The 72,089-nt window shown below is 41.9% G+C and overlaps 1 protein-coding gene and 1 pseudogene across 3 annotated transcripts; both read right to left on the bottom strand.

Annotated features, from left to right (window-relative positions):
• Nucleotides 1-34,613: 34,613 nt before the first annotated feature.
• On the bottom strand, nt 34,614-51,685 carry LOC112254976 (alpha-actinin-2). 3 transcript variants are annotated; one of them, XM_024428004.2, is made up of 22 exons: nt 51,369-51,685; nt 48,322-48,436; nt 48,116-48,235; nt 47,821-47,907; nt 47,540-47,627; nt 47,120-47,198; nt 42,628-42,709; nt 42,008-42,093; nt 41,482-41,574; nt 41,063-41,293; nt 40,673-40,820; nt 40,175-40,325; nt 39,267-39,375; nt 38,444-38,584; nt 38,130-38,312; nt 37,879-38,013; nt 37,610-37,789; nt 37,266-37,412; nt 36,800-36,862; nt 36,359-36,424; nt 36,041-36,199; nt 34,614-35,853 (listed from the first exon to the last, which is right to left on the bottom strand). In XM_024428004.2, exons 1-22 carry the CDS (start codon nt 51,498-51,500, stop codon nt 35,695-35,697), a joined length of 2,754 nt encoding a protein of 917 aa, XP_024283772.1. In that variant the 5' UTR covers nt 51,501-51,685; the 3' UTR covers nt 34,614-35,694. The 3 variants fall into 3 exon arrangements, 2 of the variants coding, with proteins under 2 accessions (XP_024283772.1, XP_024283759.1); XM_024427991.2 differs by lacking the exon at nt 36,800-36,862; XR_002954221.2 differs by lacking the exons at nt 34,614-35,853; nt 36,041-36,199 and having other exon boundaries at nt 36,373-36,424; nt 36,800-36,872.
• A 1,177-nt stretch (nt 51,686-52,862) lies between these two features.
• LOC112260886 lies at nt 52,863-63,964 on the bottom strand (annotated as a pseudogene).
• Between the last annotated feature and the right edge of the window lie 8,125 nt (nt 63,965-72,089).

Raw genomic sequence — 72,089 nt, 5'->3', positions numbered from 1 at the left:
TAGCAGCCAAGTAGATTGGTCACTTGTATGAGAAGACCGCTGGGGAAACACAGGGGAAATCACAATCATAAGGATGATAATCATAATCATAATCTCACAGACAGCTGATAGGATCTGTGGCTTAGGCATGTGGAGACACATAGGCTATGTATCGATGTATGCAGACAGATGAACATAAACAGTGGAAATGAAAATATAAGCAGAGTAACAAGATTTAAACAAATCTTGAGTCAATAATCTCTATGTTAACTTAAAACCATCCTTACCAAACAGAGATATCCTGTCTGACAAGAGTTCCCAGTATGCAGAACAGGCTGAAAATGGAAGGAGGACGAGAGAGGGATGGAGGGAAAAAGAGGAATATAAAATGCAATATGATGAGAATGCAAAGTTTCAGGGCACAGGGGCATATTTGAAGTCAAGTTGGGTTAAATGCCCCTTTTAAAATGCATAGACAGTTAATTAAGACAAAAAAATCTGCTAACATGTTATTATTGTAATATGTTAATAACCAACACCTGGTCCCTATCTCCTTCTCCTTATTGGAGCCATGACACCCATTGCCGTGGGAGCTGGCTGCGGTGGACAGAAAGTAGAGGCGATGGTTCTTTACTGTAGGTACTGTTCCACCAGAGGGTATGATAGAAATGACTGAATCACAATGCTTTGGGGCAAATCTAACCCAATAGACCTAACACACTATTTATTTTTGTCAGCACCCCAATATGGGCTATTCATATCACTTTATCACTGTGTTTTGGTAAATGTATCCTGTTTTTCCTCGTTGTCTGTTTTGAGTAATTTCCAAAGGAACAGTGATAGTTGTGCTGTATTTGTTGCCATGTCTCAGTGTATATCTTTGTGCGTAGAGAGTGCAGAGAGACTGGCTGCCGTCTGAATTAGGTCCCGTCAGAGTGCCTTATGCTCTTTTATTCTCCGTCTACATAGAGGGAGCGTGGGAGGCTTAATCAATGGTCTGATGGAAATCGACACACCCACATGGATTTCCAAAATGGCTAAATCAATTCCGGTGCCACAGTAGCTTTCACTTACTGGGGTTGCCCATGGCAACCTCCCAACAAAACGATTAGCCTACATCAGTGTGTGGTTGTAAAGAAATGAATAATAGCCAGGGCAAAATCAAGCAGGACAATAGATTGCAAACTGTTCAATCATATCCTCCTACAGTACATGCCTATCTCAGTTGTTGCTGGAGAATACAAAGGGAATACAAAGTTATACATTTACAAACCTTGCTGAAAAAGTGAATCAGCCTTTACTTTTGTCATCTGACCTTTTGCCTGAATGACCTCTGAGGAAAAACACAACACATTCTAGGATGTTCACCCACTCTGCTCAGAGTGGAAATTTCACTTCCTTATGTTACAAAGTACCATTTACAAAGACAAATATGGTTATTCACGTTCTGAATCATTCAGTGGGGTTTTTCTCTAAAACATTAACATTATATCCAAAAAGTTGGATTTCGTAACCTAATACATCTGATAATAAGCACAAGACTTTTTGACAGAGCGGTGCAGGTTCATCTGACCAGCGTTTGAGGATTTTACACTTTGTGGTCATTGTCTTCAAATTTGTTTCCGCGGGTCACAAAAAGCTAAATTAGCATGACACGAGCTGAATTCAATGTAAAAGGCTTGATATAAGAACAGGGCGCTGTTGACATTTCACAGGTTTACTGTATACCCTTAAACAAGGCACTAAACCTGAAACTGTTAAGGATGTACAACAATTATGTATGATAAAGAACAATGATCATTGACAGGGCTGTGGTGGTCATGAAATGTTGTCAGCTTGTGATTGTCAAGCAAGTAATTGCCGTTCCCACTATAATTGGCCATTAATTAACATAAAAACATTTAGCATCTCCTCTCTTCCACACATAGCCAACAAGCCACTGATGCAGACCTTTGGAACATCTACATTTTAAAAGTCTAATAAATCCATGTAATATAGCCTACAACATCACAAAAATGCATTATTTAGTGGAGACATGTCTAAAGAAACATAATATAAAGAAAATGGAAACGGCATGAGGTCTGCTTAGTTTTTTTTGCACAGGTTGTACACACTTCATCAGTCTCATTCACAATTTGACAAGGACTTGATAATGCCTCGAATTTCCCAGCTACATCACCTTCGTGTGGCCATAATCCCCCCATAAAAAAAATCCATGCCTTTTGTGCCAGTGGCCGTTATGCCGTTGGGCTGAATATAATAATTAAAATTCCCTTCTCCCCTCTGAGTACCGAAGCACTTCTAGCTCACATGGCTCTCCATCACATGATCGGGTCTTAATCACAGGCTACAAGTGAAGACAAACACATTGGGGAACCAAATGTGTGCTTCCTTATCCAATTTCGAGGCATATATTGAAGATATTGGAAGAACTGTCCACATGTACTTTTTGTCAGCCAACAAGATGAGTAGGCCTAATGAACAGCAAAAGCACTAGCCTACGTCAATCTACTATACCCCGTAGTACAAAAGTTGATCTATTCTGTGTGAGAAATAAATATTCCAAACATAGTCAGGGACAGTTGTGGAATGCGATAGATCCCAAATTAATACAACCACTAGCATCAAAAAACATGATTTAAGCAATGAGCATGGTGAGAATGTTTAGCTTAAAATGTTAATAAACTATTTGGCTATTTCTTCACATAAGCGCAGCTATGCACATAGTAGTAGGCTATATAATGTTTACATACCCTACATTACTCATCTCATATGTATATGTATATACTGTACTCTATATCAGCTACTGCATCTTGCCATCTTCATGTAATACATGTATCACTAGCCACTTTAAATTTGGCCACTTTTATGTTTACATACCCTACATTACTCATCTCATATGTACAGTTCCTTGCGAAATTATTCGGCCCCCTTGAACTTTGCGACCTTTTGCCACATTTCAGGCTTCATAAAGATATAAAACTGTATTTTTTTGTGAAGAATCAACAACAAGTGGGACACAATCATGAAGTGGAACGACATTTATTGGATATTTCAAACTTTTTTAACAAATCAAAAACTGAAAAATTGGGCGTGCAAAATTATTCAGCCCCTTTACTTTCAGTGCAGCAAACTCTCTCCAGAAGTTCAGTGAGGATCTCTGAATGATCCAATGTTGACCTAAATGACTAATGATGATAAATACAATCAACCTGTGTGTAATCAAGTCTCCGTATGAATGCACCTGCACTGTGATGGTCTCAGAGGTCCGTTAAAAGCGCAGAGAGCATCATGAAGAACAAGGAACACACCAGGCAGGTCCGAGATACTGTTGTGAAGAAGTTTAAAGCCGGATTTGGATACAAAAAGATTTCACAAGCTTTAAACATCCCAAGGAGCACTGTGCAAGCGATAATATTGAAATGGAAGGAGTATCAGACCACTGCAAATCTACCAAGACCTGGCCGTCCCTCTAAACTTTCAGCTCATACAAGGAGAAGACTGATCAGAGATGCAGCCAAGAGGCCCATGATCACTCTGGATGAACTGCAGAGATCTACAGCTGAGGTGGGAGACTCTGTCCATAGGACAACAATCAGTCGTATATTGCACAAATCTGGCCTTTATGGAAGAGTGGCAAGAAGAAAGCCATTTCTTAAAGATATCCATAAAAAGTGTTGTTTAAAGTTTGCCACAAGCCACCTGGGAGACACACCAAACATGTGGAAGAAGGTGCTCTGGTCAGATGAAACCAAAATTGAACTTTTTGGCAACAATGCAAAACGTTATGTTTGGCGTAAAAGCAACACAGCTCATCACCCTGACCTCACCATCCCCACTGTCAAACATGGTGGTGGCAGCATCATGGTTTGGGCCTGCTTTTCTTCAGCAGGGACAGGGAAGATGGTTAAAATTGATGGGAAGATGGATGGCGCCAAATACAGGACCATTCTGGAAGAAAACCTGATGGAGTCTGCAAAAGACCTGAGACTGGGACGGAGATTTGTCTTCCAACAAGACAATGATCCAAAACATAAAGCAAAATCTACAATGGAATGGTTCAAAAATAAACATATCCAGGTGTTAGAATGGCCAAGTTAAAGTCCAGACCTGAATCCAATCGAGAATCTGTGGAAAGAACTGAAAACTGCTGTTCACAAATGCTCTCCATCCAACCTCACTGAGCTCGAGCTGTTTTGCCTCTCGATGTGCAAAACTGATAGAGACATACCCCAAACGACTTACAGCTGTAATCGCAGCAAAAGGTGGCGCTACAAAGTATTAACTTAAGGGGGCTGAATAATTTTGCGCGCCCAATTTTTCAGTTTTTGATTTGTTAAAAAAGTTTGAAATATCCAATAAATGTCATTCCACTTCATGATTGTGTCCCACTTGTTGATTCTTCACAAAAAATACAGTTTTATATATTTATGTTTGAAGCCTGAAATGTGGCAAAAGGTCGCAAAGTTCAAGGGGGCCGAATACTTTCGCAAGGCACTGTATATACTGTACTCGATACCATCTACTGCATCTTGCCTATGCAGTTCTGTACCATCACTCATTCATATATCTTTATGTACATATTCTTTATCCCTTTACACTTGTGTTTATAAGGTAGTAGTTGTGGAATTGTTAGGTTAGATTACTCGTTGGTTATTACTGCATTGTCGGAACTAGAAACACAAGCATTTCGCTACACTCGCATTAACATCTGCTAACCATGTGTATGTGACAAATAAAATGTGATTTGATTTGAATGTTCCATTAGCAGGAAAACACCATTCTCAAAGGGGACCACAAACGTGATTATGCATGTAATTTTTTTATAACTTGTTAGGGCTGCAATCCCATTAACGGGATAATTGTCATCAACAATCGCTGAATTGCATGTTCATTCACAGTCAAACAATTTACAAAAAATATTTATATTCATGAAATCACAAGTGCAATATAGGAAAACACAGCTTAGCCTTTTGTTAATCCACCTGTTGTGTTAGATTTTGAAAATATGCTTTACAGCGAAAGCAATCCACGCGTATGTGTAAGTTTATCTATCGCTCAACAAAACATTATGTACAATTAGCATCAAGTAGCTTGATCACGAAAATCAGAAAAGCAATCAAATTAATCGTTTACCTTTGATGATCTTCGGATGTTTTCACTCACGAGACTCCCAGTTACACAATGAATGTTCCTTTTGTTTCATAAAGATTATTTTTATATCCAAAATACCTCAGTTTGTTTGGCGCGTTATGTTCAGAAATACACAGGTCACGACAACGCAGACAAATTCCAAATAGTTTCCGTAATGTCCACAGAAACATGTCCAACATTTTTTATAATCAATCCTCACATTGTTTTTAAAATATATAATCGATAATATAAATTAACCTCCCCTGTCTTTATCAGTAGGAGAGGGAAAGGCAATGGCAGCCCAAACTCTGTTACGCATACAAAACGCTGGTGGCACCCGGCCATATAATGACGCAATGTTATCGTTCTCGCTCATTTTTCAAAATAAAAGAAACTATGTCTAAAGACTGAACCTGAAACTATGTCTAAAGACTGTTGACACCTTGAGGAAGCGATAGGAAAATGAATCTGGTTGATATCCCTTTAATGGAGCAAAGGCAGGCTATGGAACATGGAGTTTTCAAAATAGAAGCCACTTCCTGGTTTGATTTTCCTCAGCGTTTCACCTGCAATATCAGTTCTGTTATACTCACAGACAACATTTTGACAGTTTTGGAAACGTTAGAGTGTTTTCTATCCAATACTAATATGCACATATTAGCAACTGAGACTGAGGAGCAGGCCGATTAGTTTGGGCAACTTATTAATCCAAGCTACTCAATACTGCCCCCCAGCCATAATAAGATAATAAAGGTGCATTTTCTATCGTAAAAATTATCTTCCCCAAACTTGAAACTCACGTGCTACGTATGTATGACAGTTAGACTTTACACCCGTTTCAAAGCAGATTAACTTGCTTCATATTAAAAGTTATTTGGCCCCTTTAGTTGTGATACAAACCTTATCAAAACATAGGCCTATGGGCTAGGCTACATGAGGTGTGCGACTATGGTTTGGAAAAGTTGCAAAAACAAAATCATGCACTGTTTGCCATAGGCTGGACAAGAGATAAAGTGATAGGCTAATACTGTCACCCATCACACTATTCTTGATTTAATCTAGTCTTTACATATACTAAATAATATGTGTGAAATTTGTTTTGATTTAGAATGGACCAATATCATGCACCTATCTCAAAACATGGGCAGCAGAAAAAAATATACATGTCATCTCTGCACTTAAATAGCAAATGGAGGACGCTTATCCCGTGGTTCATTTTCATGCCAGTCAGGTAGGCTATACACCTGCTTTAAAGAGAAGCTATGTGCTTAATATTAGAAAAGTTGAGAAATACATATACTAGGCCTACCTTTATAGAAAGCTGATGGGTTCCTCCTCTTTTTAACAGAGGCCACCACTCTGTTTTATCATGCAATAGCATTGCCTATAGAAATGTTTGATTCAATTTTTGAATATATTTGCATTGATTTCAGAGTGATTAGAGGGACAAGAGTGCTGAGTTCCAGGCAGTTAGCAAGTTTGGTAGGCTACTAATCATCAGCAGCATCAGAGCTTGGAGAAGCCTAATTACCATGACAAAATGGTCACATGGAATTTGACTGCCATCATGACTCATGACCGCCGGTGTGGCAGTAATACAGTCACTGTAAAAGCCAAACAGAGAGCAATCCATAGATGTCCTCAAGTTCTTTCAGCTCAACAGCTACACTGTGTGAAGATGAGGAACTGACTGTAAAGGACAGGACTATAGCAACTGATGCTAATAACCAATGGATTACTTGACTACTAACAACTGATGCTATGTAATCCATTGGTTATTAGCATCAGTTGCTATAGTCCTGTCCTTTACACAGTGTAGCCATTGAGCTGAAGGAACTTTGAGAACATCTTGGGATCTCTCTCTGTTTGGCTGTCTCCTTGTCAGGGAGGGTATCATAGGGAACTACTGTAGAATGACCCCCTACCCTTAGAGTAACAAATTAGATCAGAGATGAACTAATTATCAGTTTAATATATGAAAATGTATGAAATTCAGAAAGGATAGTCAGCACATTTGAAATTCACCAATCATGATCATTTATTTGGGATGCAATATGTATATGAATCATTCTGCACAGCGCTTTGCTTCAAAACCACAAGTAACTTTTGATTGGCTTCAAGTTGCCAAAGGTACATAACGCCACTTAATTTATCATTGTTTCTGATGTAATGGTGCTTTTAGTATCCACTTCTTGCTTCCCTTTTGACCAGGTGTTATGGTAGTTCTCAGTCAGCATTTCAGCCATAGACTGAAGGAAAGTATAAAACAATCAATTATACGGTCAATCACAATAATCATAATTCTAGATATGAAATCTGGAGGATTCTCAGGAATCAGAACATAAGCAGGAACTCCAGAATCTTCCAACCAGGTTCTGGAAAACCAGGAAGTTAATAGAAAATTCCTAGAGTTTTGCAAGCCTGTCTTACAAACTGATCCAATGAGTGTCACACTGCTCATGTCCATTGGATTGGAGGTGAAGGTTGAGCCTCTTTCAAATGACAGCTAAACCAGACAGAGAGATCCATTCAATTAAATATGTCTTTGTTTCTACTGCAATCCATGTCTATGCATCCATTGAACTATATGTATCCATTGCGTAATAGTATAGTTAGTACATTCAGTGTGAACAACAATAATATGAACTGTACAGCTGCTCAGTCTCATAGAAGAAAACAAGGAATATTTTTTATTTCTTTATTATTATGTTGATCCACCTCTACGCAGATGACACCATTCTGTATACTTCTGACCCTTCTTTGGATGCTGTGTTAACAAACCTCCAGACGAGCTCCAATGCCATACAACTCTCCTTCCGTGGCCTCCAACTGCTCTTAAATGCAAGTAAAACTAAATGCATGCTCTTCAACCAATCGCTGCCCGCACCTGCCCGCCCATCTAGCATCACTACTCTGGACGGTTCTGAATTGGAATATGTGGACAACTACAAATACCTAGGTGTCTGGTTAGACTGTAAACTCTTCTTCCAGACTCACATTAAGCATCTCCAATCCAAAATTAAATTGAGAATCGGCTTCCTATTTCGCAACAAAGCATCTTTCACTCATGCTGCCAAACATACCCTCATAAAACTGACCATCCTACCGATCCTTGACTTCGGCAATATCATTTACAAAATAGCTGCCAACACTCTACTCAGCTAAATGGATGCAGTCTATCACAGTGCCATCTGTTTCGTCACCAAAACCCCATATACTACCCACCACTGCGACCTGTATGCTCTCATTGGCTGGCCCTCGATTCATATTCGTCACCAAACCCACTGGCTCCAGGTCATCTATAAGTCTGCTAGGTAAAGCCTCGCCTTATCTTTGCTCACTGGTCACCATAGCAGCACCCACCCATTGCATGTGCTCCAGCAGGTATATTTCACTGGTCACCCCAATGCCAACTCCTCCTTTGGCCACCTTTCCTTCCAGTTCTCTGCTGCCAGTGATTGGAACTAACTGCAAAAATCTCTGAAGCTGGAGACTCTTACCTCCCTCACTAGCTTTAAACACCAGCTGTCAGAGCAGCTCACAGATCACTCCACCTGTACATAGCCCATCCAACTACCTCATCCCCATACTGTTGTTTACTTATTTATCTCCTTTGCACCCCAGTATCTCTACTTGCACATTCATCTTCTGCACATCTATCACTCCAGTGTTTAATTGCTAAATTGGAATTATTTCACCCCTATGGCCTATTTATTGCCTTACCACCCTAATCTTACTTCATTTGCACACACATAGCCTTTCTATTGTGTTATTGGACTGTACGTTTGCTTATTCCATATGTAACTCTGTGTTGTTGTTTGTGTCGCACTGCTTTGCTTTATATTGGCCAGGTCGCAGTTGTAAATGAGAACTTGTTCTCAACTGGCCTACCTGGTTAAATAAAGGTGAAATAAATACATTAAAAATAAAAATCTTTAGTTCTGGCTATGGTCCAGCCAAAGGCCAACATACTTGTCACTGTCTCCTTTATGGACCAGCGATACACCTCTGTCCTGAGGAAAACAAATATGAAATTAGCAAATGGATGATAAAATGTTGAACTGTAATAAATACATACAAATACAGATTTTATTCTAAATCTAAAATCCTACAGCATACAGTACTCTCTCTGTTTGCTGTAGCTTAGACCTACCCTCTCAGCCAGAGCTATGTAAGGCTTCAGGAGAGAGTGTACTTTGGTCTCTTCACAGAGCTCCTCAAGTACCAAGCCATTTGCAAACTGAAAGACAGCAAAGATAAATAATTAATCATATACAGTATGATAATCCTATACACACACAGCATAACCTTCATACACAGCAGTTCACGCTTTACACAGAATGACAGTGTCAGAATTATTTTACAGAACATACTGTATGCTCATAGTAAGCTCAAAGCTCAGTTACCTTGTCCATTGATCACTTCTCATGGGTGTGATCTGCATTTATTCACCACAAACTCCAGTTTCTCTGGTACAGACACTAATTATTAAGCGGAAAACGTGTCATGAATATATACATATATCAGAACAATTTTATATTAGAAATGATAATGTCATGTCAGTTTAAGGGGTATTTCTACAAGAGAGGGGAAGAATAACGATAGGTCAAAGGCCCTAGCTGAACGCTCGCATGTAGGTGTCTACAGGCTGGGAGTCAAAGTATCCCTCTCCATCCATGGAGTGGGTGTCTCTCCAACCAGCCTCATTCAGGGTCCATGTGGTCAAGAGGGAGGGCGCCAGCTGCCAGATACTGCAGAGCCAGCCCAGAGAGCTGTGTCATAGGGCTGTTTAGGAGAGGCGACAGGGAGGAGACAGGGAGAGTCAGGACAAACACATACCTTAGGGCTACACAGGAAAAGACACACATAATATAAATAATGGACTGGGTGGGTTAGTGTGGGCAGTAGCATTATTGCTTGGTCTGAAAACAAATCCCATGCCCCTTCCAATATATGTTTACAGATGTGAAATGGTCCCGATTACATATGAATGGGCCAGATTATGATATGTTGACAACCCCGCTTATCCTTCAAATGGAATATTGCTTCAAGTCTGTTAACATCAAAGGGTTGTTTTTGGGACAGGCTGGGTTAAGAGTTGGCCCAACTGTACCTTCCTGGACAGAGCTTTGAACAACCCCCGGAACAGCTTCCTGGAGAAAAGAAGCTCCTCCGAGGCGGAGTCCACGTGTCCCAAACCTCCAGTTCTGCTCATAGTGATTGAGGCAACAGCTGAAAATATGGAGTTACCCAAAGTCAATGTCTTCAGAAAAGTTGTACAGGTCGAAATACACACATTACATGGGCTGTGTGTATTACTGCTGTTATACACTAAGTGTATAAAACATTATGAACACCTGCTCTTTCCATTACATAGACTGACCAGGTGAATACAGGTGAAAGCAATGATCCCTTACTGATGCCACTTGTTTAATCCACTTCAAAATCAGTAAAGATGAAGGGGAGGAGACTGGTTAAATTAGGATTTAAGGATAAAATTGAGACATGGATTGTGTATGTGTGCCATTCAGAGGACGAAGACAAAAGATTTAAGTGCCTTTAAACGAGGTATGGTAGTATGTGCCAGGCACACCGGTTTGAGAGTGTCAAGAACTGCAAGGCTGCTGGGATATCCAGCCAACTTGACAAAACTGTTGGAAGCATTGGAGTCAACGTGGGCCAGCATCCCTGTGGAATACTTTCCACACCTCGTAGTGTCCATACCTAACCTTTTACAACAGGTGGGTATAATCCTGGATACTAATTGGTTAAAACTGCTTTCCAGCTGGTGTTAACGCCGGCTAAATCTATGACGTTGAAATGCCCATTTACTTTGTTCCATCAGACTGCGCAAGCCATTGTCTCATCAGCCCAGCCAGACAATTTATGAACTGGATCTCCACTGTAAAAAGCATATATACACATTATCTCCCATTTCTTTTAAACTAGCAATTGATTTTCAATAGCAGAGATTTGTATAAACATTGCTGTCTCTGAGATTTGGATCATAACCCATTAGATACTCTATAGGCATTCAATTGAATACTAGCCACATCAAAAAAATCCAAAATCCCATTTTCACCTGCCATGTCAGTTATGTTATACACAGACATTATTTTAAGTTGGACACTTGTGGTCCTTATCCAAATCTACCAATTATTTGCATATCCTAGCTTCTGGGCCTGAATAACAGGCAGTTTAGTTTGGGCACACTTCTCATCCAGACATCCAAATACTGCCCCCAAGCCATAAGGTTATTACTGACTCCATCCTAAGTGTATGTAAACTTCTGACGTCAACCGTTTGTGCACAATTCCTTTTCAATGATAATTACATTTTTGGATTGTACTTTGGTTGCAAAACCTCCACTATCAATGTACATTTAAAGATTTTTATTTAACTAGGCAAGTCGGTTATGGACAAATTCTTATTTACAATGACAGCCGACAATGGACAGGGGAAGAATTACAGATATTTACCTTGTCAGCTCGGAGATTCAAACTAGCAACCTTTCAGTTACTGGCCCAAAGCTCTAACCACTAGGCTACCTGCCGCCACAATTTATAATAGTAAACTAGTCTAATAATATTTAAGAAAATCTCATTTTCAAGTTAACTGCCACGTAATTCTCTGCCAATGTAGGCAGGTTACTCTATTTCAATGAGACCACACACACACACTTAAACTCTCATGCCAAATTAGGAGAGGTAGGCTACTGATGTTGAAGCAGCAAATTCTGAGTGTGTGAATGTGAAAAATACGTGTTAATAAAATAGGTAGGCTAATGCGGACAAAGCAGAAAAAGGACAACTTCCAAATAATCGTCTGACGAAAGGCTCCTGCCTGCAGCATGAAAAAGCAGCCCACCCCCGCAATGATCTCTGTTTGGGACCTGCAGGTCTCGCAGCCATCCAGCAGGAATTTAGCCAGCTAGTGCAGTCAGTACACAACACCATGCTCATCATGTCTTAGCACTCCAAGACATTTAAATGTTTCCCCTTAAAGCACTTGAGTGTTGCTTTAGCAGTATGCTTGGGGTCATTGTCCTGCTGGAAGGTGAACCTCCATCCCAGTCAGGTTTCCCTCAAGAATTACCCTGTATTTAACGCCATCCATCATTCCTTCCATTCTTACCGGTTTCCCAGTCCCTGCCGATGAAAACATACCATAGCATGATGCTGCCATCACTGTGGAGATGGTTCTCGGGTGATGAGAGGTGTTGGGTTTGCGCCAGACATTTTCCTTGATAGCCAAAAAGCTCACTTTTAGTCTCATCTGACCAGAGTACCTTCTTCCATATGTTTGGGGAGTCTCCCACATGACTTAAGGCAAGCACCAAACATGTTTTCTTATTCTTTTCTTGAAGCAATGGCTTTTTTTCTGGCCACCCTTCCGTAACGCCCAGCTCTGTGGAGTGTACAGCTTAGTGATTCTATGGACAGATACTCCAATATCCGCAGTGGAGCTTTGCAGCTCCTTCGGGGTTATCTTTGGTCTCTTTGTTGCCTCTGATTAATGTCCTCCTTGCCTGGTCCGTGAGTTTTGGTGGGCAGCCCTCTCCTGGTAAGTTTGTTGTGGTTCCATATTCTTTCAATTTTTTAATAATGAATTTAATGGTGCTCTGTGGGATGTTCAAAGTTTCTGATATTTTTTTATAACCCAACCCTGATCTGTACTTTTCCAAAACTTTATCCTGACCTGTTTGGAGAGCTCCTTGGTCTTCATGGTGCCACTTACTTGGTGGTGCCCCTTACTTAGTGGTGTTGCAGACTCTGGGGCCTTTCAGAACAGGTGTATATACACTGAGATCAGATCATGTGACACTTAAATAAAGTCCATCTGTGTGCAATCTAACTACTCATGTGACTTATGAAGGTAGTTGATTGCACCAGATCTTATTTAGGGGCTTCGTAGCAAAGGGGTGAACACATATGCACGAACCACTTTTCCTTTTTGGAAAAGTGGTGGTTCTTTTTCTTCATTTCACCTATTTTGTGTATGTCCATTACATGAAATCCAAATAAAAATCTAATTTAAAATTACTGGTAGTAATGCAACAAAATCAGAAAAACACCAAGGGGGATGAATACTTTTGCAAGGCACTGTAGTTGTTAAAACCGGTTGAGGATCTTGAGTCCCAATTGGGAACTTGCCCTCCCACCGTCAGCTGGAATGTGGCGCATGGAACGCAAAAAATATTCTTAAAAATATTTAACCTCCACACATTAACAAGTCCAATAGCTCAAATGAAAGATAAACAACTTGTTTATCTACCCAGCAAGTCAGATTTCTAAAATGTTTTACAGCGAAAACATAGCACATATTTATGTCAAACCACCACTGAAGACACACCGAAGACACAGCTAATTTCCATAGCCAAATTGAACAAAATATGCAATCACCAAACGCAGGATTAAAAGAAAAATAATTTCACTAACCTTTTGAAATTTTCATCAGATGACAGTATTATAACATGTTACACAGTACATTTATGTTTTTTTCAATAATATGCTATATATATTATATATCCTTAAATCTCTGTTTACAATGACGCATTGTTCAAAAAATGCTACTCAAATGTCCGGAGAAATGACGATAGCTCCGGCAGATGCCGTCAGCTAACAAGGAATACACATCATAAACTTTGACTAAATATGCATGTTCTACATATATATAGAAAGATACACTTCTTCTAAATGCAATCGCTGTGTTACATTTATTTTTAACGTTACAGATTTCGTTCACTATGTAATAATATGAGCGCTCAGAAATTAGCATTATGGCTCCTCTATCTCGGAGTCCACAGAAACCCAAATTTACCACATAAATATTCCCTTACCTTTGCTGTTCTTCCATCAGAAGACGTGGAAGGGTTTATACTTACCAAAAACAGCTTTAGTTTTGAAGTCTGTGTCTGTCGGTTATCAAACACGACATATTTCGGTTGAAATGCAGCCAAAAAGTCGAGTGGATGCGCACCAAAACGTTGAAATTACATATTATATGTCGACTAAACTTGTCAAACTATGTTCAGAACCAAGCGTTAGCATGTTATATAGGTTCACAGCAATCCTGAGGACGATCAGAAACACACGCATCGTTTAATCAATCTTGGAAGAAAGACATCACCGGAGCAGAGCGCGCATGAGAGTAACCTGTTTTTTCGCGTGACTGAAAGGTTTCGGCCCGCCAAAACTCTCGTGAGCGCGATTCTCACAATGAGAAGCCCCATTGAAAGCAGACATCGCGCTGAAGACATAGAAACTGTTCCCAGGACTGTAGGTGCTTGGGAAGGGTGGGGGCGATGACGTCAAAGTTGGGCCAACTTTTATGATGACAAGAGAGAGTTTGGGAGAATTAGTGCCCTGAGAGTTCTGCTTTACATACAGACATAATTTAAACGGTTTTAGGAGCTTTAGAGTGTTTTCTAGTCAATAATAATTTTTATATGCATATATTAGCAATTTTTGACAGATTTTTTTTCTGTTTACTATGGGCACGCAATTCCTCCAAAGGGGGCAGTAATCAGCCCTATCTTTAACAGGTTTTAACATGCTATGGTACATGTTTTTAAATGGATGACTAATTCTTGCCTGCATTTAAATATCGACAAGACTGTTTGTATGTACTTCTAAGAAATCCATTGATTCTACCCAACAAGCTGTTCTTTTAAAAACCTCTTCAGAATCGGACCCTTTAAAAAAATGCCTAAAATGACATACCCAAATCTAACTCAGACCCTGAAATAAGGATATGCATATTCTTGGCACCATTTGAAAGGAAACACTTTACATTTAGTTGAAATGTGAAAGGAATATAGGAGAATATAACACATGTGATCTGGTAAAAGATAATAAAGTTGTTTTCTTTATTTTTTTATATCATTTATGGAATGCAAGAGAAAGGCCATAATTTATTATTCCAGCCCTGACACAATTGAGATTTTGACCACTAATTGGCAGCAGTGTGTGTGCAAACTTTTAGACTGAGCCAATGAGCCATTGCATATAAGTTCAAAATATTGTATCAAGACTGCCCAAATGTGCCTAATTGGTTTACTAATACACTTTCAAGTTCATAACTGCACTCCCCTCAAACAATAGCAGGGTATTATTTCACTGTAATAGCTACTGTAAATTGGACAGTGTAGTTACATTAACAGGAATTTAAGTTTTCTGCCCATATCAGATGTCCTGGGAAATGTTCATGTTACTTAGAGCCTCATGCTACTCACATTAAGGTTAGCTTAACCGTCCTGTGGGGGGAGTCACCATCCAATAGAGGTAAATGGGGAGAATCTGAAAGTTGTGTTGAACTTCAGGTATCTCGGCCTCATTTTGGACTCCAACTTGACATTTAAGAAACATGTGCAGAAGGTGGTTAACAGTCAAGTTTGGATTATACAACTTTGTTTATAAGACCTTTCCTTTCTCTGGAGGCCGCCAAACTATATATGCATGCTGTGATCTTCTCACATATTGCCTCACATGCTGGTCACAAGCAGGATCTACTATTCTGAAACCAATTGAAATCACTCTACAAACAAAACATTGTGATTTTTGATAACAAACCAAACAGTTACCACCATTGTCATATCATTTACAAACATAAATTATATAGTCTGGATACTTTTTTGCCCCACTGTATATGAATGAGTGATGGTACAGAACGGCATAGGCAAGATGCAGTAGATGGTACAGAGTACAGTATACAAATGAGATGAGAATATAGTGTCATGACGTTGGCCTGGGGTTGGTTTATGACAGTCATAAATACCTCTTCCCCCCTTTTTCCTCTCTACCCTACTGATGTGAAATTCAATAACCCCTTGATTAACATAGAGATTCTGGGAACATCAGAAGGTGGGGGGAAATTAACTATATTCTGGTATTCTGACCAATTGAACATATGCGGTGGTACTTAATGAATATGATGTCTGTTCGGTTGTCATCTGAGACATTCTCCTTAATGATAGGAGGACATAACTCTGTGTAGACTTTCCACTGTAGAGTTTATCAGATTCACATGGAATGGTTGTTCAATTTAAATGTTTGAATATAAAATTATTGGTGAAAAGATGAAATGTAATTTTAGCTTCCAAATGAGAGATTTGGGTTTTCATAAGGTTAGGGCTCTGCTCAATCAGTGACCCGCCCCTGTAAAGAGACATGGGCTGTAGACTGAAACACACCCTTCTCCATCCACTATATAAGCCCTTGATGACAATATAATCTCCTGGTCCAGGTACATGAGGTCTGCAGCCTCTGCAATAAAAGGACTAACATGTCAACTACAGAACTAAGCCAACCTCAGCGTGAGCTTTGGTTGCGAATGGTATGAACTTTGAACTCTTATTCACTAGAGAAGTGATACCTCCTAGCCGTTGAGTTAGCAACAGCAGCTGCAAACGAGGATTAGGAAGGAACAGACAGAGTATCCCGTCTATCACACAACGACATTACTACAACGTATCCAATTGACCACCAGAGACATTCTTCAAAGGACAAAGGACTCGGTTTGGCAACACGGCCTTCCATCTACCACCAACCTACCGAAGCGCAGCTCAGAGTAAATATTTACTGCATTTTCCTTTTCCAAACGGGCGGTAATTTAGAATGCATAAGACACTGTATTTACGATAGCACAGCTTCTCCCTTTGTCCCTCAGTTTTCCCGCTCTTTCGCGCAAACCCAGCCCCTTTTCTTTTGTTTAACAAGCTGTCATATGTTCCCGCCGCCAGGGATGTTTTCCTTTGTGACATAATCAAGGTATGATTCATTCTTTGTATATGTAATTCTGCGTGATTAGTTAGGTATATAGTAAATAAAATATTACTACTGTTATATAAATAATTCTAATATCGAGCACTACTAGCAGACCAACACTCTGGTTAAACCGGATGCCCTCAGATAACTCTGGGCCCAGTGTCCTCAGTCAAGATTAGAGCCTACGTGCAATAACATGATTATCCGAAGGACACACAGCTGCCATCACGCAAATATACTCCCCTGTAAAACTACAAAGAGCAGCCTGCAACACTAACGAGCTTAGAAGTGCCAAGCTATCTCACTGACATTGAACCCTACATGCACTCCTGCATAAACAGGAAACACCTGAGCCTAAAGCAGACATTACCAGTCCCTAAAATCCACACTTCCTTGACACACATACATCTCATAAAGCACTGTACACTCACACTCTACCCCCCCCCCCCTACTGGTCGGGTGCCAAGCGCAAAGGACTTTGCTGTGCACCAATGGGGCCCGCTCTGGCTAGAGCAAGGCCCGCCTCCAACTCTTCAGGACCAGTCAGAAGACCAACACGACGAGACTCCACCTACATTATTCTGTGTATACATTCTGCTGTAAACTCTGGCTGAGCAGCCTAATTATTCTGACTCCTCACAGAGTCACATTCCTTAGGTCCGTGCACGATAAACGGCAGGACAAAATATCTTTGACTCAATAAATTGCCTTTTGATACACCTGATTCCACTCTGTCCAGCGTTGTTGTTTTGCATTCCCTCTCCAGTATGTAAACACTAACACTACGTCTTAATTAAAACCTCTTGAAGCTAGGGGGCCCCATTTTTATTTTTGGAAAAATAACGTTCCCAAAGTAAACGGCCTATTTCTCAGGACCAGATGCTAGAATATGCATATAATTGACAGATTAGGATAGAAAACACTCTAAAGTTTCCAAAACTGTCAAAATATTGTCTGGGAGTGTAACAGAACTGATATTGCAGGCGAAACCCTGAGAAAAATCAAACCAGGAAGTGGCTTCTATTTTGAAAACTCCATGTTCCATAGCCTCCAATTGCTCCATTTAAAGGGATATCAACCAGATTCCTTTTCCTATCGCTTCCTCAAGGTGTCAGTCTTCAGACAGTTTCAGGCTTTTATTTTGAAAAATGAGCCAGAACGATAACATCGCGTCAAGTGGTCACATGAGTTTTGCCCACGCAAGAGTTTGGATAGGTATTGCTTTTCCCTCTCCTACTGTGAAAGACATTTGCGGTTGATATATTATTGATTATACATTTTAAAAACAACCTGATGATTGATTATAAAAAACGTTTGACATGTTTGTGGACATTACGGATATTATTTGGAATTTGTCTGCGTTGTCGTGACCGGTCTTTCCTGTGGATTTCTGAACATAATGCGCCAAACAAACGGAGGCCTTTTGGATATAAACTAATCTTTATGGAACAAAAGGAACATTTGTTGTGTGACTGGGAGTCTCGTGAGTGAAAACATCCGAAGATCAAAGGTAAACGATTAATTTGATTGCTTTTCTGATTTGTGACCAAGCTACCTGATGCTAAGTGTACTTAATGTTCGTCATGCGATCGATAAACTTAAACACTTGGATTGCTTTCGCTGTAAAACATAATTTCGAAATCTGAGACGACAGGTGGATTAACAAAAGGCTACGCTGTGTTTTGCAATATTGCACTTGTGATTTCATGAATATGAATATTTTATGTAATATTATTTGACTGAGGCGCTATGCTATTCAGCGGTTGCTGATGACAATTATCCCACTTAAGGGATGGGTAGCGTCAAGAGTTTATTCGGAAGATAACAGCTCTATAAATATTATTTCATGGTGCCCCGACACTAGTTAATTACATTTACATGATTAGCTCAATCAGGTAATATTCATTACGGAGAAAGGATTTTATAGAATAGCATATCACTTAATCTGGCATAGCGAAAAACACAACAGTAGGGTAAGTGGCATTGTTTAAAGTGGCTAGTGATAAATTGATGTAAAAAATGTTTCCATTATTATTAAAGTGGCTGGATTTGAGTCAGTATGTTGGCAGCAGCCACTCAATGTTAGTGGTGGCTGTTTAACAGTCTGATGGCCTTGAGATAGAGACTGAAAATCAGCTTCTCTGTCCCTGCTTTGATGCACCTGTACTGACCTCGCCTTCTGGATGATAGCAGGGTGAACAGGCAGTGGCGGGTTGTTGTCCTTGATGATCTTTATGGCCTTCCTGTGACATCGGGTGGTGTTGGTGTCCTGGAGGGCAGGTAGTTTGCCCCCGGTGATGTGTTGTGCAGACCACAACACCCTCTGGAGAGCCTAGTGGTTGAGGGCAGTGCAGTTGCCGTACCAGGCGGTGATATAGCCCGACAGGATGCTCTCGATTGTGCATCTATAAAAGTTTGTGAGTGTTTTTGTTGACAAGCCAAATTTCTTCAGCCTCCTGAGGTTGAAGAGGCGCTACTGCGTCTTCTTCACCACGCTGTCTGTGTGGGTGGACCAATTCAGTTTATCCGTGATGTATATCCCAAGGAACTTAAAACTTAATACCCTCTCCACTACTGTCCCGTTGATGTGGATAGGGAGGTGCTCCCTCTGCTGTTTCCTGAAGTCCACAATCATCTCCTTTGTTTTGGTGAGGTTGAGTGTGAGGCTATTTTCCTGACACCACACTCCGTGGGCCCTCACCTCCTCCCTGTAGGCCATCTCATCGTTGTTGGTAATCAAGCCTACCGCTGTAGTGTCGCCTGCAAACTTGATGAGAGTTGGAGGCTTGCATGGCCTCGCAGTCGTGGGTGAACACGGAGTACAGGGGAGGGCTCAGAACGCACCCTTGTGGGGCCCCAGTGTTGAGGATGTTACCTACCCTCACCACCTGGGGTCGGCCCGTCAGGAAGTCCAGTACCCAGTTGCACAGGGCGGGGTCAAGACCCAGGGTCTCGAGCTTGATGACGAGTTTGGAGGGTACTATGGTGTTAAATGCTGAGCTGTATTCGATGAACAGCATTCTCACATAGGTATTCCTCTTGTCTAGATGGGTTAGGGCAGTATGCAGTGTGATTGCGTCGTCTGTGGACCTATTGGGGCGGTAAGCAAATTGGAGTGGGTCTAGGGTGGTGGTGATATGGTCCGTGACTAGTTTCTCAAAGTACTTCATGATGACTGAAGTGAGTGCTACGGGGCGATACTCGTTTAGCTCCGTTACCTTAGCTTTCTTGGGAACAGGAACAATGGTGGCCCTCTTGAAGCATGTGGGAACAGCAGACTGGGATGAGGATTGATTGAATATGTCCATAAACACACCAGCCAGCTGGTCTGCACATGCTCTGAGGACGAGGCTGGGGATGCCGTCTGGGCCTGCAGCCTTGCGAGGGTTAACACGTTTAAATGTTTTACTCACATCGGCTGCAGTGAAGGAGAGTCCGCAGGTTTTGGTAGCGGGCCGTGTCAGTGGCACCGTTTTGTCCTCAAAGCGAGCAAAGTTGTTTAGTCTGTCTGGGAGCAAGACATCCTGGTCTGCGACGTGGCTGTTTTTTTTTGTAGCTAGCCAAACTCGCTAACACAATCAGGGCACCCTTTGCCAGATCCGTGTAAAGCTGTTCTAACTCTAGTCAAGACTGTCAAGCTTGCTCATCAACTCTTTTTCTCTAAGGTTATTTAGGTGCATCAGCTCTTTGGCACATTTAATGGCTACAACTCTGACTTTATATTTGAAAAATTCCCATCTACTTCCATGACCCAAGTCCTCTCTTGCAAAATGATATTTAGCTAACGTTTGTGTTTCCAATGAGAAAAGGATCTTTAAGAAGTGTCTAAATTTCCAATACCCTCGAGTACCTTTGATTTTTTAGTAGCTTGTAAATTCAGGGAAATCAAATGATCAGAAAAGGGAGCCAACTGATGATCGACATCTAACAAAATGGGGGAAATTAGGAATAAATCTATTCTAGATTTACGTGTCATAGTTGTGTTGGTCCAGATATTACCCTTTGCATCCAGATTGAAATAACACCAGGCATCAGAGATCCTTGCATAATGTTGATATTGCTATTTTGAGAGCTTTGACTCATTCTAGGACGAAAACGAGCAACAGTCATGCGTTTCATTAAAATTCCCTGAAATATTTAGAAAAGCCTCTGAGTATTTGTTGTGTAAATCTTGTAATTTTCTGGTAAATTGGGGAAAAGGGGGTCTTATTGGAGCATGTGAGTTATGGCCATACATATTACAGATGATGAAAATAGTAACTGTTAAACTTGACAATTCTATGACTCATCTCCCATCCTGTGAAGATGTGGATTTAAGAATGTCACCTTTAAACTTGTGGAGAAGTGTCAAAACACCAGCAGAATGGTTTTCATATCCCTTTCACACAAATTAGTTTCCTGAAGAACAAAATCTACATTACTGCGTTTACAATATAAAAATAAGGCTTTCCTTTTTCTAAGATCTCTCAAACCCCTAGCATTCAGCCTAACGATATTGAGTGAGATGAAAACAAACTACTGTATTAAAAAAAAAGAGAACTAGCTGACAGATGTAGCAATGTGAACAATAAAACAAACATTGAACTTTGAGGGTTACTCCGACAGAAAACTACAGTCAGCTGAGGTAGTGTTCATAAATTGTAGTTCAAACATTAAATGTACTCTTGGCAGTACTCCCAGTTCAACTGGGGTTCATGTCAGAGTTAACCAGTAATCTTTCTTCCTTTGATAAACGCGTGTGGGCCCTTGAACCCAGCCTTCTTTCCCTCTTGTCGTGCGTTCTGTATAAGCGGCCAGTCTCTCCCTGTCAGTCTGATCCTAAGGTATCAGAGCCTCTTTGATGCGGAGCTTCTTCTCGTCCAGAAACTTGTTCCCCTAGGCCATTTTTCAGATGTCCCTGCAATGGTGCATAGTGAAGCACAGGATTACATTACGAGGGGGTACATCTGATCTTAGTTTCCCAAGTCAATGTACCACGTCGATCATGTCTCTTAGCTTGTCTTTGATGCACAGAGCCACAAGGATATTAATGACGGCTTCCCTAATGTCCTCTCCCTCTCTTACACCTTGGATTTTCAGATCCCACCTGCAAGAGTACCTTTGAAGTTCACCTATATTCTCACAGCTCATTATTTTGGGATTGCAGTTTCTTCAGCTCATTCTCTAGGAACGTTATTGTTTCCTTGTTCTCGCTCACAACTTTGTGAAGCTGACGGACAGTCTCTGATAATTATCAATCTTTGATGTGTCTTCGGTAGCCTGCTCTATGATTGACACTTTTGATAACATGACACCTTGTTTGTTAGATAGGGAGAGGATTGCAGATTAAAGTTCAGACATGGAAATGTCCTCTTTCACTTTTTAAAAATGTGTGTTCTGAGTTAAAGAGGTTGCAAGGATCTCATCCTGGTCAGTTTTTTTTTCTCTTGCTTGAGTTTGCAGCATCTAGTGTATCCATGCTGCACTGTCTCTCATCATAGCCACCTACTCCTGTCATCTTCTGTTGTCTTTCTGTCTTCCCATTCAACTTGACAAACTAAAACTGGTCCTGTGGTTAAAACAAGTTATAGTTAGTTTCTTGCTACATTGATAGCCAATATTAGACTGTTGACCACCTAACCTCAAAGTTGCTTTGACAAGCGAGAAAACACTCCCTCACAGGGACGCCATCTTGGCTTCATCTCTCTTATTGGTATATTAACTAATGTCACCAGGCAGGCCAAAACTCTATCCCACCAAAATAGGCTGAAACTGCAGGTGGCCTTTTCAAACAGCTCTTACACAAAAAGTGCATTATCATCATTTTCACAATAGCATTCCAGTATTCTCATAGTGTGGAAATATATGTTAATATATGTAAAACACAGGAAATTAAGTTAACTGCACTGGGCCTTTAAGCTCTGCTGTTCACTCCAAGATCTTCAAAGACCTCAGAGAAGAAGTCAATGTCAAATAATTTAGCTGTCAAATAATTTGCAGGATAGAATACCAACCTGCACTCTTTGGACACACAAAAGTGAGGAAATATAGATTCAAATCAAATCAAATTTTATTTGTCACATACACATGGTTAGCAGATGTTAATGCGAGTGTAGCGAAATGCTTGTGCTTCTAGTTCCGACAATGCAGTAATAACGAACAAGTAATCTAACTAACAATTCCAAAAAAAACTACTGTCTTCTACACAGTGTAAGGGGATAAAGAATATGTACATAAGGATATATGAATGAGTGATGGTACAGAGCAGCATAGGCAAGATACAGTAGATGATATCAAGTACAGTATATACATATGAGATAAGTATGTAAACCAAGTGGCATAGTTAAAGTGGCTAGTGATACATGTGTTACATAAGGATGCAGTCGATGATATAGAGTACAGTATCAACGTATGCATATGAGATGAATAATGTAGGGTATGGAGTTCTTAACCCTGATAAAGTTTGGATTAGTATGCTGTGTAAATCACTGCATGGCCAATCAGTGTAAACCCAGGGGAGCTATTTGTGGTCCTACAAAACAGCACTAGTCTATTGACAGTGTCCCATCAGGAGGTTAAACAGACTCACATGCATCTCAGGAGCACAGCAGGTTGATGAGGGCGTAGTAGGTCCTGATGGTCCTGTTTAATAATCCAAAGGGGTAGGCAAGAGATTGGTCGTGGACAGGCATAAGGTCAAAACCAGATCCGAGTCAAGGAGGTAAAGAGTGGCAGACAGGCTCCTAGTCAAGGCAGGCAGACTGGTCAGGCAGGCTGGTACAAAGTCCAGAAACAGGCAAGAGACAAAACCGGGAGGACTAGAAAAAGGAGAATAGCAAAAAGGAGTACAGGGAAAAACACGCTGGTTGACTTACAAGACTAAACATACAAGACGAAATGGCACAGAGAGACAGGAAACACAGGGATAAATACACTGGGGAAAATATGAGACACCTGGAGGGAGTGGAGACAATCATGGGAACAGGTGAAACAGATTAGGGCGTGACAGATTTTACTCATGTTTAAAGGTCAGTTGACATTACTGGATGCCTAATTGAATCAAGCTGAAGAGGGGACAGTCAGAATTACAGTGCAAACAGTATACTATAAATAAAATTGAAAAAAGTGTCACATTTGCTGAATACAACAGGTGTAGACTATGTTTATAGTAAATTGCTTGCTTACGAGCATTTTCCAGACAATGCTGTGTTAAAAAGTTTAAAATATTTTAAAAACTCCTTTGTCTTGCTGAGGTTGAGGGAGAGGTTGTTGTCCTGGCACAACACTGCCAGGTCTCTGACCTCCTTGTACGCTGTCTCATCATCATCGGTGATCATGCCTACCACCGTTGTGTCATCGGCAAACTTAATGATGTTGTTGGAGTCATGTGTGGCCACACAGTCGTGGGTGAACAAGGAGTACAGGAGGGAACTAAGCAAAGAGAAATTCCACAAATGTACTTTTAACAAAATGCACCTGTTAATTGAAATGAATTCCAGGTAACTGCCTCATGAAACTGGTTGAGAGAATGCCAAGTGAGAAGGAGAAGGTGAGACTTACAATGCTTTTGGAAAGTATTCAGTCCCCTTGACTTTTCCACATTTGTTACGTTTAAGCCTTATTCTAACACTGATTAAATTAAACATGTTCCTTATCAATCTAAACACAATACCCCATAATGACAAAGCTAAAACTGTGTTTTGGAAATGTTTTAAATAAGTATTCAGACCCTTTGCTATGAGACTTGAAATTGAACTCAGGTGCATCCTGTTTCCATTGATCATCCTTGATTGGAGTCCACCTGTGGTAAATTCAATTGATGGGACATGGTTTGGAAAGGCACACACCTGTCTATATAAGGTCCCACAGGGCATGTCAAAGCAACAAAAAAAAGCCATGATTTTCGAAGGATTGCTCATAGAGCTCTGAGACAGGATTCTGTCAAGTCACAAATCTGGGGAAGGGTACGAAAACATTTCTGCAGCACTGAAGGTCCCCAAGAACACAGTAGCCTCCATCATTCTTAAATGGAAGAAGTTTAGAACAACCAATACTCTTCCTAGAGCTGGCAGCCTGGCCAAACTGAGCAATTGTGGAAGAAGGGTCTTGGTTAGGGAGGTGACCAAGAACCCAATGGTCACTGACAGAGTACCGGAGTTCATCTGTGGAAGTGGGAGAACCTTCCAGAAGGACAACCATCTCTGTAGCACTCCACTAAACAGGCATTTATTGTAGACTGGACAGACTGAAGCAACTCAGTAAAGGGCACATGACAGCCCGCTTGGAGATTGCCAAAAGGCACCTAAAGGACTCTCAGACCAAGAGAAACAATTCTCTGGTCTGATGAAACCAAGATTGAACTATTTGGCTTGAATGCCAAGCATTACATCTGGAGGAAACCTGGCACCATCCTTATGGTGAAGCATGGTGGGGATAGCATCATGCTGTTGGAATGTTTTCAGCGGCAGGGACTGAGAGACTAGTCAGGATTGAGGGAAAGATGAACGGAGGAAAGTACAGAGAGATCCTTGATGAAAACCTGCTCCAGTGCACTCAGGACCTAAGACTGGGGCGAAGGTTCACTTTTCAACAGGACAACGACCCTAAGCACACAACCAGGACAATACAGGAGTGGCTACGGTACAAGTCTCTGAATGTCCTTGAGTGGCCCAGCCAGAGCCCGGACCTGAACCCAATCGAACATCTCTGGAGAGACCAGAAAAAAGCTTTGCAGTGACACTCCCCATCCAACCTGAGAGCTTGAGAGGATCTGCATAGAATAATGGGAGAAACTCCCCAAATACAGGTGTGCCAAGCTTCTGGTGTCAAACCCAAGAAGACTCTGGGCTGTAATTGCTGCCAAAGGTTCTTTAACAAAGTACTGAGTAAAAGGTCTGAATAATTTCTGGGGGTTTTTACCACGCATTTGAAAAATGTCAAAAATCAGTTTTTGCTTTGCCATTATGGGATATTGTGTGTAGATTGATAAGTGAAGAAAACACCAGTCTCAACATCAACAGTGAAGAGGCGACTCTGGGATGCTGGCCTAGGCAGAGTTCCTCTGTCCAGTGTCTGTGTTATTTTGCCCATCCTAATCTTTTATTTTTATTGGCCTGTCTTAGATAATTATTTTTCTTTGCAACTCTGCCTAGAAAGCCAGCATCCCAGAGTTGCCTATTCACTGTTGATGTTGAGACTGGTGTTTTGCAGGTACTATTTTATGAAGTTCCCAGTTATTAAGGACTTGTGAGGCATCTGTTTCTCAAACTAGACACTATAATGTACTTGTCCTCTTGCTCAGTTGTGCACCGGGGCCTTCCACTCCTCTTTCTATTATGGTTAGGGACAGTTTGTGCTGTTCTGTGAAGGGAGTAGTACACAGCGTTGTATGAGATCTTCAGTTCCATTTTGAGCCTGTAATTGCACCCACAAATGCTGATGCTCCAAATACTCAACTAGTCTAAAGAAGGCCAGTTGTATTGCTTCTTTAATCAGAACAACAGTTTTCAGCTGTGCTAACATAATTGCAAAAGGGTTTTCTACTGATCAGTTAGCCTTTTAAAACAATAAATGTGTATTAGCTAACACAACGTGCCAGTGGAACACATGAGTGATAGCTGCTGATAATGGGCCTCTGTACACCTATGGTAGATATTACATTTAAAAAATCAACCGTTTACAGCTACAATAGTCATTTACAACATTAACAATGTCTACACTGTATTTCTGATCAATTTGATGTTATTTTTTCTTTAAAAAACAAGGACATTTCTAAGTGACCCCAAACTTTTGAACGGTAGTGTACGTGTTGAAAGTCTTCATCGAGTGTCTCTGTTTGGCCCAGGCCTTCGTGGGATGGGTTCTGCTTTGTGAGAAGGGTTTGATTGGGCTTTCTTCTTCGGATGGCCTTCTCCTTCGTTCTCAGGTGTAAGTCTCTGATTGTCCACAAGAAGTCACAATGTCCTTATTCTTAGTTGTCTGTTTACTTGCACTCGTTCTGGAAGAGTGGTCTTCTGAGGACGGCTAATCAGTCATGGCAATGATCCTCAGAGTGGTGATGAGAGCAAGGTAGTTGTAACGGCTCTTGTTTGTAGAACAAAGAGTGAACCAAGGCGCAGCGTGGTAGGCCTACATCGTCTTTTTATTGATGACACCAAAATAACAACGACAAAAAAAACGAAAGCGCTCAGTTCTGAAAGGCTAAGAAACTAAACAGAAAACAAGATCCAACAAAACCCAAAAGGAAAATGACAACTTATATATGATCCCAAATCAAAGACAACGATAGACAGCTGCCTCTGATTGGGAACCACACTCGGCCAAAAACAAAGAAGTAGAAAACATAGACTTTCCCACCGGAGTCACACCCTGACCTAACCAAATATAGAGAATAATAAGGATCTCTAAGGTCAGGGCGTGACAGTAGGAGACAGCAGCTGCAGGAAGCTGCAGCTTGTGGTCCTTTTTAGTCTGATATGTTCATTTTTAACTCAATCTTTTATACCCTCTGGTATAAATGTCATGCTGTCATGCTCTCTGGGCTCCATGGGGCGTGGCTAGTTATGAGGCTAGGTATCATAATTACTATGATCTCGTTAAGTAACTAGAATCACAATCCTATTGTCACAAAAACATTGTTTATCCTTGATATTTTCTACACAACATAAAGGATGTAAACCTGATATACCCAGTGTAAAAGCTCGTTACAATATTTTCATTATAACATCTTTATACTAATTTTAATGACATCACAAAATAAACATACATTTTCCATACTCCATCTCTCATCATTTCTAACATTTGGATGTTGAAATATATTGTTTGTGCCCCCCCCTCTCCCGCTGATCTACTGTCCTAATCTTTGGATCCTCACAGGACAGTCATGACATAGATATCGTGACGAGATCCTGAGGCCCTGTTCGGCGGTCGACGTCGACGCTTTCTAGCCACCGCCGATCCACTTTTAATTTTCCATTTGTTCTGTCTTTGTCTTTTCTCACCTGGCTTCACTCAAGCAATTACTTGTTTATTATTTAACCCTCTGTTCCCCATGTTGTGTTCGTGAGTGATTGTTTATTTGTAATTCGGACCGTGTTTGTGGGCTATCATTGTTGCCTTGTATATATATATTTTTTGAGTAAAGTACTTTGATTACTCATATCTGCTGTCCTGCGCCTGACTCCCTACACTAGCTACACATAGGACCCTTACAGGCCCATTTTTGTGCCATTCATCCGTCACTATCACCTTATGTTTCACAATTCCTGGAAGCCTTGCACAAGCCACAATCAACAGCCTGATCAACTATGCGAAGGAGATATGTCACATTGCATGAGGCAAATGGTGGTCACACCAGATACTGACTGGTTTTCTGATCCACGCCCAAAAAAATGTATGTATAATATCTGTCACCAACAGATGCATATCTGTATTCCCAGTCATTTGAAATCCATAGATTAGGGCCTACATTTTTACTTTCCAATTTACTAATTTCCTTATGTGAACTGTAAGTTTGAAATTGTTACATGTTGCGTTTATATTTTTGTTCAGTATAAGTTAATGAGGGAATACAAATGTGATGTTACTAAAATGAAAGTGCATTTGGTTGACTTAAAGACCTTCTGTTTTCATAATTTTGACAATAACTACACAAAATCATTATTCAAATGGCAAAAATGTGACTAAGACTCTATTACATTTGAATCAAAATGACTAAGTCTAGACTCAATTTAAAAAAAGAGTGCCAAAATTAACACTGCTTAGATACTACTTCAACATTGTAGCAAAGATTCCTTTAAAAAGTGCACACCAAGGGAGTCAGGTCACAGCCATATAAGGAAAGCAGCCAGGCTGGAACACCTCTCAGTGCCCAGGGCATGATGCCACTGTGGTGTCTGATCCCTGCCTCAACCTCCATTCCACCCTACTATGAGCAGCCTCTGGACTTTATGAGTCACACTGCACAGTAGAACCACTTAGGGACCTAACTGAGTAAGGAAAAGGGCTGGCTGGGGTGAAGAGCTGGCTGGGGTGAAGAATGTCATTTCCACTCAGGCCACACATTTAAAATTGTCAATATCCCATGGGATTTGAAAGGTTTTAAATTGTTACTGAGCTTAATCTTGCATTGTTGAGTCAGGTCAGGGCAGGGCAGGGGGATTGACTTGGCCCATCTCAAGTTCTTTGTGAGCAGAGATAAAGGCCACAGCAAAATTAACTGCAAACTTAGTTTCAGAGATTTCTAGCGTGGGCTGAGAGACCAAAATGCCTGAAGCAGTACCTGTCACCACGGCCCTAAATAGTCCATCTAAGCACGTGACTGTCTCACACAGCATCAGCCAACACTCCACCAGTGACATGTCTTTATCAAATGGCTGAGATACCAAGCCGTGAGTGTCACGCCCTGACTTTAGAGCTTTTTATGTCTCTACATTGGTTTGGTCAGGGTGTGATTTGGGTGGGCATTCTATGTTCTTTTCTCTATGGTTTTGTATTTCTTTGTTTTGGCCGGGTATGGTTCTCAATCAGGGACAGCTGTCTATCGTTGTCTGTGATTGGGAACCATACTTAGGTACCTTTTCCCACATGGTTTTTGTGGGTAGTTGTTTTCTGTTTAGTGTTTTGCACCTGACAGGACTGTTTCGGTTTCGGTTATTCACTTTGTTATTTTTGTTTAGTGTTCAGTTTAAATAAAAAGTAATGAACACTTACCACGCTGCGCTTTGTTCCGATTCCTCTTCATCCGACGACGACACCCGTTACAGTGAGAGGATGACTCACAACCACAGAGAATGATAGGCCTCCGTTATCTCAGTAGAGATAATATATTTAAACACAGAAAAAATTTAATAAACTAACATTTCTACAGAAGTAGGCTAATGTTTATTTAGAGTTTGTAAGAAAAGTCAGCAAGTAATTTGCAAGAGTGACTAAAGAAAAGGGATAAATGGCTGTTATTCACTCAAATGAGAGGAGAGCAATAGAGAGAGTGACATTCTGTAATTTACTGTCATAGAAATAATGAGTTTTAAAGGCTCAGTGCAGTCAAAAACATGATTCCCTGTGTTTAATATATATTTCCACACTAGGGGGTTAGGAGAACTGTTTGAAGGGAGAGCTGTTTGAAAAACCGCCTAAAATGTCAGCATGTATTGATGGGATGACATAAACAGGCAGTAAATTAGTTAATAAAACAATAACAAATAGAGTTTCAAACCTCTCTGCTAATAACAGCTTGTTTTTTGTTTTCCCCTTCCCACTCAAACCACTCCCAGACAGTCCTAGCAAAATTATTTATTGAGGAATTGCTCTTTGTTAAGAAACTATTTTAGTAGATTTGTGACCATTTTAATTTAAAACTATCACAGTAAGGTACTTAATTGTTACCCAAAAATGTTGTGATTTTGAGAGAAAAAAGGTCTGCATTGGACCATTAAAAACAAGTAATAGCCATTCAACACAGTCTAGTAACTTTCAAATATACAAAAAATGTAACAGTTTCATAGTGTACTCTAAACTCTCTATCCTGAAAACAAAGGTTTGGCTTTTGTAATTTTTTATAAGTAACTTTCAAAAGAGTGTGTGACAGTGGGAAAAGGTGAAGAAGTATTATCATAACCCTGACCATTGTGGCCGAAAGTACCAGTGATTATTTTACGGTAGCCTACTGTAAATGTTTATTTTTCTGGCTACCGTATCAATACCCAACATAGTGTATGCGGCACACAACCTTACTCTCCCGCCAATGCCACCACCTGTGTTAAATTCTCATTAGCATTAACCTACTTACTGTACTTAGAAAATTGATTTTCTCTTCGCTTTCTCCCGATTCAGCCATGTCTGAAAATGTAAAACAGTTCACTGTCTGTAGAAAGCATAGTTGAAAAATAATCAGTGAGATGGACTGACTCTCATTGGGCGGCTCCTTATCATTCTGACCCAGCGTGCGCTTGGCAGGCTACAGTCCACCATTTGTCCACAACCACGCACATGAATCGAAATTCTATTCAAACTTGAAAATGTGCAGACCAGTCTGGAATAGTGCACTTTATACAGCTTTTAGATAACACTGATGAATCATGCTTTCTAAAGACTGTTGACATCTAGTGGAAGGCATAGGAACTGCAAATGGAGTCCTAAGTCAATGGATACTGTCATGGCATTGAATAGGAAACTACAAAACCAAAAAAAAAAAAATACTTCCTTTTCTCAGGTGTTCGCCTGCTATATCAGTTATGTTATACTCACAGACACTATTTGAACTGTTCTGGAAACTTTAGAGTGTTTTCTATCCAAATCTACCAGTTATATGCATATCTTATCTTCTGGGCCCGAGTAGCAGGCCGTTTAATTTGGCCATAATTTTCATCCAAAATTCCGAATGATGCCCCCTACCCTAGAGAAGTTAAAATGTATTTTGCTAAGGTGTATGAAAACTTTTGACTTCAATTGTATATTGTTCCTATACTAAGCATGTGTTTGTAGGCCTTGTAGTTCTGAAACCAACATTTTCCTTATGGAGGGTAGTAGACAATATTATGTGTTGTTTCGAATATTCCACCAGAGGTGGTCAAAGTTCAACAGGTTAATAGTTGCCTTCGGTGGGAGACTAGGTATTATTATTATTATTAGTAGTAATGTAGTAGTAGTAGTAGTAGTAGTAGTAGTCTCCCTCACCAACTTCAAACATCTGCTATCTGATCAGCTAACCGATCGCTGCAGCTGTACATAGTCTATCGGTAAATAGCCCACCCATTTTTAACTACCTCATCCCCATACTGTTTTTATTTATTTACCTTTCTGCTCTTTTGCACACCAATATCTCTACCTGTACATGACCATCTGATAATTTATCACTCCAGTGTTAATCTGCAAAATTGTAATTATCTGCCTACCTCCTCATGCCTTTTGCACACAATGTATATAGACTCTCTTTTTTTTCTTTTTTTTCTACTGTGTTATTGACTTGTTAATTGTTTACTCCATGTGTAACTCTGTGTTGTCTGTTCACACTGCTATGCTTTATCTTGGCCAGGTCGCAGTTGCAAATGAGAACTTGTTCTCAACTAGCCTACCTGGTTAAATAAAGGTGAAATAAAAAATAAAATAAAATAGTAAGTAGGCCAGAATTACTAGTAGCAGTACATTGCCGTAGTAACAGTGTATGTTTTAGTTAGGTAGGCCATGGGTTAGCTATAGTAAATGGGGTCACTTTTGTTGTTTGGTTAGTGAATGTAGGGTTTGGGGTAAGCTGTGTGGCATAATCAGTCGGATGTGCTCCTTCAGTGCTATAATTTAATTGGTAGAATATACTCTACATGACCCTGAGAAATAGCTCAAAAGTATGCAGACCCCTTGAAAAATCTATCTACACACAATACCCCATAATGACAAAATGATCATAGGTTTTAGAATTTTGGGGAAATGTATAAAATATTAAAAACAGAAATACCTTACTTACATAAGAATTCAGACCCTTTACTATGAGACTCGACATTGAGCTCAGGTACATCCTGTTTCTATTGAACATCCTTGAGATGTTTCTTAAACTTAATTGGAGTCCACTTGTGGCAAATTCAATTGATTGGACATGATTTGGAAAGGAACCTGTCTACATAAGGTCTCACAATTGAAAGTACATGTCAGAGCAAAAACCAAGAAATGAGGACGAATGAATTGTCCGTAGAGCTCAGAGACAGGATTGTGTGGAGGCACAGATCTGGGGAAGTGTACTAAAAAATGTCTGCAGCATTGAAGGTCTCCAAGAACACAGTGGCCTCCATCATTCTTAAATGGAAGAAGATTGGAACCACCAAGACTCTTCCTAGAGCTGGCCACCCGGCCAAACTGAGCAATCGGGGCAGAAGTGCCTTGGTCAGGGAGGTGACCAAGAACCCGATGTTCACTCTGACATAGCTCCAGAGTTAATCTGTGGAGATGGGAGAACCTTCCAGAAGGACAACCATCTCTGCAGCATTCCACCAATCAGGCATTTATGGTAGAGTGGCCAGATGGAAGCCACTCCTCAGTAAAAGGTACATGGCAGACCACTTGGAGTTTGCCAAAAGGCCCCTAAATGACTCTCAGAGAATCAAGATTAAACTGGTCTGATGAAACCAAGATTGAACTCTTTGGCCTGAATGCCAAGCATCATGTCTGGAAGAAACCTGGCACCATTCCTACGGTGAATCATGGTGGTAGCAGCATCATGCTGTGGGGATGTTTTTCAGCAGCAGGGACTGGGAGACTAGTCAGGATCAAGGGAAAGATGAACAGAGCAAAGTACAGACATATATTTGATGAAAACCTGCTCCAGAGCGCTCAAGACGTCAGACAGATGCAATGGTTCAACTACCAACAGTACAACGGCCCTAAGCACCCAGCCAAGACAATGGAGGAGTGGCTTCAAGACAAGTCTCTGAATGTCCTTGAGTGGCCCAGCCAGAGCCCGGACTTGAACCTGATCGAATATCTCTGGAAAGAGCAGAAAATACGCTCCCCATCCAACCTGACAGAGCTTGAGATGGTCTGCAGAGAAGAATGGGAGAAACTGCCCAAATACAGGTGTGCCAAGCTTGTAGCATCATACCCAAGACTCAATGCTGTAATCACTGTAATCACTGATAAAGGTGCTTCAACAAAGTTCTGAGTAAAGGGTTTGAATTCTTGTGTAAATGTGATATTTCAGTTTTTTATTTGTGATAAATTTGAAAACATTTCTTAAAACCTGTTTTTGCTTTGTCATTGTGCGGTATTGTTTGCATATTGATGAGGGGAATAAACATTTTAAGCAACTTTAGAATAAGGCTGTAATGTAACAAAATATGGAAAAAAGTCAAGGTGTCTGAACACTTTCCGAATTCATTGTATGAGGAGAAAGCTGAAGTCTCTACTCAACTGTTGATGTATATCCTCTGTCTGATTCCTAGTTCATCCACTAGAGAGCAGTAGGAGATAACATGACATCTCTTGGTCACTTGAAACAAATTGTGTCTGATTTGGGTAGTGAGCCTGACATCTTAAAATGAACTTAGCGATCAGGGCTTTCAAGTTCAACTAGCTTTCAGTCTCACGCCAGAATAGAGGTTCATCCATGTTTCTGAAATGTTAAATTTCGAAGTTGTTGCTAATGTCAAATTTCAAGTTGTTTAAGATTAAGTTTTGGCATTAACTACACATTTTTAAGGATAGGGTTAAGCTTAGGCATTAACTCAGAAATCTTAAGGTTAGGCATTAACTCCGAATGGTTAAGATAAGGGTTAAGGTTTTGGATAGGCTTAAAACAAAAATCTCAAAAACAACTTTCTTCGAACTTGCTCAAACGTCCAAAAGACATCAGCATTTGTCAGTGATTAGTGGGAACTGACTTAATAAATACCCCTCTTTGTCAGGAAGTTTATGCTTGTGGAATATATGCCTACTACTTTAAAGAGGTGGTGTCAGGTAACTAGGCTACGTTATCCCCACTTTTGTCCTACATTTTGGCACAAAACGGCTCAATATAGCCTCTCTGGGCTCATAATCACACTCATACAGTAGCCTTTGACTGCAGGAATGCTACCATTGAGAGCCCTTGCCCTGCCCATCTTATCAAATGTAGTATATTCACATCAGATTTTGCAGATCATTTTTATTTGATTATATCCATGTTTGAATTGTGACTGTCATTTCAACTTTCATATAGCCTACTTTAATCAACTTCAATGAAAGGAAATATGGCTTTTTCAGATTAGGCCTAAAGAATAGAAAAACACAATGTTGTATTTAACTGCACTCTTTTATTATGTAAAGAAAAATAAACATCAGTGATGATCATGAAGAGGGTTTATTGAATAATCAAATCACTTGAAACTACAAAGTTTACTGTCAACAGCCTCTCAAACGGTCAAATGTTTATTTCTGTTGCTTTGGATTGAAAAGTACATGGATTCTCTTCTCCCTCCCTGTCTTCAAATGGGAAATCCCAACTGCTTAAAAGGGGGCAGGCTGAGAGACAGGCTTAACCCTCTTTGAGGTTTGATTCAAAGTATGTAGGAATCTCATAGGATTTAAGGAAATAAGCAATATCATCAAAGAGGCAACGTTGTTCCAAGCTCCTTATGTTCTCAAATAAGAAAATGTAACAATGATTTCTCTTAGCTTTGGGTGTGAGAAATATACTGTACATTGTTTGTTAACTGTTCAACCTATTATTTTATCAATCAATCATAGCCTATAACTGTTCTTTATATATATATATATATATATATATATATATATATATATATATATATATATATATATATATATATTTATATTTGGGTAAAATGTGATGCGAGAAAAGTTTGCATGGAGCAGGAAACATGAGCTATGATTTTACCACAAGTACATTTTGGTTACATAAACAACATCCCACTGGAAACCAGCATCAGTTCAACATCTAACTTCAATGTTTTTGTCTTATTCCCAGTTAGAACTCATACTGTAGTTCCTAATAAGGCACTAAAAGAAGATGAGGAGAAAATGCTGACTATTAGCCTGCTATTTTTCTGTTCTAGCTACATATCCAACTGCCGCTATTACTGTGGTCAATAAACATATTATATCGAACTATTGTAGCTTATATGATCATGTTACTCCTCAAAGCAGATAAGAAAAACTGTTATTCTGTCTTCAGTTCACCGCAGAACTCATATGAGGGAAACTATTGTGTTACAATAAGTAGCTAAATGTACTGTATCTACCTATTGTGACTCTAACATAGGTAACCGCTTCTCATTTGTGTGTTTGGTTAAAGGGAATTTCATCCAGACGTATTGGGTGGGGTCAAGAGGTCACGTTTGGGCATCATCTTGCAGGGTTAGAGGTCACTCTCTCCATAGAGAGCAGTGGAGAAGGCGGTGTAGTCTAGCGCCCCTGCGGATCCCCCTGGGCCACTGTAGCTGGGCATCCTCAAGATGCAGTACTCTGCCTGGTCAGGGGGGAGCTCTCTCCTCAGCTCCTCAACCAGGATGTAGGGCTGTGGAGTCGGGAGAAAAACAGAGAGAACACGGGCTCATGTAGGTGAATCCGCTTTAGCAAATATTAATAATCTGACAGAATAATATGCATGTTGACCATTGTACTGAATCTGCCCCATCTGTGTGATTGACATGTTCCACTCAATTGTCACACTCCTGTTCACTTTCTCTCACACACACACACACCTTATCGGCTGCCAGGATCCTGAAGGATGCGACAACCTGCTCGGCGGTGTCTGTGTCAGCGGTTTCTCTGGTCATAAAATCGATAAATGATTGAAAAGAGACCATGCCAGTGGCACTGGGGTCAACCAGCATCATGATACGGGCAAATTCCACTTCACCCTGACAGACGGAGAGAGAGAGAGATATTAGTGTGAGATCAGAGACAAGAGCACTGATATCTTTGTTCATTATTACACAAAGAATATTATCAATACCTCTTGGTATTAGTATGCATTATTTGCATACTGTAATTCTGCGTGAGAACATTGAGACTCGTACCAAATCATAACCCATGGAGATCAGACAGGCCCTAAAGTCATCAGTGTCCATCGCCCCGTGTTTCTTCTGTAGTCGGAGGTCAAGGGTCATAGGGTGGAGTTTGGGAGTAGGTCACCGCACAGGGAGGGGATGGGATAGAGAGGAGGGAGGGAGACCAAGAGAAGGTGGATGGTAGAGCAGTGGAGATCCGGTAGGGGAGAAGACCAAAGTTAACATCAGACACATGGACACATACACACAACCACAGACGAAAGCTGCTACCGCCAACATAGCCATAATGTAGTGTATTATTTAGAGCCCACTATTGAAAAATAGATAGAACTGGGAAATATGTGAGGTAGCAGCAGATTTGGTCTGTTCTAGAAGGATGGAAGAAGCCTAAGTCGTCAATGAGAGTCAGTCAGGAATCATGAAAGTTTAGAGGTCAGTAGGGGTGAGTACCTGATGCTCATTGCCCACATGACCAAGGCTGTTCAGACAGGTCTTGATCTCTTCACAGTTTTCCTGTGTTCTCCTGGGACCAGGTGTTAGAGTTCACTCAGAGGTGTCACACACACACACAAACACACACATGCAAGTGTCCACTGTCCATAACATGCAGCATTACAACAATGTAGAACCAATATAAAAAATACAAATTGTATACATACATTATACAGAAAAATTGGAATGGTATTATGTTTTAACCGTCTAAACAACCAAGGCCACAGAGCAGTGACCATTCTATTACAGTATCAACAACAACATATTACCCCAGTTTCCTTACTCAGCTTCTGAATAAGATAGGCATGACAGTAAAAAATAAATAATTGTCAGTGGTATTATGCTACTTAACATGCCATTCAGGTTAAGTGTTATTATATGAGACTGAGAACCGGGAGTCCAGGGTGTGGATAGTGTACTATACCCGGTCAAAATGGTTGAAGGAGGAGCGGAACTCGTGCATCTGTTCCTGGCTGATGCCCTTGGCATCACGGGTCAGGATCTGGGTCTCGATCTCGTTGATAGTGCGGGCGATGGTGGTGAGGAGGAGCTCCCAGCCCACACGGATGTGCTTTTACCATGACGATTAAACACACCGACAGATATAGACACAGACAGACAGATTAATCAGCTGTCAACAATGTATTCCAACAATGCACTTTGGGATCTCGATGACATCCATCATCATTATCCCCATGACCACATCTAATCTATATAGACCACATGTAGAGACCATCTCTCTGTGCTCTCTGTACTGCTCTGCAGTACCTCCATGGTGTAGTTGGTATGCTTGTTGTCAAACACCAGGGACTCCTGGATGTGCTGATGGTCTCCCTCCAGCTTGTCGATGTTGGGCTTGTAGGTAACGATGATGTGCTCAAACTGCTTCAGCTGGGTCATCTGGTCCTCCAATGTACCGCCCACCTCCAGGGAGCAGTGCCCAATCTCCTGTCAGAACCAAACAAATTAGCAAACCAGGTTTTTGTTCCGGATCCAAGGGTACCCTTAGACACTAAACTGATGGCTGACTCTCTGACCTCCATCCTTGTCTGTATCCAGGGTCCTATGAGGTTAGCCTGGGTAGCAAACAGCCGTCTCAACCTTTCATTAGTATGCTGCCGGGCTAGCTCCTCCTGGAGGGAGCCTTCTCTCTGGGGAACGAGCTTCTTCACCTGGTCAGCAACATGGCAACAACGCATACATCAATCTGACAGAAATTGGCTGTGTATGTGCATGCGTGAATGCATGTGTGTCTCAAGTTTATGTATGTACATTTTCAAGGTTGTACCTTGTCCCACTTGGCGAGGAGCTCCTCTGTGGTGATGGTGCTGTAGAGGTTGAGGAGGTTGGCCTTGATGCCGTAGCTCTGGGAGATCTTCTGCACCTCGTTGTGGATCCCCAGGATGGCCTGTCTCTCTCCGTCTGCCTCTGGGAGGGTGGCCTTGAACTGCTCATGGGCAGAGATCAGGCTCTGCAGGGGAGAAGGAGAGGAGAGGTTGCAGTGTACGTAGCAAGTACTTTGGGCACTGAACCAAAATTACATGGCTGCAACATTTGTAACAACGGTAGGATGATTAAATTGTAACAGCGAGTATTACGTACCTGGACCTCATCGATCGTGTGTACAATAAACATATCCTGCAGATCCTCCATAGCCCCTTCCATCCAGTTGTTGAAAGGTGCTGATCTCTTGGCAAACTCCAGGAACAACTGATCAATGGTTTCCAGCAGCTTCTCTGTCCTCTGGAAAACAGGAGCGAGAAAGAACTTTGCCATTCATCTCATTGACAATTCATTAATATTGCTTCACCTGTTTGGGATGCTAATCCCAGGATGCATCACATTGACGTGACCCAATTGACCCCTGAGTTTGGCAAGATGGTCTGCATGGATTAGACCACTCCCTTTGGGCAGGGGCAGGTGGCAGACAGCAGCCCATGTCAGTCACCCTAATCCCAGGCCTGGATAAAGGTCTTTTGACATTTGCAGGTCATGAGCGTACAGTATAGATCAGAGGGGCTCAGAGGAAGGGGACTGTGGGCATCCTGCCAGCCGGATACTGTACAGACAGCCATATCTACATGATTGTGCCTTTAGTTCTTCCCCTTATCTCGGTCAGAAGACTTAGTGGGTAACCAATAATCAGCTGTGTCTTCATTCCCAAGACCCAATCCCTAACTATCGCAATAGAAAATACATGAGATGTAACTTTATTATGGATTAAGCTGACCTGTGAACACTCCACCCCAACCCAAGGTTACGTCATTCACTGCTTTACCTCCTCAGTTCTCAACTGGATTGATGGAACTGGTTCTCTTTTCACACTTCCTGAGATGTACTGTCCCGGCTTGCTTTTCACTGGGTTTAGCGCAGTTTAGCTGAGAACATAGCATGTCATGTCCCTAACCTCAACCCCTCCACTCACCTCCAAAGCCTCTCTCCTCTTCTGGGTCAATGTACCAAGTTGATCCCACAGATCACAGATGCTCTGACACCTCTTGTTGACAGAAGCCACACCATGATAGTCCAGCTCACTGCACAACACCACAGGAAACATACAGGTCAATCTAGGGCTGGGAAGTGTACTGTGTTTTACTAACATAATACTGGTATTGATGCATGGACCAGTTTGGATTTTTACTGTACCTTCTCTAACAGTATTTACATTTTTTCTTTGTTATATTAAATAATTTAGCAATGACTCTGAAAAAATGTCAATCATACATTTTTATTGCCAGCAAGAAACTGTTAACAGCTGACAACTGCTAGCTAACTTGCTAGTAGATGAAGTCAACAACTTAGAGAGAACAAGCTTGCCAATTAGAGACCCCCGGAAATCATCCGACTGCAATATACTCCACTGAAATAAAAACTGCAAGTGAATCCATTGAAAAAAACATGGTCACAGAGGAGAATAGGTATTCTTATGAAGGAAAAGTGACTTATTTACGAAATAGAGGCACACAAAGACAAAACAAATGTGGTACAGTGTGGAAATTAGTTCAGGAAATGTAGAAATGTACAAAATTGATGAAAATGAACAGAATGGAGAAAGCCCAATAACATAACTTAAAATGTATTTGTTGCCACACCTAATCACAGATAACGTGCATCATACCATATTTATGTATTTTGAAAGTTCCAAATCTTAAAAACTTGATTGCTTACATGCAAAACATTTAGGGACTATATCAACAATGGACTGGTTTTTGGGTGGAATTTTCCTTTAAGTAGAATGCAGATATTATTCCTTGTCAAAGCCATGATTTTAGGAATAGGATTTGGTAGGGATGATGGTTAGGAGTGAGGAAAAGTTAGAGGAAAAGTCCGCACTTGAGCTCCTGTGCGATGGCAGCGATCTGCTCCACCCTGTCCTGGTGAGCAGCCAGGTCACTCTCAAATGCCTCATGTTTCCTTAGCAAGGCCCGCACCTCCGTCAGGGTGGCAGTCTCATAGTCCTTCTGAGATAGAATCAGCTCTTTACCTTGGCCACAGAGAGAGAGTGAGATAGAGAGATTATTGTTTATTTCACTTTTGTATATTATCTACCTCACTTGCTTTGGCAATGTTAACATGTGTTTCCCATGCCAATAAAGCCTTTTGAATTGAATTGAGAGAGAAAGAGAGAGAGACAGAGACAGAGAAAGCGAGAGCAACGGCCATGAATCTCCCGTTAGTCAAAACAAATGCTGAAGATTTACTCTGACATTTTCCCATTGAAAAATCTCAAAGGATTTGGAGCTAATCACTTACATTCAAAAGGTCAAACTCTAGACATACCAGAGACATAAGTAAACACTGCACAGACAGACAATAATAGCCCAGACTGACCACTAGCCCAGGTCTCATGGGTGGTGGCTTTCTGGCAAAACTTTTCAGCCAGGTGGTCCAGTCTCTCCAGCCTGCGGATCTCGGTCAGAAGCCACTCCTCATAACCTTTCTCAGCCCCCTCCAGCCCCTGCCATGCACTGGCTATGTCCTACAGCAACATAGAGACACAAAGACACGGGTCAAAAGCAGCAAACCATCACGCTCAGTTGATATGCTATTAAAACAGCTTTTTAACTTTATCAACATTCTGGTAAGAGTGCCTTGGTCTTTACCTTGGTCTTTTGGATGACCTATATCCATAGCTATCTATAGCTACTGTACTTTGACTGGTGGCTTGTGTTTCATTAGTTGTATAGGATTCATCATTGAATGTTGGGTGTTAACACTTACAGATACCATCTTTCCTTCAGAAGGCATAAAAGCAGGCCGGTTGCTTATGCGCAGCTTGGTCTGCAAGGTATTGAAGCTGATCTCCAGCTGACACTTCTCCTGCACCTTGGGGGGCTTGTGCATGCGGCGGTAGTCCCTGAAATCCTCCAGCTTCCTCTGCATCTCAACCATGGTCTTCTCTGCAGCCCTGTTCTCTAGCCATGGGGTGGTCCGGCGGATCCACTCCAGTAGCTACGGAATACAGAAGGTAATGATGGAGTGGAGCTATGGGGTGTGTGTGTTGTTATTCCTCTCAAATCAATTAAGTTGAATTGGACTTTGAATTTGATTTGAATACTTGGACATTTCCAAGTGGGGTAGAAGTATGTCCCTAAGAGAGTTCACCAATATGAAAGCATATATCCAAAAGTATGCTTTACCTCGCTGGCCAGCCTCTCGTATTCCTCCATAAGTTTCTCATTCTCCTGGTTCACATCCAGCACTTTACAGATCCTGTTGGCTGCTGTCTCAGCCTACCAAGGGGGAGGAGGAAAGAGAAATGAGGTCAGAGAGGAAAGAGAGGTGAGGTGAGGGTGTCGCATATCTAATGCAATTCCTCATACAATTACCCCCCACCCCACCAACATGCACAACATCTAAGTCATACATTTAAAGCAATCTGTGTGTGTCGTTTCAAAAACATGCATGTCAATCTCACAATTGACCAACTTAGTATGATGTCAAACAACTTTCAGGCTAGCGAAGAGGACAGACCAGGATATGTTTTTTTGGTAGTGACAGGGAAATAAGACCTTAGAAAATTTGAATGATTGGATTATCATGTGCTTATTTTAAGTGGAATGATTGACACATGGTAACCATCATCAAATGATTTGGGGATATTGTACATAAAACATATTGCATTCACAAACTCGATTCAAATTGTTCATGGTGCAAGCTGTATACCTGCTCAGCTCCAGCAAAAGCATGATAGAAGCAGGAAACATAGGTCATGATAGCTCTCTCATCGGGCTTAGGAGTGTTGATGATGTCTACAGTGTGGACGGAGGGACAGAAGAGGGTGACCGACAACAAGTAGAGAAGGAGGAAGACACTCAAGGTGGAGACAGGAAACACAAGAGCACTGACAGAGGAAAAGGACCACAGATAGAGACTCCACACCTGAACGTCTTAGCCCAGGGCTATCCTGGAAGGAAAGTGGGCTGGTCTATGGCCAAGGGGTCTAAACAAGGACCTAAAGCTTGACCAATGTGTCCTCACCTTCTGTACCATTGCAAATGTGTGATACAAACTGGACATATAGGTCATAACAGTCCTGTTGTCTGGCCTTGCTGCACTTATCACATCTGTGGGATACCAGGCACATAGGACTTTATCATTACAACGTTCATACAAGTACAGACAATCCTCCTGGCAATCTCCTCCAGACAATCCTGCAACAAAGCCCATAGTCTGACACCCACCATTACAGTACCAAATAAGATGGTTCATGTTTTCATACTGAGCAAAACAAGATGCCTATAGCTAATGCCGAATTCAAACGTTGTTTCCTTAGAAGACATTACCTTCTGCGTCCAGCATCTTAGGAATATCCAGGTGCTTCTCTGCTATTTCAAAGGCGAGGTTCAGGTTCCCCATAGGATCATCCTAGAAAACATACGTTCCAATTATATTGTTACATAGCAGTTAGCATATAGCTGTCTTTCAACGCCACCTTAACACCATTACACTTTTTAAAACTAAGATACAGTCATGTTTTCATTTACATTTAACATGAAAAAAACGTGCACATGTACAGTATTTGAAACCAGATTACAAACTGTCCTGCACCCAGTGATGTATTAACCAAACAGGTGACAGACAGTCAGTAAGTGTCTCCTCACTAATGGGGTAGGGTGAGTCAGTTTGTTTAGTGGGAGGAAAGGGCTCATGCTGCTACTATTGTCCTAAGTCTGTTCCACTGATGCCGGCTGAGGGGGGAAAGCCTGTTACAGGACAGTGGCAGCTGCAGGGATCCAGGGGGGTAGATACCCATGGGCCTGTTCCCCACATGGAGCCATTTCAGCAAGCTAACACTCATGGCTTGCTGAGCCCACTCACCTGGAGCCAGACAAGACAGCTGACAGGGCCTGTCTGGGTCCAATGCATGCATGGGAGTGTTTTTTTTTTTGGGGCAGAGGTGTGTATGTGTGTGTGTCCACATGCATATTTTATGAGAGAGAGGGGGGACACCTCTACTAAAACTGGCTCTTTTCTGTATTAAACAACATTCTGAATGGTTTGGGTTGCCCAGATCTATCCATTTTTATGTGTATTCCCAAACAACAGTGGATATAGTGATTGCCCTATAAAGAGCTGCCTCTTTTTAGAGGTATCTGCCCACCACAGCTGAGGTAAACCCTGGGCTCTATTGGGATGTGGCTCATATTTCTTCATCTATTCACAGTCAGGGCTAAGTCAGTTCCGCCTCCTGGGAAAACCATAATGGACTATGTTACTTTTTTTTAGATTAACAAGGATGGATATGTACTGTAAATGTAATTCAGTATTATAGAGGCCACAGGTTACACGGTGGAAGGACACACATCTGTATATTCCACACTGTAGTAGTCTACTCTTTAAAGTTACAATCATCACATATTCTCCAAAAAATATGTACAGTTACAGGGTACTTATTTTTATTTTTGTACCCCTTTTTCTCCCCAATTTCGTGGTATCCAATTGTTTTAGTAGCTACTATCTTGTCTCATTGCTACAACTCCCGTACGGGCTCGGGAGAGACGAAGGTTGAAAGTCACGCGCCCTCCGATACACAATCCAACCAAGCCGCACTGCTTCTTAATTAACACAGCGCGCATCCAACCCGGAAGCCAGCTGCACCAATGTGTCAGAGGAAACACTATTCACCTGGCAACCTTGGTTAGTGCGCACTGACCGCCACAGGAGTCGCTGGTGCGCGATGAGACGAGGACATCCCTACCGGCCAAGCCCTCCCTAACCCGGACAATGCTAGGCCAATTGTGCGTCGCCCCACGGACCTTGCGGTCGCAGCCGTTTACGCACCCTTAACCACTGCGCCACCCGGGAGGCAGTTAGGGTACATTTCTGTTTCCCAGGACACAAACCTATTTTATGTACCCCCAAGGGTCCACTAATGATTATTGATGGTACTGATCTGTACATTTGCTGAGCAGAAAAGGTACACATTTAAAATGTATTGAAGAAAGGTAGATATTTGTACCACCATTAGATACAATGATGAATCGAATCCACCTGTGCCATCTTATTGACAGGATTTATGCATTGTAATGGTGGGCCTCGTTAAATAGGAGGCGTGGCTTAATGAGGGTGTGGCGTACAGTAAGTTATTTTTGGCCACCCTTGAGTGGAAGTTTTGCACCAGTTTGTGGTCTACGGTTATTCTAATTAAACTTTGAGCAGATCTGCTGCCAGTTCTATAAAAGCTTGCATAAGAGCAATTAAAGCACACTAATAAATGAAATAAATAAATATATGTAATTCCCCAGTGTGTACTAGGCTTGGGCGTTATACTGTGTATACCATATACCAAGGTATTTGGAAATAGCCGAGATGAGGAGGGGATTATTTAAGATACTCGCGAAGAGGTAGGGTTTCAGGTGCTTTTGGAAGATGGGCAGGGACTCTGTCCTAGCTTCCAGGGGAAGCTGGTTCCGCCATTAGGGTGCCAGGACAGAGAAGAGCTTGTACTGGGCTTAGCGGGAGCTACTCTCCTGTAGGGGTAGGAGGGCCAAGAGTCCAGAGTTGCAAAACGCAGTGCTCGGGTTTGGGTGTAGGGTTTGAGCATAGTCTGAAGGTAGGTTGCTGATCCGTAGGCAAGCATCATGGTCTTGTAGTGGATGCGAGCATCGACTGGAAGAACTTAGGAAGGTTGAAAACCAGTCGGGCTGCAGCATTCTGGATAAGTTGCAGGGGTTTGATGGCACAAGCCGGCAGCCCAGCCAACAGCGAGTTGCAGTACTCCAGATGGGAGATGACAAGTGCCTGGATTAGGACCTGCGCTACTTCCTGTGTGCAGTAGGGTCGTACTCTCATGATGTTTTAGAGTATGATCCTGCAGGATGTTTATCCTAGTTATTTATCCCCACCCTGGACAAACGTTGAATATTGAAGTAAGCCGTGAGATCTTGTTAGTGTGTGTGTGTGTGTGCATGTGTTTATGCATATGTTTATGCATATGTACAAGTGTGTGTGAGTGAATGTGTGAGTGAGTGCATGTGTACTAAGAGTCAGTGCAAGGTGTGGAGGTGGTCGGTCCCAGTTCAGGAGTTCAGCAGTCTGATGGCTTGTTGGTAAAAGCTGTCTCTGAGCCTGGTTTGAGATCCGATGCTCTGATACCATTTGCCAGACGGTAAAGGAGAGAACCGTCCGTGGCTGGGATGTGTGGGGTCCTTGATGATGTTACGAGCCTTGGACTAAATGTACTGTATGGGTGGGAGCCTGGCCCCAGTGATGGACTAGACCATCTTCACCACCCGCTGAAGGGCTTTGCAGTCAAAAGTGGAGCAGTTTCCGTACCAGGCCGTGAGGTAGCCAGTCAGGGTGCTCTCAATGGTGCAATGGTAGAAATTGGAGAGTGTCCGGAGGGACATGCCAAATTTCTTCAAACACCTGAGGAAGTAGAGGCACTGTTGCACCTTCTTCACTAGAGTGGTGTTGTTGAGGGACCATGTCAGGTTCTCAGTGATGTGGACGCAGAGGAACTTCACCTGTAACATTATTTTACATTATGAAGATTACCATAGTTTCTCAGAACAGTCGAGCCAGTCAGATGTTTGTTTGTAAATAGCACAAAGTGAGAATGTGGGAGATGGTGAGTCCAGCTGTGTATTTGGTTTGACTTGCTAGTTAGCTAAGTGGCTGAATTAACAAAGAGACAGGACATCATAGAGTGCTTTGGATTAGTTATTTGTACAGCTGCGACTGCTATCTTGATTTCCTTGCGTTTGTTATTCTCTCTGTTCTCGGTCCCTTAGTCTGCTCCTCCGCCCTCTTCTCCAAGCAGAGCAGGCAGGCCCATTGCCCTAGCGACGCCAGACTCCACACAGACACAGTATGCACACATGCTGCTCCAGAGCCTTACTCCTACACACTGCACACACAATTCTACACACAACAAAGTCTACTTTTAGGAGATTTCAAACACTACTGTACCTACACATATGATACCTTCAGATTTTGAGAGTTGATTAGATCTGGCCTGTGTTTGTGTATCAGGGCACAAAAGGCTAAACCTTCCTTCCAGCTTTATACAATAGTGGGTCATTCAGGTGAGCATGTCAGTAAGACAGTGAATGCAGAAATCAGTAAGGAATAGATTGGGTGAGTTATATCAGGGGTTCATTTCATTTTTGGGGGCAAAGGGATCCATGGAATAAGTTAAGATAATAAGATATTGGTATCCACAGTACCGCACCAATTATGAATTTTTTAACTCAATACTATCACCCCTGCAATTTTTTTTTTACATAAATGTACTGTAATTGAATCTTTAAAAATGCACAGTTTTCTCTCTGCCTCATGGCAAAATGTGTAGAATTGAAGGATATTAGCTTTTAAGCTGCAACAACAAAAAATATCTCTGCCTTAGACAAACTGTGTAGAATTGCAGGACATTAGCTTGAAAACTACAGCATTTTCTCTCCAATGCCAAGAGGCAGGACTTTTAAATTTTATTTCCTGGCCCTGAGAATTGGTTTCTCCAGCCATGTAGTGTAAAAGTCCTTGTTGGCCATTTTAAACACACTTGTGTTCTGATCATGAGGGAGTCCCTAATGAATTTGCTAACACAAAAGGTGTCCCTGGCCCCAAAAAGTTTGAGAACCCCTGAGTTACACATAATGAAACACTCTCTTATTTCTGCTTCTCAAAAGTCAACCCACCCACATCATAACGTTCTATTAATCCACACTGTGGGAAAGACTGGAGTTAATATTATGGACATAGGGAACCCTTTTCTGTTAGTATGTGGGAGGCACCAGACACCATCATGGTTAGTGATTGGGACACACGAGAGACCTTGTTGAGCTTAGCATAGTCGATAAGGTCAGGTCTGTGTCTGTGAATCAGGGCGCAGAAGGCCAGTCCGTCCTTCCAGCTTCACCAGCAGGCAGCAGAGAGAACCAGGTCAGAGGTCAGATTGGCAAGATAACTGAGTAAAGCAGAGGTCACCAACACTGGTCCTAGAGAACTATAGTGTGTGCAGGCTTTGCATCTCTTATTACTTAGTACTAACACATTAGTATAGAAAATAAGAAAATAGAAAAATACATATTAGGCAACTTCAAGGAGTCTTAAAATTCAAAATCAAAATAACAAAATGATCCTTGGTATGACCTTCTTAAAACAATTCCATATAGCTAAGTAGAACACCATCAACCCGGGGTAGACAGTGCTTGGACTCTAAAGGGTTAGGAAAAGACTCAAGAGTGTTCTCACCTAATGTGGAAGTTCTGGACATTGACATTTCTGTAGGGGGCAGTCTTTCTCTGGCACCACAAGAGAAGGCCTTCCTTTGCAGAGGTTTCTGAAAGGAGAGAGAAATATATGTTCAACAGCAATATTCCCCAGTGAGATCTCTATTTCATTAAACCAGGAAGGTAGCTGCAGTATAAAAACACTGGGAATCCATATGCAGGACATAACTTATTATACAATAATAACAAAGGCAGGTTTTTTTTCCTCAAGTACGCTATTTTGTTAGAATTGTCCTATATCACCTTCTACAGAGATGTCCTGGATGGCAAAGCGGAGGATGATGGTCCATATCATTCCCAGAGTCATCTTAACGTTACCATCCACAATTTCTGAAGAGAAAAAAATCCAACTACTATCAGATTCATCACATAATTGTAAAAGTTCATGTAAAATGGTCTGTCAAGTTTTAAAACATTGTGGAACACTCTACCTTTGATGAATAAGACCTGCTTCAGTGAATTAGATAATTGATTATTCAAATGAATCAAAATATACTGAGCTGCCAACAGGTAAAGTACAGGCCAAATGAAATATCACCTTCAGCTCCAATAGAGACGAGTTTCACTCCCTTGCTGGTGATGAAGTCTAGGGCTTTGTTGACATTGGCAATCTTGTGAAAACGCATCTTCCCTCTGTCAGGCTTAGGTAACCTCTCACCTGAGGGAAGGAGCAAACAGAATTACACTATCTGTGAGTACCAATCAATGTATTCAACTATCAACTATTTAGTCAACAAACAGTACCTGAAATAATTTCCAAGAGAAGCATGAGTTTGAGGCCATTCCTGAAGTCGTCCTCAATGTTCTCAATCTGTGTTTCTGCTTTCCGCAGGTGGGAATTACACCAAGCTGTGAAGGTCTACAAATAAAATGATATTTTGGTGAGTAAAATACAAATAGGACAATGTAAATTTCACATAACTTAGGATGGGTTTGAGCATTGATGGTAGAGAGACTTTCTGTGAGCTAATCAGAGAACATTGAGTGACTTAATGTGTGACTTAAATATTACAACTCTCTCCTGCTTATATTAAGTCACTCGATCTCACAATAGCAAACAGAGCCCAGAGGCAATCAACACTGTATAGATAAAAGCTTTGAGAAGATCCCAGCTCACATTCCTGATGATCAGTGGTGGAAAAAGCACTCAATTGTCATACTTGAGTAAACGTAAAGATACCTTAATAGAAAATGACTCAAGTAAAAGTGAATGTCACTGAGTAAAATACTACTTGAGTAAAAGTCTAAAAGTATTTGGTTTTAAATATACTTTAAGTATCAAAAGTAAATGTAATTGCTAAAATGTAAAGTATCAAAAGTAAAAGTATAAATCATTTCAAATTCCTTATATTAAGCAAACCAGACGACACCATTTTCTTGTTGTTTTTTTATTTACGAATTGCCAAGGTCACACAGTATTAATTTACAGACGAAGCATTCGTGTTTCGTGAGTCCGCCAGATCAGATGCAGTAGGGATGACCAGGGACGTTCTCTTGATAAATGTGTGAATTGGACCATTTTCCTGTCAAAATGTAAAGAGTACTTTTGGGTAGTACAGAAAATGTATGGAGTAAAAAGTACATTATTTTATTTCAGAATGTAGTGAAGTAGAAGGTTGCAAAAATATAAATAGTAGAGTAAAGTACACATCCCCCAAAAACTACTTAAGTAGTACTTAAAAGTATTTTTACTTAAGTACTTTACACCACTGCTGATGATATAAGGTGTTAAATGTAGCCTGCTCTGGTGGCTCTAGTGATAAGAGACAGGAAGAAAACATTTTAACTGAATTTCAAAATGATAGGAAAATGTCACATGCATACAGTGCATTCTTCTCTTATGTGTTTCTCTTTGAAAAGAAAAAAGCCACACTTTTACTAAAATGAATACAAGTATCTGATCATCAAAAAGGATAAGTGGAACTATAGCCATATTGCTTTCACTATCTATCCAGTCTTTCCAGATACTGTATGTGAATACCGAAAGGGCAAAGGCTAAAACGGGCTATGGGCCTTAATTGAAATACTCAAATGTGTCAATTCTTGCACGTGTCACAAACTGAGAGTGATCTACAGTTTATTGAATGGGATACATTGAACATCCCTTCTCAAAATGCCTTACTGGATCAGCCTCAATTAGACTCCTTACAGCAAATCAGGAATGTGATCTGTCAATCTGCTTCCAGCTTTCATCTACACAGTGTTGACTGTACTGTGCATAAACACAGAGAATGTTTGTATGCTTCAGAGACATGTATTTTCAAGCCATTCCAGTCCACACAGCATGACTGGGGGAGTGATCCTCTGGCCCTTAAGAACCTTAAGTTCTTATAGTACATAGCCTGGTCCCCCAGAGGGCTGTGGGTTAACGCCACCCGCCTGGAGAGGTTGTCTGGAATGACAGGAATGCCTGTCTAAATTAGGAATGTTAGAGGCTTTGGAACAAAGGACGCAGCATGACAAAACAGACCAAAGTGTATGTGACTTTGGACTGCTGCCCCCTCGTTAAACATGGCTAGTCCTTCAGACCTAACCCCGCCAACCTCATTCCTCCCTCCAACAGCCCTAACGTTCAGAGATAAATATATTCATGAACCATGTCCAATAGGGACCAACCCTGTTATTGAAGGTGTTGTTCAAACCTATGAACTGGTTGAAGGCTGTTTATTCATTATTTTCACTCTTGGTTCCAAGAATGTTTTTATTTTTTAATTGTTTATTTCACCTTTATTTAACCTTTATTTAATCATGCCTAATTTGCCTCCGTTCACCAAACCCGGCTGAATCAGTTGGCACCTGGTACATTCAGGTGGCACACCTAGCCTGTGCTAGAACATGGTAGCCTAATTGGCAAGATAGTGTACAAAGGTAAGGACAGTTCAGTGTGCCAGCAGGTCTCATTCAAGGGCCTGTCGTCCCTGGTGGCCCATTACTGGGTAATAGGATTAAAGTGGAGGGAAAGCTAATAAAGAGCCTTAATTAAGATGCCAAATAAGTTACTGAGATCTGCAAACAAATCTCACGTGGTCAACACTGCTATCCAACTATACCATGCTTATACCATGCAGAAGGCACCCAGTAGGCCTATAGGTCTTAATTAGCATGTACCTAAAATACCCACGCAAAAAAATATTTGCTTTGCCTTGTTAAATGAAGATAGTTGAGACACTGTTCAACCTCTTCCATGACAATAAAGTGTGAGCATTTCTGAAGGAAGACATACTGTAACCTCCTTCTGTATTAAACCAGTTGACAGATAGGCTACTGAGTTGGGGTCCTATATTCAGATGCTTGGTACAGTATTTTGTGGTTTCTATAAACAAATTAATTCCACACCAAGGACACTTGATTAACCCACTATAATGCCTTTTGGTCTCGAGGTTAAAATTAGATATAGCATCCATTCTAATCCCAAGCCCGTCATTGTGTGTTAAGAAGCATCTGTTGACAGTTCACATTCCTCGCGTATCAGTGGAATGGCAGCAGTTCGAGAGCCGCTCATTGAGCTATTGTTAGCTGGTACCCATCGCATCTGTCCGTCAATATTCCCGTCAACTGGAGCCAAGACAGACCCCTGGCTCCGTCTGAACCCAATACCAGGAACCAGAGAAGATTTGAAGTCTGAGCTCAACGTGAATAACTTAATATTTAATTATCAAACCATTTGGAAATGCAAACAAATGTTAATTTGCTGTCATGTAAACTCCCAAACCGGTGCGTAAAGTACTGCAGTGCATAAAGTTCATTTGTTGAATTGGTTATGTGCATGTCGTCATCTTCTCTCGATTTACCTTTCTTTGCTGTTTTTCCCAGGCAGGGTCCAGCAACATGTCCCTGTCCCACTCATCCTCCTGTATCATGTAGTCCTCCTCATCTCCGAATCCATTGTCATAATGCACCGTCATCTCTATTTGGGTCATCATTGCGTCCTAAGTATTTCTATTTCCCCAAATTCACTGCGTTTTTGTCTTCCAATATCCTCATGTGTTTTGACTCTGATAATTGAATTCTTGACCTGAGATGGGTAACTTTCACTCTCCCTCTCTAGCTCACTCCCTCTCTCTCACTCACGCTTGCCTGTGTTCTGTCTGGCCGCAGTTGCCACACCCGGACAAGTGCTGATATCAGTTAGTACTGACAGGTCACGTGACAGGCGCGTTGTGTATCAGGGCTCTACTGTATCACTGCTCTACTGTTCACAGACCCACGGGCACGAGTGCCACACACACACACACACACACACACACAGACACGCGCACACACGCAGGCAGGCAGGCAGGCAGGCGGATAAGTATTTGTTTCATTAATATAATATCAGTATGATTGTAAGATGGATAGTTATATTGTTGTAATGATAACTCAGAGTTTCAAATGCTATCATCCGTGAAAATACATTCTGGAACAATAAGTGCTTTCACATCTGAGTACACACAGAGGTGCCCTAGGACACCACAGCATAACTGAAGTGATTAGGACGAGAAGATATTGCTCTTGGAATTTGATTCCCAGGTTTGGACACTGTTACTTCCAACATTGGAGACCTAAGGAATATGATTCTGGTGATTCTGCAAGCAGGTCTTAGCAGTGACTTAACACACATGCGTATGCACACACAATTATGTATTTCTGATGAAACCAAACACACTCTATCATTCACAAACGCACAGCGAGGCCTCCTCCCTAACTGTTCCATAAAAGCATCCCCTCTTCCAATCAAGCAGGCCAGTGTTCTGACATGGCCCCGTGTTCCAACAGCTGACAACAAACACATGTCTCCCATGTAAACACACATTTTTCACCCCAATTTCGTGGTATCCAATTGATAGTAGTTACAGTCTTGTCTCATCGCTGTAACTCCTGTACGGACTCGGGATAGGCGAAGGTCGTGAGCGTCCTCCGAAACACAACCCAACCAAGCCGCACTGCTTCTTGACACAATGCCCATCCAACCCAGAAGCCAGCCTCACCAATGTGTCGGAGGAAACACTGGCGGAGGAGGAAACATTGGCGACCGTGTCAGCGTGCACTGCGCCCGGCCCGCCACAGGAGTCGCTAGTGCGCAATGACACAAGGATATCCCTGCAGCCGGCTGCGACAGAGCCTGGACTCGAACCCAGAATCTCTAGTGGCACAGCTAGCAGTGCCTTAGACCCCTGTGCCACTCGGGGGGCCCTAAACACACACTTTCTTTGCATGAGAGAGTCCATAGCATCTCTCACATCCAGAGATGCTTTTATAAATCATCAAAGCCTACTTCTTTCAGGTATTTGAGTGAAAATGGCTTACAAAATACCCAGAACAACAAATGAGAATAAAAAATAAAAACATCACTCAGGTGGGCAGCACTATACTTGATTTCTGTAGAAAACATTAATTTCACACTTCCAAAAAGATTCCTGCACATTTGAAAGGACATGCAAACACAAAATGGGGGAATTTTATCAGATATAAATATAATCTTTCTTCCTTGAGGCCCCCAGATAGTATTGCATAAAGAAAAACAATAAACAAATTACACCCCAAGCTATAAACAGATAAACATCAGATAAGATTGTCTGTGCAGTACGTGGGAGTGTTGGAGTGTATGTCTGTGTGTGTGCTGTGTTTGAGAAAGAGTTATGTTAGTACAAACTGGAGTGACTTGACATAAGACGTTGAGTGAACATTGACCTGAATTGACAAAAAAGTCAATGGCTTACTAATTCACTTAGAGAGGAGCAGAGACTATATATGAATTACACTAGAACAGAGCTAGACTTGCAGTCATCTCCAGAACCTTCACTCTGAAATAACCACAGCACCCACATCTGGGAAAACTGTAGCTCCTCCTGCTGCCACATCACTCATCTAGAATCGAGAAAACAAGAACTAGTCATCCACTATTATCTTATTGGAATCTTCCCTAATGTATTTATTTTAGGTGGGTGGGGGTAAACATGGAAGCAGTCCCATGCATATAGAGATAATCACATAGAAGAGCCAGGTTGCTATGCGGTTTCCAGTTCCCAGCTCTTTAAAGGCATCAGGCTCATCTGTCTGTAGAGAGAAAGAGACTAGGTTATCAATGACATGATCAATATGAGCAAAAATGGCACATCCTATATGTAATCCAAAAACGTCTTACAGCAATAATGTGTCCAGTTATAAATCAGGGCTGCAGGGCAATACTAACCCATCCAAAGTCAAAGTGTGGCTCATACTGCCCTCCCACACCATAGTTTGCAACCTGAAAAGCAACAACAATTTGAATCGTGAGATCATTAATATTGTAAAAGTAACCGTCAACAATCCCAAACAATGACACAAACAAACACATATTACCTGCACCTCTTCTGCAGTGTCCATCGCCAGTCCTGTGAGGTCCTCAATCCGCTGGTTGATCTGGTCAATCAATGGGTGTTCATACGCTGTCAGCCATGCACTGGGACAGGGGAAGGGCACAGGGGTTCATGGAAAACAGGTCAAATACAGGGTATATAAATTGTCACCGGGGGGCAGTAGAGTCACTATAGGACAGTAGTTATTACTGATGAACAGTATAGAAGAAAGAGAAACTAGACAAACCATGCTGCAAGCTACTGCTGAATAGGAAATATATAAACCACAGTAGGTTAATGCGTTACTTGCATTCGATAGATGAGCGGTGGGAGGAGCGTTGAGAGAGGAAGAGGAAGGACTTGAGAAAGCGGCCCGACAGTCTCCAATCAGCTCAGCATACAGTGGTGGGAGTGTCTGAAGTTTAGGAGTAACTCAATAAAGTCATGCGTTTCTTTATCTACTTTTAAAGAACGTATGCCTTCTATAGGTCAAAGCTTTCAGTTTGCAGTCATAATGTGAGCCATCCTTTCATTCAAAGACTTAATCATGGACACTCTTACTGACAGTTGTGGCTGCTTCGTGTGATGTATTGTTGTCTCTACCTTCGTGCCCTTTGTGCTGCTGTCTGTACCCAATAATGTATGTACCATGTTTTGTGCTGCTACCATGATGTGCTGCTGCCATGTTGTGTAGCTACCATGTTGTCATGTGTTGCTGCCTTGCTATGTTGTTGTCTTACATCTCTCTTTATGTAGTGCTGTGTTGTCTCTCTTGTCATGATGTGTGTTTTGTCCTATATTTTTATAGTATTTTTTATTTTGAATTCTAGCCCCCGTCCCCACATCAGGCCTTTTGCCTTTTGGTAAGGCCGTCATTGTAAATAAGAATTTGTTCTTAACTGTCTTGCCTAGTTAAATAAAGGTTAAATAAAAAAATTAAAAAATAAATGTGGCCTGGGACAATTCTGGAGGTCACAGGCTTGGTTGATGACTTAAGGGGCACCAGAGGAGAGTCTTTCACCATCCACCCAGGCCCAGTAGTCTAAACTGCCCACTCCAATAGGGAGAGAGCCATTCTGACTGGGTGTCATGGCAATGACTTCTTTCATGTATCATATGAAGACATCACAATTTCTTAGTTCTCTCATTTTATGGTCCACAACATTATTTTCATTTTTCTGGGTCATGCACCACAAGCCTCAGTGTGCAAATAAAAATGGTAAAACCACAGACAATAGCATTCAAATGGTGGATTCTCTGCTTAATAGATTTGCCATACACTGCGTGAAGTGAGAGTTGTAGCAGTTGTGGTCGCAATGTTTTCAAGGCCAGCGGGCTAGAGTGTGAGTTTACGGCATCGGGATGAGGTCCAGGCCAAAGGCTTGGGTTCAGACATCTGTTCTCCACACACCATACATTTTTATTAGATACATTATTGAATCTCTCAGCCAATAAAATGACTCATCCTCCCCAGTGCAATACACTGTCTGTATTACTTAATACTGAAAATCAAAACTATGATGAGTGTTTGTCTATGTGATGTCTCAGTAAATTGATTTATTAGAAGTTGCTGTTGGGGGAGTGAAGACAGTAAAACAATTAATTGGACATGATACAGTGCTGGTTAGGTCAAAAGGCTCTCTTTCTACAAATTCTCTCCCCTGCTATTACTGCTCTCCCACTTTGACCTCGTTGTCAATTCAAATGAGGTTCACGCTCAGTTCACCACACACACAGTTGCACATACTTCCACATGAACACACAGAAGCAGACACAGACAGACACACACATGCACACACTCTAGCAAACACACACACAAATAAGCACTAATTTGCAGTAATAGGCAGGGACAGAAAAAACAAAGTGATGTGGGGTGGTGGAATGGTTGGTTCTATTATTAAAAAGAGGAAGTTTGTTTTTTAAAGTATCTTTGACTTATGACTGGCATGTTCCCATACAATCAGTAGTCTTACCATAGATTTGGGTTGTGTGTGTATTAGATCTCCACAAGGGGGCACTCACTGTTCAACAGGATCATATATATATATATATATATATGAGAGAGAGCGAGAGAGAGAGAGAGAGAGAGAGAGAGAGAGAGAGAGAGAGAGAGAGAGAGAGAGAGAGAGAGAGAGAGAGAGAGAGAGATTCACTGCAGGAAAAGGTGGTGAGGTGGCCCTAAATACTCAAAGACCTGCCGAAACATGGATAGGACATCCTGGGGATGCAGGTCAGGGTGGTATGAGATGGATAGAGACCAGAGGCGATGGGGAGTCTCTGGAGCCCCTAATGTATTATGCCCTTTGACCCCTTACCTCTTGGAGACTCTGTACAGGGCCGTGGTGAGTTTCCCAGTTAGAGGGTCATGTACTCTGGCGTGCCTTGGCTAGTTCCCCGGGCACAAGAAAAAACAAGGAAGGAAACAAAAGAAAGGGAGAGAGGTGTAACATACACAACACAACAATATAGGAAGTAGAGGGAAACGGGAAGTGAAAGAAACAGAAAGAGGAGAAAGATAAGCAGATCTGGTCAATGTTATTCTGACATTATGCCAGGGGTTGTTTCAGGGCCAGTCCTTTCACCCAAGGTTAGAATCAATTAATGGTTTATGCTGTAGATTAGGAGAATGCTAAACTAGTGATTACATTAGTGATAAAAGGAACAGATGATTTGTGAAAGGACTGCTCCTGACACACCCTTAGTTGGCCAAAAGCAACTATGTTAATATGAACAACTACATCTTTACACCCATACGTTTATCCTCCCCCCCTCCACTGGGTTAAAATCCTAGAGCAGCTGTAACTCCTGAGCAGAAGCACATTTTCACCACTTTCAGGCCCTACACTCTTCTCTCCTTTTTATTAGTTTATACTCTGAACCTCTAGAACGCCCTTGGAATCTTCTAGAATCTGACTTATGGTTAGACTAACAAAATTTGTCAGAGAGAGTGGAGGAGGGTCTAGTCAAAGTAAGATTCTGTGCTTCTGCAGAGGAGTCTTCAAGCCTAGTATGGAGGGAGGAATGCGGACCGGACTCAGAGGCATAGGCCAGTGGCAGGCGTAAGAGGAGGGGATTGAGGTGGGGTGAGAATGGGGAGATGTGTGCACCCCTCCTGCTCCACTCCTCCCCTCGACCCCATCCTCTCCTGCTGCCTGCACCTGGCTGTGCTTTACCTCTTGCTGATCCTGTAGGGGGCAGTCTCGAGCACACCAGTGATGGGGTTGGAGATGATGGCCCGGCGGAGCTGTAAGCCAGGGAGAGGGGGTTTACAGGATATCCTGACACCACCTTCATAGCCCAACTCCATGCACCAGCCTCTGCTCTGGGTGGGCTTAAAGGGCTCAACCTACCTCCACTTTCATGGTTCTTTGATATAAGTCAATTCTCATTGACTCGATTAATGCATACTGTGTCAAGAGTGTTTATGTTTAGCATTAACATTGCCCATTCGTTCTGCCTTCCAAAGGCCTCGAAGCTGCAGATACACAGCTGCAGCTGGTCAGACAGTTACTAGTATGAGTATCTTGATTACCCCAGAGCAACGACACAGAAATTACACTTCTGTAGGACCATGAAACCCTTCCATCACACACTTCTGTGTGGCCATGACACCCTTCTGAACCATTATTTCCTCAATGTAACACACACACACATCCCCGACAGAGAGTGGAACTTACCCTGGGCTTGGCCAGCTCTTCGACCTTCTCGATCTCGCTGTGAGAGATGATGTCATGGTAATGGACGATGTAGGGCCGGTCCCACTCGTCCTCCTGCTTCACCGGGCTCAACAGGTACTTGGGGTGACTGTGGTTGTCATGGTAACAGCAGAAAAGCTGGCTCTGTCTGCGGGGGGTCTACAAGGCAGAGATGGGGAGGGTGGAGGTAAGAAGACAGATAGATTGACAGATAGATTGCCATAGAGATAAAGACACAAGAAGAGATGGAGCTAGAAACTGGACGTTACTCTTTGATGACGATAACTTGTGTTCAACTAACACACACACATATGCACAACCACATTAAGACACACTCTAAACCCATTTATATGAGCTCAACCTTTCACTGTGTGTGTGAGTAACTCCTCCTCACCAGCTTGATGCCCTCCCCTCGACAGAGCATCTCATAAATCTCCCTCTCTGGGACAGGCTCCCGGAGGTGCATCTTCTCCTTGGAGGCATCACTCGTCTGTCTCTTCGTTCGCCCCTTGCCCTCATTCTGGGCCTTCTGGGCCTCCTCGGCCTGGGCCTTCCTCTGCTTTGAAACTCAAAGTACTTCAGGTTGCCGTTGGCACGCTGGTGTTCCGGGTCTGGAGTGAGGAGAGAGAGAGAGGGGACAGTGAGATGAAATGCTGATGCTCATACAGTAACAAAACAAGGAAAACTTTATCTCATTTTTAAGATTCATGCTCAGCGCTACTGACTATCTGGATGACTAACTTCAGATCCTACTGCCACCTGGGACATTTTATGAGTAATCCTCTATCCCAGTTTATGCTGGGCATACAGGACAGTATCTGTTGTTCAATGATTCACCTGGAGGGCATCATATTCCCTCAGTACTTGTTAACAGTTCAGGTCCTTCAGTGTGCTCTCATTTTCACTCCTTTAACTTTCTTTGTGTGTCCTAAGTTTTACCCCACCCCCAGTGTGCCTGGTTTAATTCTGAGCCATGTTAGGGTATCTCACCCAGTATGAGCAGCCTCTTGGTGAGCTCCAGGGCCCTGCCTAGCTCTCCCTGTTGGTAGATGGCATAGCTGAGGTAGTCCAGCACGGTAACCTTGTCCATGGTGGACTCCTCTCCTTCGTCCAGTTGCTTCAGGGCCTGTTCCATCCACAGCTCAGTGTGGTAGTAGTCCACCCTGCTGTAGGCAATCTTCCCCAGCTCAAAGCAGTCCTCCACCGTCATAGGGCTCTTGTGCCTCACTCCTGTGGATGAGTCAGTGGTTACAAATTTACAAATTACAAAAGGCCTCAAGTTCTCTCTCTAGCACTCCCTAACCCCTTACCTGGCAGGTCTCCTGTAGAGATTATGTTGGTATACAGCCTGTAAGTGTCCTAAAGTCTGAGAAGGGCCTTGGCTGCGCCTGTCTGGTCCTCGTCTATAAGGAAGTGTTTCCTCTGGAGGGTTAGGTTAGAGATGAAGCCTGATAGAAAGATAGAGATTGATTGATCATTGATGAGGATGCTCACTGTGAGTATACAAAAGACAAACAAACATTGCAGCAAATCTCTAAGATTAACACTTATCTGTCGTTGCTGTTTTGTGACTACTTTCAACATCCTTTTCATTCCTTCTAATGTGACCCTCATTGTGTAATAATGTCTAACCGTCTGTGGTGTCCTTCAGCACCAGGCTCTCCAGGTCTCCCCATTCTGTGTTCAGCCTCTTCATCAGTTTGAAGGCGTTGACCGGGTGTCCCAGGAAGCCCTCGGGATCCTGCATGGCTGTGGCTGACAACACATCCAGCTTCTCTGCCCACCTAGGAGAGGGTTTGGGAGAAGAGACGCAATTCAGCAACACTGTTTGTGTGTGTGTGTGTGTGTGTGTGTGTGTGTGCGAGCGTGCGTGCGTGCGTGTGCATGTGTGTCTGGACACTCACAGTTTGACCTGGTTCAGCTTCTTCTCCTCTGCCGTGATATAATCATTCAGTGAAGTGACCAAGTCTTTCTCTGTGTACAACAGATCTGTCATGTGACCTAAGGGAGGAAAATACACACACACATTATCAAACTTTATTTTAAGTGTATCTAAACCAATAATACACATAGAGATAAGGAATACATTGTGTACAGTATAATTCAACTTCCGGGTAGATAGCAATCACAGTATGTGCTTGACATTTCAGACAGCCAGAGAATTTATTTCATTGGAGCAGTGAGGGCAGACCAAACTGGGGCATTAAGGGCAGACCAAACCGGTTTCTATTTCATCGGAGAGGGAGGAGCCTCACCGATGGATGTGTAAAAGTCACTATGGGCTGAGAAAGTCTGGAGCAGGCAGCTCAATACCGGTAAACACCACCAACACCGTCGCTCCATCCTGGACATACTGGGAGAGAGAGAGACAGAAACAGAGAGAGGTGAAGGAGAGAGAAAGAGAGATATAGAGAGAGGGGAGGGGAGGCAGAGAGAGGAAGAAAGAGGAGGTGAGAATGAGGGTTAGTGAAAGAAGGACAGTGCATGCATGCTGTTTTTTCACTCAAATAATCTATCAGCTAATGTACTAGAAAAAGTCATGATTTACAGGGTAGTTCCCTTATGACAGAATGCACTAAGCACGGACCAATGTCGACGTCTTTTGGAAGTCTTTTTTTAAGATATTTATTTGTGCGGTCCACACAGGCCTTAATTTCAACGCCCACAGACGTCCAGTCTGGACTACCCTATATTTGGCCCAAACATAGACGTCTATAATTGGTTCAGATTAGGTTCGGTGTGGGCTGGCCTTGATTAGTCACAAACATAGACGTCTAAGTTCGGACAGCACAGTACAGCACAGTACAGTAGAGCATAGTAGAGTAGAGAACAGAACAGAAAAGTAAAGGAGAGTAGAGTATAGTATAGTACAGTATGGTACAGTATGATACAGTAGAGCACAATAAAATACAGTATAGTTCAGTACAGTACAGTACAGCACAGGAGAGTATAGAACAGTATAATGAACTGTATTGTACCCTAATTTACTCTAATGTACTCTGCTCTACTGAATTAAACTCTACTGTACTGTACTCTACTGAATTAAACTCTACTCAACTGTACTGTACCGTATTGTACTGTACTCTGCTAAATAAAACTCTACTGTCCTGTACCGTACCATACTGTGCTCAACTGTACTCTACTGTGCGGTACTGTACTGTGCTGTTCAAACTTGTGAAACATAGACTAGATGTCTATGATTAGTCTAGATTTCGTCTTGTCCGGACGGAGCACATTTGTGACTGGTTTCAGGACACTAGGCGAATGTCGCGCGTCACTAATTCACAGGAGAGGCATTTGAAAGTAAATATTATTTTTTTTTCATCAAAATGCGTTTTTGTCAGAAATGCTTTCTGGAACATGTGAACTTTCATGTGCCTAAATAACAAACGTGTATGCCATCTGTAAATACGAATACAATTGTTAAAATATGAGCCTAGTTGGTTTAGCCACGGAAAAAGACATGAACCTTCCCGCTAGTCATGATTGGCTGAGATAATGGATGGGTTGGAATGTAAGCATGATAGCTAAGGAGGTGGAGAAAATTCAGGCGTTTGATTGCAAATATGTGGAGAAACTAGAAAAGAGGACACACAGAAGGCTGTTGTAATCCGGAGGCGGGTGTTTTATACATCTTCAAATTAAGGGCAACCATGGCATCCATGACAGAGGGAGAAGCGTTCATCCATGTATATGGGCAAGAGAGTCTAGGTAGCTACATTTTTAGTTATTGTACGTTTCTATTCAGTCAGAAAGTCATTTTCATTGCAAGTTAAAGTGTACTGTTAAAAAGCTAAGGTTTGAAAAATTAAAGGAGAGCCGCACACTCTAGGAGCTCAGAGGCAATAATTGAATAACCTAATATCCAACGTTTCGACAGGAAAGCTGTCTTCATCAGGGTATAATGACAAATACTGCGGGGTGACGATTTTACAGTATATAGTGTCAAAGGACACACACAGGTGTCTGTAGTCATGGCCGGGTGTGGCCTGATATCATTGGTTCATTCTCAGATATAAAAATAACATACTTAAAACATGAATGGATAGCATACGATCATAGATACAATTTTGCTACATAGGCCTACAAACATTTACAATGAATAGCAGAATCACAAGAATGGCTTCAGATCAATGTCTACGTTGAGCCCGAAGGGAGCAAGAGATTTTAAATTAAAGATCCAGGCAACCTCTCGTTTTATCAATAAATTGTCGAGGTCACCCCCTCTCCTAGGGAGGGTGACATGTGTGATGCCAATATAACGTAGGGACGAAATCGAGTGGTTTTCTTCCAAAACGTGGGCAGCAACTGGGTAAGTCAAGTTTTTGCACTTAATGGTGCTATGATGCTCTGAAAACCATACTTTTAATTTGTGCTTTGTTTTACCCACATAATTTTTACCACAAGGACAAGGTATAAGATAAATAACTGACTTAGTGGAGCATGTGATTACACATTTGAACATTCAAAGCAGAATTACTTTTCCATTGTTCCTCTACAATCGTGTATGATATGCCATTTCTTTACTTTTATACAATGTAAAAAAAAAAAAAAAAGATTTCAAATTTTGCTACATAAGACCGAATCGAACAGGTCGGTCACATTTGTACTTGTTTGGGGTGGAGGTCATGAAATAATACCCAGCATGCTTTGCAATTGTTTGTTTTTACTTTACATTTTGGTCATTCAGCAGACTCTCATCCAGAGCAATTTACAGTCAGTGCATTCAACTAAGGTAGATAAACAACCACATATCACAGTCAAAGCAAGAATAAAAAAATTATGTAACTGTTACTGATAATGTTATTGTAGTTCAAGTGGTTTGGTGGTTTACACCCTTGGTATTATTGGCCAACGTGCAATCATTAGAAAACAAACTGGATGATCTACGATTAAGACTATCCTACCAACGGGACATTAAATACAGTAATATCTTATGTTTCACCGAGACATGGCTGAACGACGACACGTATAATATAGAGCTGGTTGGCATCTCTGTGTATCGGCAGGACAGAGCAGCTATGTCTGGTAAGACGAGGGGCGGGGGTGTGTGTCTATTTGTCAATAACTGCTAGTGCGCGATGTCTAATATTAAAGAAGTCTCAAGGTATTGCTCGCCTGAGGTAGAATACCTCATGATAAGCTGAAGACCACACTATCTACTAAGAGAGTTCTCATCTAAATTATTCGTAGCAATCTATTTACCACCACAAACCAATGCTGGCACTAAGACCACACTCAACGAGCTGTATAAGGCAATAAGTAAATAAGAAAATGCACATTTAGAAACGCTCCTAGTGGCCAGGGACTTTAACGCAGGCAAACTTAAATCCTTTTGGCATCATTTCTCCCACCTTGTCACATGTGCAACTAGAGGAGAAAAAAAAACTCTAGAGCACATTTAATCCATACACGGAGATGCATACAAAGCTCTCCCTCACCCTCCATTTGGCAAATCGGACCATAATTCTATCCTCCTGATTCGTGATTACAAGCAAAAATTAAAGCAGGAAGCACCAGTGGCTCGCTGACAAAATTTCGTGACCACCACAGCCCTAGTCATGACTGACCTTGGATAACCAGACTAAGTGTCAACATCCTATGCCAATAGAATTATACCTTCCTGTGTCTGACCAAAGTGAGCCTTCTGGTACACACACACAAACGTTTTAGCACTTATTCAACAGGTTTTTCTATGGAGACAGCCGAATAACCCTTTTAGGTTCTAGATAGCACCATTTTTCTAAGAGTGTACTGTCTGAGGCTGAGCTTTGTTTCATGTTTACCTGAAATCTCTTTCAAGCACATCACCTGATATGATATATACTAACTGATCTGTTACGGGCGCACAGAATAGGCCATAGAGAAATTTGACTTGGCACTTAAAACATAGATAAGGAGGCTTCATTCCTGTGGTTTTCAAGGAATGTTGTGAAGCACCCATGTCTGTACAGGTATTCATTGGCCACCTATGTTGTGTTGACAGTCCTGTCGTAAATCTTTATCATTGACCATGCTTGTCCTAAAAAGACCCCACTAGTAACACCATCTCCTCCCAAGGAGCCACCATTGGTAGACACGAAGAGTTACTTCGAGGTCTTCTGGACGGATTCCAGACCTTGGCAGAAAGCCATGACTGTGTCTTGAATACATTGCTGGAGCAATTCCGTGGATTATCTGTGAGGAAGCCGGCCACGACAGTAGCCTTCCAGCCCCCGAGTAACACCGCTGTCAGCAGTGCATCTAAGAATGTTAATGTTAAGCCGGACGCACTTTTACACCACTATTTCCCCGCTTCTACACCCTCGAGACCATTCTTCCTACCTTGTGCCTGGTGGCTACCCTCGTCTGGGGAATAGAGTCCATGAGGTCCATGAGCTCGGGTGGGGGGGGGATGTTTGTCCCAGATGCTGGCCGCTCCCCTGTCTTGGAATGGGCTCATTCATCCAGGCTTGCCTGCCACCCTTGCTCTTGTTGGACCCTGGCCTTTGTGCGACAACGCCTTTGTGCGACAACGCCATCGTTCCAGACGTCTCCGCGTTCGTCGCCGCCTGCACCATGTGCTCAGAACAAGACTCCACGGTAAGCTCCGGCTGGCCTCCTTCAACCTCTTCCTGTCCCTCACCGTCCCTGGTCACATATATCTCTGGACTTCGCCAATTGTCTCCCTCCGTCTGACGTAAACACCACAATCCTCACAGTGGTGGACAGGTTTTCCAAAGCCGCCCATTTCATTCCCCTCCCCAAGCTACCTTCTACTAAGGAGATGGCCCAGCTCATGGAGCAGCATGTCTTCCAGATCCATGGACATCCGGTGGACATGGTTTCTGACCGTTGTCCTCATTTCTAGTCCCTGTTGCGGAAGGCGTTCTGCACACTCATTGGGTTGTCGGCCAGCCTCCGGGTTTCATCCCCAATCCAATGGCCAGTCGGAGCGTGCCATTCAGGACCTGGAGACAACACTTTGGTGCCTCGTCTCGGCCAACCCCACCACCTGGAGCCAGCAACTCGTGTGGGTGGAGTATGCTCGGAACACCCTTCCCTGCTCGGCCGCTGGACTGTTGCCCTTTGAGTGCTCTGTGGGTTATCAGCCCCCGCTCTTCCCGTAGCAAGGGGAAGAGGTCAACATACCATCTGCCCAGATATTTGTCCACCGCTGTCAGCGTACCTGGAAGAGAGCTTGGTCTGCTCTTCTCAAGACCACCTCCAGGTATCGTCGACAGGCGGACCACTCCCCGCTATAGTCTTGGGCAGAAGGTATGGCTGTCCACTCAGGATCTGCTCCTCCAGGTAGAGTCCTGCAAACATTCCCCTCGTTTTATTGGCCCTTTCCCCATCACCAAGATAATTACCCCCTCTGCTGTTCGCCTTCTGTTGCCCCATACCCAACGTATACATCCCACTTTACATGTGGCTAAGATTAAACCTATGTATCACAGACCTATGTCTCCTGTTTCTTGTCCTGAGGTGGAATGTCACGATAACAGCTAAAAACTCCCTTGAGAGGTTGAAAGGTCGGCATTGGACCATCAGGTATTCCAACACGGGTGAACATTTCCATTATCCACCAACAGTCTAATTTTGATATCCTCTTTCTTAAAATGTTTGAGATTGATGACCAATGAGTTAATGTCCCACTTCAATATAAAGGGACAGAGGCGCAAACTTGCCTTTGCTACCACTTGTCTGTGCTTCATTGCAGTTGGTAAGTAAATGTGAGCTGTTGAGACATTTGACATAGACAATGAGACATTTTTTGTAGATTCTGACTGTCAAAGATATTTTACTGTGCGTTCCTGTTCTGTCGTGTCCTTCACGCCCATATTATGCCAATTTTTATGCTTACAGTAAGTGTAACATGTTGCGGTCCCCCAGGAAAGTCCTAAAATATCCCTGACCGCCGTGGTAGAAGAGGATGCAAAGTATGCACATGAGCAATTTGCTCTTTTTTAAAGATCATGCTGCAGTACCTTGACTTTTTGTCCTTAATCTTATGGCTGAAATCCCGTTAATGGGATCGATTTGACAACAGCCAGTGAAAGTGCAGGGTGACATATTCAAACAACAGAAATCTCATAATTAAAGTTCCTCAAACATACAAGTATTATACACAATTTTAAAGATAAACTTGTTAATCCCACCACAGTGTCCGATTTCAAAAAGGCTTTACGATGAAAGCATACCATGTGATTATGTTAGGTCAGCGCCTAGTCACAAAAAACAGCAATTTTCCAGCCAAAGAGAGGAGTCACAAAAAGCAGAAATAGAGAGAGAATTTATCACTAACCTTTGATTATCTTCATCAGATAGCACTCATAGGACATCATGTTACACAATACATGTATGTTTTGTTCGATAAAGTTCATATTTATATCCAAAAATCTCAGTTTACATTGGAGCGTTATGTTCAGTAATGCTTCGCCTCCGATTTTGCAGAGAGCCACATTAATTTACAGGAATATTCATCATAAACATTGGTGAAAGATACAAGTGTTATGCATAGAAATAAATACACTGCTCAAAAAAATAAAGGGAACTCTTAAACAACACTATGTAACTCCAAGTCAATCACACTTCTGTGAAATCAAACTGTCCACTTAGGAAGCAACACTGATTGACAATGAATTTCACATGCTGTTGTGAAAATGAAATAGACAACAGGTCGAAATTATAGGCAATTAGCAAGACACCCCCAATAAAGGAGTGGTTCTGCAGGTGGGGACCACAGACCACTTCTCAGTTCCTATGCTTCCTGGCTGATGTTTTGGTCAGTTGTGAATGTTGGCGGTGCCTGCACTCTAGTGGTAGCATGAGATGGAGTCTACAACCCACACAAGTGGCTCAGGTAGTGCAGCTCATCCAGGATGACACATCAATGCGAGCTGTGGAAAGAAGGTTTGCTCTGTCTGTCAACGTAGTGTCCAGAGCATGGAGGCGCTACCAGGAGACAGGCCAGTACATCAGGAGACGTGGAGGAGGCCGTAGGAGGGCAACAACCCAGCAGCAAGACCGCTACCTCCGCCTTTGTGCAAGGAGGAGCACTGCCAGAGCCCTGCAAAATGACCTCCAGCAGGCCACAAATGTGCATGTGTCTGCTCAAATGGTCAGAAACAGACTCCATGAGGGTGGTATGAGGGCCCAATGTCCACAGGTGGGGGTTGTGCTTACAGCCCAACACCGTGCAGGACGTTTGGCATTTGCCAGAGAACACCAAGATTGGCAAATTCGCCACTGGCGCCCTGTGCTCTTCACAGATGAAAGCAGGTTCACACTGAGCACGTGACAGACGTGACAGAGTCTGGAGACGCTGTGGAGAACGTTCTGCTGCCTGCAACATCCTCCAGCATGACCGGTTTGGAGGTGGGTCAGTCATGGTGTGGTGTGGCATTTCTTTGGGGGGCCGCACAGCCCTCCATGTGCTCGCCAGAGGTAGCCTGACTGCCATTAGGTACCGAGATGAGATCCTCAGACCCCTTGTGAGACCATATGCTGGTACGGTTGGCCCTGGGTTCCTCCTAATGCAAGTCAATGCTAGACCTCATGTGGCTGGAGTGTGTCAGCAGTTCCTGCAAGAGGAAAGCATTGATGCTATGAACTGGCCCGCCCGTATACTGTTATACTGATAACGTGTTCAAACAGGTGCCATTAATACAGGTAACGAGTGGAGGACAGAGGAGCCTCTTAAAGAGGAAGTTACAGGTCTGTGAGAGCCAGAAATCTTGCTTGTTTGTAGGTGACCAAATACTTATTTTCCACCATAATTTGCAAATAAATTCATTACAAATCCTAATGTGATTTTCTGGATTTTTTTCTTCTCACTTTGTCTGTCATAGTTGAAGTGTGCCTATGATGAAAATTACAGGCCTCATCTTTGTAAGTGGGAGAACTTGCACAATTGGTGGCTGACTAAATACTTTTTCCCCCTACTGTATATGTACCGACATTTGTTGTTTCTCTAAAATGTGTGATCATGACACACGGCGCTACATGATTTACAACTGTCCCGTTGACGGAATGCCTGGCTGACTTGCTTAAACAAATGTGGTTTCTACTGACAATGGAGATGTACAAATTATGGCATAAGCAGATGACAAGCGCATGAGAGGCAAATATTGACTCTGCATCAACTTCATGTAATTGTCAATAAAAGCCTTTGACACTTATGAAATGCTTGTAATTATACTTCAGTAATCCATAGTAACATCTGACAAAAAATATCTAAAGACACTGAAGCAGCAAATTTGTGAAAATTAATATTTGTGTCATTCTCAAAACTTTTGGCCATGACAGTACAACCATCAAGATTAATTGTCAGATTCAACAGAAGATATCTTGCTTCTTTGGACGTAGAACTAGCATCTCTGTTTTGTCCGAGTTTAAAAGTAAAACATTTGCCGCCATCCTTATGTCTGAAACACATGCTTCCATGGAGGGCAATTTTGGGGCTTCACCATGTTTAATCGAAATGTACAGCTGTGTATCATCCGCATAACAGTGAAAGTTAACATTATGTTTCTGAATGACATCACCGAGATTTAAAATATATAGTGAAAACAATAGTGGTCCTAAAATGGAACCTTGAGGAACACCGAAATGTACAGTTGATTTGTCAGAAGACAAATCAAATTATTACATTTCTCTAAAACAGGTTTAGACATGTGCACTACCAAATCAGAATAGTAGCTGAAATTAAGAGAGGAAAATAGACCAAATTATTAGTGTGAGGCACATGGCCTACTAATAGCTTACTACACAGCATACACTTAGCATTACTTTCTTAACTACAGTATACATATCTCCCTCCACATTACATAATTTATGCAGCAGGATACAATACATTTTTTTGACACACCTTGTTGTGCTCACTTGAAAAGGAAGGTGGCAGGGTGGTCTTTTGTGGGCAAATTTTGTCTTTAAACTTTGTCATCAAGGTCTGGCCTTTTCTGGATTTATGGTGCTTTCAAGACAACTAGGAACTCAGGGGGAAAAAACAACGTTGAATCATGATGACATCAGTGATCTTCAGGTTGGAGCTCGAGAAAGAGGCCTGAGTTCCGACTTACAATTCTGAGTTGGATGACCGTTCAAAACTTATTTTGCCAGTCGGAGCAAGTTTTTTCCAGAGTTCCCAGCTGTCTTGAACTCACTGAAGTCATATTTCACAGTCTCGAGTTAACATTTGTTTTGAGCATGGCAGAAATCATTCTGGATTGACAGCATGGCCAATGTTGAATGTTTATAATTTTAAGCTTGGAAAAGAGACCCTTAAACCAAGAACTGGGGCCACACACCCAATCCACTGACTAGCAGGCCTGTGACTGCTTTGCAATGCTTGCAGTTAGCCACTGATTCTTTCCAAACCACTCATTGCTGAATTTGCGATCTCCAACTTGCTGTGTAATGTTTATGTCCAATGGCTGATGAGCACCGATACATTTTATCTATCATTTCTCTTTATAATATTTCTTCAAATGACAAGGATTAAAAAGTATTTGCCAGTTGATTGTCGACTTGATACATGATGATGAAAACTAGCTAAGATTTTGAAAGTATGATGTTGACATGATCAGTCCAATCAAAGTTGCTGTAGATATAACGTGATTTGACATTTTACCTGTGGCCAATGACCTTGAGCCTTCTTGGATGTGCACTTCTAATGTAACTCTATGGCAGCACCCAAGGGGCTTGAATTTTCAAGCTCTACCCTTAGATTTGGCAGTGACATAGTGTCCCCATAAGTGACAGAACACTGAGCCAATCATGGTGCACCTAGAGAACATTACCAACTACTGCGCTCTGCATTTTCCTCTGGCTGCCCCATCACCACAGAAAGCACTGAGCTAGGCTGAAATACCTGCATTTTAGAGCTGCCTTCCTCAAGAAAACAACCATGTTTTTATGGAGGCTTTATTTTTTATTTTATCTAACCTTTACTTAACTGAGCAAGTCAGTTAAGAACACATTTTTATTTACAATGACAGCCTAGGAACAGTGGTTTAACTACCTTTTTCAGGGGCAGAACGACAGATATTCACCTTCTCAGCTCGGGGACTCGATCTAGCAACCTTTCAATTACTGGCCCAACACTCTAACCACAAGGTTACGTGCCACCTTTATTAACTCAATGTTTAAAAAAATAATTATATTGTTTGCAAACGGATATGTAACACGTATTAATGTATGTATGTATGTATGTGTGTGTCAAATCATACTTATTTTGTGTGTCCACTTTTGTATTGTTATTATTTAAAATAAATAAATATTCTCCTCTATCCTTGCAGTTGTCATGACTTTCCCTGGTGGGTGAGGATCAGAGAGAGCCTCCCACCAGAGAGGAAGTGGGGGAAGTGGGGGGAAGTTGGCCAGTTTATTGATGGTCGTAAAAACTTTGCAGGAAATCTCGCTCACACGGCAGAAATGGAAGTTAAAAATCCTATTGTTACAACAGAGAGACTTTGCAGTACTGTAACATGAAAAAGTTGGACATTGAGACAATATTCCTAACACAAATAATGTATGTCAGATTAGTTGTTGTTTTGTGATATCATTAAGGATGGTATAAACAAATGTATACGTCCCAGTTATCAGATTTACATATAAATGTTGTGGAACTTACAATTGAAGTCGGAGGTTTACATACACTTAGGTTGGAGTCATTAAAACTTGTTTTTCAACCACTCCACAAATTTCTTGTTAACAAATTTTTGTTTTGGCAAGTCGGTTAGGACATCTACTTTGTGCATGACACAAGTAATTTTTCCAACAATTGTTTACAGACAGATTATTTCACTTATAATTCACTGTATCACAATTCCAGTGGGTCAGAAGTTTACATACACTAAGTTGACTGTGCCTTTAAAACAGCTTGGAAAATGTCAGAAAATTATGTCATGGTTTAGAAGCTTCTCATAGGCTAATTGACATAATTTGAGCAAGTCTGGTTCATCCCTGGGAGCAATTTCCAAACGCCTGAAGGTACCACGTTCATCTGTACAAACAATAATACGCAAGTATAAACACCATTGGACCACGCAGCCTTTCATACTGTTCAGGAAGGAGACGCGTTGTCTCCTAGAGATGAATGTACTTTGATGTGAAAGTGCCAATCCCAGAACAACAGCAATGGACCTTGTGAAACAGGTACAAAAGTATCTTTATCCACAGTAAAACGAGTCCTATATCCAAATAACCTGAAAGGCTGCTCAGCAAGGAAGAAGCCACTGCTCCAAAACCTCCATTAAAAAAGCCAGACTACGGTTTGCAAATGCACATGGGGACAAAGATTGTACTTTTTGGAGAAAAGTCCTCTAGTCTGATGATGACCATCATTTTGTTTGGAGGAAAAAGGGGGAGGCTTTCAAGCCGAAGAACACCATCCCAACCGTGAAGCACTGGGGTGGCAGCATCATGTTGTGAGGGTGCTTTGCTGCAGGAGGGACTGGTGCACTTCACAAAATAGATGGAATATTGAGAAAGGAAAATTATGTTGATATATTGAAGCAACATCTCAAGACATCAGTCAGGAAGTTAAAGCTTAGTCGCAATTGGGTCTTCCAAATGGACAATGACCCCAAGCATACTCCCAAAGTTGTGGCAAAATGGCTTAAGGACAACAAAGTCAAGGTATTGGAGTGGCCATCACAAAGCCCTGACCTCAATCCCATAGAAAATTTGTGGCCAGAACTGAAAAAGTGTGTGCGAGCAAGGAGGCCTACAAACCTGGCTCAGCTCCACAAGCTCTGTCAGGAGGAATAGGCCAAAATTCACCCAAATTATTGTGGGAAGCTTGTGGAAGGCTACCCGAAACATTTGACACAGTTAATCAATTTAAAGGCAATGCTACCAAATAGTAATTGAGTGTATGTCAACTTCTGACCCACTGGGAATGTGATGAAGGAAATAAAAGCTGAAATAAATCATTCTCTAATATTATTCTGACATGTAAACCTCTGACTTCAACTATATTCCTCAGAGATCCTACAAAGTAACCAGACTTCACTTTATCATTAGGAGTGTAGTATATCCTATAGGACACCAAATTTGGTCAGAGAGCTACTCCTTCATGGTGCGCCAATGACGTGGGCGGTCTTCACTTGATCGACTCTAACTTTGTCAAATACGCACCAATCAGGGTCAAACAGCTAGCTAGATTGCCAATGAGCTGGGCTTTACGGGAGTATGCGGAAACCCTGTATCTCTCACACTTTTTTTGCTGCTAACCTTGTGCGACAGCAAGCCTTTTGCTTTTGAACAAAAACTGCAAGAATATGGAGAGTTATTTAGTTATGAAAACTGGGTGTTTTGATAGTGTTGAACTTACATTATGGCTACTACTAATACTGGAAAAGCTAAATCAAAGTCCATGTATACAGATGCTGATGATATTCTTGCAGAAAAATGTAATATAAATGTAATTGTGTCCTTCACGATTTGCCCAAATGTACCTGGGTGACTTCACACCAAATGTAATTTAGCTTGCTCATTCTTCATGTTACCAGTC

This window comes from Oncorhynchus tshawytscha, linkage group LG01 (genome assembly GCF_018296145.1).
Source record: "Oncorhynchus tshawytscha isolate Ot180627B linkage group LG01, Otsh_v2.0, whole genome shotgun sequence".
Lineage (NCBI taxonomy): Eukaryota > Metazoa > Chordata > Actinopteri > Salmoniformes > Salmonidae > Oncorhynchus > Oncorhynchus tshawytscha.
Note: the sequence above shows the minus strand (reverse complement) of the source record. Positions and strands in the feature narration are given on the sequence as shown.

Excerpts from the sequence above, each read along its gene's own strand:
- LOC112254976 (XM_024428004.2), bottom strand. The coding sequence starts at position 51,500 with ATGATGACCCAAATAGAGATGACGGTGCATTATGACAATGGATTCGGA. Across the intron at positions 41,575-42,007 it reads CTTTTGCTGGAGCTGAGCAG|GCTGAGACAGCAGCCAACAG; the intron begins GTATACAGCTTG and ends CCCCCTTGGTAG. Across the intron at positions 38,585-39,266 it reads AGAGGAGAGAGGCTTTGGAG|AGGACAGAGAAGCTGCTGGA; the intron begins GTGAGTGGAGGG and ends CCTGTTTTCCAG.